At 40.3% G+C, this 61394-nt stretch overlaps 2 protein-coding genes and 1 long non-coding RNA gene across 4 annotated transcripts; 2 read left to right on the forward strand and 1 right to left on the reverse strand.

Moving 5' to 3' along the window:
* The first annotated feature begins 32742 nt into the window (after window positions 1–32742).
* LOC146708855 (uncharacterized) lies at window positions 32743–36642 on the forward strand. The gene is made up of 3 exons (XR_014920384.1): window positions 32743–32966; window positions 34057–34191; window positions 35475–36642. It is a non-coding gene; the product is annotated as an uncharacterized LOC146708855 (long non-coding RNA).
* A 10776-nt stretch (window positions 36643–47418) lies between these two features.
* Window positions 47419–50164, forward strand: LOC146708856 (uncharacterized). Of its 2 annotated transcripts, XM_085455709.1 has the most exons (5): window positions 47419–47631; window positions 47964–48055; window positions 48434–48628; window positions 48717–48793; window positions 49050–50164. In XM_085455709.1, the coding sequence occupies exons 1-5, from the start codon at window positions 47481–47483 to the stop codon at window positions 49687–49689; spliced, it is 1155 nt and encodes a 384-aa protein (XP_085311835.1). In that variant the 5' UTR covers window positions 47419–47480; the 3' UTR covers window positions 49690–50164. The 2 variants fall into 2 exon arrangements, with proteins under 2 accessions (XP_085311835.1, XP_085311836.1); XM_085455710.1 differs by lacking the exon at window positions 47964–48055 and having other exon boundaries at window positions 47528–47631.
* Window positions 50165–50511: 347 nt separating this feature from the next.
* Window positions 50512–51821, reverse strand: LOC146708857 (uncharacterized). Its single transcript, XM_085455711.1, has one exon. The coding sequence runs from the start codon at window positions 51713–51715 to the stop codon at window positions 51110–51112; it is 606 nt and encodes a 201-aa protein (XP_085311837.1). The 5' UTR covers window positions 51716–51821; the 3' UTR covers window positions 50512–51109.
* Between the last annotated feature and the right edge of the window lie 9573 nt (window positions 51822–61394).

Consider the following 61394-nt stretch of genomic DNA (forward strand, 5'->3'; position numbering starts at 1 on the left):
CACTGCATGTACAAGGATGCCAGCTGCCGTTAAACCCCGAAGAAGAAGAAGCTGTGTCCCAGAATTCATAGCGCGGCCCAGCGCAGTTGTCAACAATGGCGGTAGCTAGTTAGTTTTAATATTACTCTTATTATTCTTTCTGGGTCACAAAATAAACGTTTAACATATTTTCAGGCGAGAATGTAGCTGTGCAAACCTCAAATATCTGCTCAGTTTATCAGGACACCACATATTTTCAAAAGCGCTCCGACGTTTTCGGAGACGTCTGTTACCCACTAGCTCGATAGCTAGCCGGGGGCAAGGTCACTAGCGCCATGAGAACACCGGACTCCCGGCTAATCGTTTTCAAACCCACCACTGTCTTTCGCTACTCAGGGTAAACATATATAAGTCACTTAGATAACTTAAAAATGTTATTGTTTGCCTTTTTTTTAGTATTTTATTTATTAGTATTAGTATTTTTATTTAGATAGCAAGGAGTTTATTAAACTTCACTGAAACAATCTGCAAATTTCATTAAAATTTAATAAACTATCATCTTGTCTTTATTTTTAGTTAGCACATACCTGAAACACTTAAAGCTGTAAGCTAATGATAGTTATATAAGAGCAGATGCTGCTGGTGTAATAAGCTGTAGTTTTACGGCCAATGGATGATGATCTGATTAGTCGACTAATCGCAAAAATAATCGGTGACTAGTTGACTATCAAAATAATCGTTTGTGGCAGCCCTAGTTTTCAGACATCCTCAGATCCAATCATCCCACCACAAGGTTTTGGTCTTTAGAAATTGGTTTAGCCATGGACACCTGCTCACTTCTTTCTGCTGGCTGATGGCTTTGATGGCTGCTTGCCATCAGACTGTCCCAAAACAATTCATTAGCCATAGTTATGAGATCTATCCATCCATTTTCTTCTGGTTACCCAGTTACCATAGGGTGAGAAGTGGGGTACATCCTGGATAGGTTGCCAAACTAACAGAGGGAAACAGTCAACCATGCAAACTCACATTCACACCTACAGGCAATTTAGAATAGCTAATTAGCGTAATTCCACCAATTGCATGTCTTTGGAAAGTGGGAGGGAGCTGGAGCACCTAGAGACAGCCCAAGGAAACACAGGAAGACCATGTAAACTATTCAAACAAAGGCCCTGGCCAGATGGAAGAGTCAAACTCATTGATATACGTCCATGTTGTGGATGTAAGTCTGTTTGTAGGTCTCTTTTGAATAAGATGACATTTTGTGCCAGCATTTATGCACCATCCCATAAGATAATGCAAGTGTCTTGACTTTAATAAACCTTATCAAGTTCCAAAAAGAGCAAACAGTTGTTCTATGAAGTAAGAATAGGAGCTTAACTGGGTATGGTGAGCCAAAAGTCAGTTTATAATGTCACACCCCACATAAGAGCTGCAGTTTGTGAGCTGCTCTTATGCATAATCTGATTCTGATTCATTGGTTCACTGGTTTTATATTGTGAGTGTACAAACAATATATGTAGTTTGAAAAGGGTCAAATTGCGATGGAGACACTAGACAAAAGCATAAGAACACCTCACAAACTGCAGCTCTTGTGGGGTGTTCCTGGTCTCCAGCGGTCAGTATCTATTAAAATGGTCCTAGCAAAGAACAGTGGTGAACCAGCCACGGGGTCATGGGCAGCCAAGGCTCTTTGCTTAAACGTGGTGAGCGATCAACAGATGAACTACTAAAGTTCAAATTGCTGAAAGTTAATGCTGTTTCTGATAGAAAGGTGTCTGAATATTGAGTGTATTGTTTGTTTGCATCAGTTTGTTGTGTATGTGGCTGCATAGCTTCAGATGAGTCAGTTTTTCCATGACCCCTGTCCACCACTGAAAGTGCCAACAGAGGGCACATGAGCATCATAACTAGATCACAAAACAATGGAAAAGGTGGCCTGGTTTGATGAATCACATTATTTTTTTTACATCACATGAATGGTGAGTGTGTGAGCATTTGTTATCCAGGGAATACCTGGAACCAGGATGCACTATACAAAGAAGTCAAGCCAGCAATAAGATTGGTGATCTATCCAGGGCATACCCCATCTCTTGCCCTATGGTAGCTGGTCAAGCGTAAGAAAATGGATCTCATAACAATGCCTCGTGAATTGGTCTGGGACAGTCTGATGGCAAACAGACTGCTGGCTCTTGAGTGTGTTGAATGAGAAATAAGTGGGCAGGTGTACATGGCTAATCCAATTTCTAAAGACCAAAACATTGTGGCAGGATGACTGTGTCTGAGGATATCTGAAAACAAAGGTTTGTAGGGAGCTTCAGGCTGTTTGTTGAGAGTAGATCTCACGGGAGGACTTGAGAGGTTTTGCAGAGTACAATTTGTGAAACGTTCTGTTAGGAAATCCTGGGCCCCGCCATCCATGTGGATGTTACTTTGACATGAAGCACCTAGCTAAGCATTGTTGCACACCACCCTTTCGTGGAAACAGTATTCCCTGATGGCTGTGGCCTCTTTTAGAATGATGTACCCTGCCACAAAGCAAAAATGGTTCAGGAGTGGTTTGTGGAGCACAATAATGACTTTGAGGTGTTGTCTTGGCCTCCAAATTCCAGATTTCAATCTAATCAAGCATGCGTGGGATGTGCTGGACGGATATGATGGACAAGCAAGTCCGATCCATGGAGGCCTCACCTCACAATTTACAACCCTTAAAGGAGCCGTTGCTAACATTTGGGTCCGGATACCGCAGCCCACCTTCAGGGGTCTAGTGGAGTCAATGACGCAAAAAAGGCAGATTGGTGTACGCAAAACTATCCAGCTGTACATTAGTAAAGCCACTAAATAAACTTATACAGTAACGTTACTATAGCCCTAACTTTGTGTCTCACATTGCCATGAGAATGCATTCAGTTGGTGGTGCAGAAAATGTATAAATGTGCTTTAATATTTCATCCTGATTTGCTGCCACGTCTGCTTTGTAATGCTTACGTTTCAGTTCATTTAAGACCGATTAAAAAGATGATTAGTGTTTATTAGTATTTATAATGTAATATATTCAATTAAGCTCACTTTGATTCATGAAAAACCAAAATGATTTCCACATCTCCACCATCATATGGCACTGTCAGACATGAACTGAGTTCCTGGGTATCATGTTTGTGGATCCAGTTTAAATTTCAGAGCTCTAATGAGCAGCTGCCACATTAAAAATAAATGGCAGCACTGAGAGCACACTTGTGAATTTACAAGATAAATTCGTTTTTGCAGCATTGCATTAATATGAACGTGTATGCATATGCGTCAAATAAAGCATTAAACCCTTTTTATGAGAGCATAGAGGAAGTTAGAGAGCTGGAGAGATTTCACTGTGAAAGCTGATAACCACAGTTATGATACCTCTTATCTGAGATACTGTGGTTTTAGATTTCTTTTCAAGCCAGGGTATGTTAAACGTGCATAGGACTTCCTTCTGGGATTTTTACATCACTGTCCTGCCCTATAAATTGCCAAAATAATCTAATGCAGTCAATGTACTATTTAGCAAAAATCCATCAGAAGACTCCAGATGAATTTAAGGAATGAGTCTTTGTATTTTGTATTAAAAGGCACATCTGCTTTGTTTGTAGATAAACAAGTCATGAATGAATTATACGAGTTCACACAATGCTTTCAGCTCACGAGACGGTCCACAGAAATGTCTGTGTCTGTGTGTTACCCGATACAGTTTGCCTTCCTATGGCAGAGGACAAGCTGTAATTTAGAGTCTAACATGTCACTGTAAATCTCTGTGTGACTGTTGCACCTTCACTTGAAACTGTTAAAATATCTCTCTGTTTATCTCTTCGTGAATTTCACTCTAACTGTTATCTACTGTGATGAACTGGGTCTCTTGCCTCAGTTTTCTAGTTTCTACATGCTCTAAACTATTGACAGCATCAAAGGAATTTTGGACTGAGTTCCTACTGCCTGCATTATTTTTTTCAGTCCTTCCAAATGATCTACCTTCTTTAATCCCCTCATTCTTTCCTTTTTCAAATTTTATCCTCTTTGTACATCATTTCCAACCATAGTTCGCATTCCTTAAAAGCTCAGTTTCTGGATTACTTCTGGATTACATGTGATTTAAATGAAAAAAAAGTATATAGGCTTTAGGGACTATGAATCAACCAAATGTGTTAAATCTCTCCTTTATTTGGGTGACAATGTCCCACTCTGTGTTTGTTCTGTAAACTTACTTTTACACTGATTTATAGATACGAGTGTTTTGGTTCTCAGTAACTGACACCCTGCAGAAGCAATGACACCGAACACACAAGCTGCACGCCGATCGAAAGCCTTCTGAGTTCACACACTTTCCGTCTGTGAAAGGCGTCACTTCCTTCCAGGGAAGCCACTCCAGCAGTGTGTCCATCACTGAACATACACAGTCAGTGTGCTGGGTGTCCACACAGAAATAGCCAAGCTGAACTTAAAGGAGGTACTTCCTCAGACCAGAGATAACAGTTGTGTTTGTCTTTGTCCTTGTCCTTGTGTGTGTGTGTGTGTGTGTGTGTGTGTGTGTGTGTGTGTGTGTGTGTGTGTGTGTGTGTGTGTGTGTGTGTGTGTGTGTACTTCACACACACACAATCACTTGTGGGGACCAAATGCTGCTCCTCACAAATTTGAAGGCATTTTGAGGCTCAAAATGTGGTTTACAGGGTTGGGGTTACAATTGGAAGGGGTCTCTGTAGATGTATTTCAGGCTAAGACAGCACATGAATGCAATTCCTTACTTACACAGCCCTCAAACACACACATAACCACACTTTCCAAAAACTGTCTAAACCCCTGACTGACTGATTTCCACCCTGATAGTGTTGACTGTTTTATAGTATGCCCTAAACTGTAATAGTTTCCCATAGGAGCCTATGTGTGTGTTATCATTGTGTTGGTGGCTCTGGGTGTTACCTCTAAGTCCCTGTGGGGCTATTTATACCAGTCATCAGTCCCATTCCCAGGCTCTGAGCATAGGCTGGTTATTGCTCGTTGTCAACTTGTGTGTCCACAAAGACAGATGCAGTGACAGGCTGTATGCACACATTTGTATATATGTATATATATTTATCATAGCCACCCATAGTTAATTTGATGATTAATCAGATGAATTATATTGTAAAATATCTAGTGTCCAAGTACATTTTTGACCACCAAAAAGCCACAAATCAAATGATAATCAGATATTCTTTGATATAAACCAGAGAACAGAACAAATTGGTTGCAAGTGCTCAAAAGTGACTAAAACAGTTTTATTAAGGAGCTTTCTCAAGTCTGAGAAAAACTTTCTCAAAACTGTCCATAATAGTCCCCCTCCTCAAACCCCTTTATTATTTATCTTATTTCTGTTTCCGCAACAACCTGGGATTAAAGCGGGCTGGATCATAGCCTGGTGTTGCTTACAGTGACAGCATGGAGATACTTGCTCAGTAATAAGAAAATAACACCTCGTGGAGCATTTAGAGCCTCAACGAATCCTTTTTTTTTCTCATCCTTGTGACGTGTTAATAGTGTAGATATCAAGCTGAGGTTGCAGTGCTAGCATAAACAGAGTATGCTCTATTATTTCTGGTTATTTTTGTTTGTTTTTTTAACAATGTGAGATACTGGTAGTGGGAAAAGAAAGAGAAGAAGACGAGAGATTATTTTGCACTGCTCAGCAAGTGAAATTTTAGTTTTTAGTTTTTAAATCAGACATTGGATCAAGAGCTGCTTTGTTACATTATGTTTTTGTTTTTGTCTAGCAGAACAAATGAAAGTATACTAATTTTGTGTTATTATTATCAGTTTCTATTTAAGATGATGATACTGATAAGACTGACACACTGAATTCTACCTTTTATATGAGCTTTATAGTGTCTAAGGGCTATAAATCAGCCATGTTGCTTGTGTAATATCTGCTTTCATCTTGTTTAATTCAGTTGGCTGAAACCACAAAGAGCAGCCTGTACACAAACAAAAATCTTTTGTAGTTCACAAAACAAGTTTATTATGTGACTTATTTCGAAGTAATTATTTCCCCAAGCTGCACTGGTACATCCAATCTTAGCAGTCCCACACCTGCCACATCCCGCTTTAATCTCGTCAACATCCTTCTGGGATAATTAATAATAAGTATAACACTGTCATTACAATGAGTTGAGAACTTTGTTCCACTTGATATCTCACTAGCATATGTTGTGCACGCTGCATGCTGGTTTGTTTACTGGCAAGAGACTGTGAATAGCTTTTGATAAACATGTTTGGTATCTGCTCGCAGGGTCACACCACATGAGATGAAGCAGTATGTGTGTAAGTAGTGTGTGCAAGTATAAAAAAGATGGGGGGCTAATGCAAGAGAACAAGTGCTTTTCCACTCTACCTGAGCGCCTCATTCAAGCACTTTTTCTACACTTAAGTGCTCTCTGTCTAACAGTTACACACATTCAGACTCTGATGGATGCACCAGAGAGCAACTTGAGGACTCTAGCAGCCAGGGATCAAACTACCAACCTTCTGATTAGTAGATGACCTGCTTTACCTCCTGAGCTACAGACAGGAGGTAAAACTTGGGTAAAGCTGGAAGCTTAGGTCAGTACTGGAATCTTAGGATGACCCATGGGGTCAGAGTAGCTACATTAAATGCTTTAAATAAACCAAACAGAACCTTTCATCATCTTTTTTCTCTCATTATCACTCACTCATTATACACCACTCTGAGTCATTAGATATTATTAATCTCTGTCTCTCTCTCACAGTCCTGTCTTCCTCCCATCACCCTCAACTGGTCGTGGCAGGTGCATAGCCCTCCATGGCCTCGTTCTGCTGGAGGTTTCTTCCTGCTAAAGGGAGTTTTTCTTCCTACTGTCGACAAAACACTTGATCATAGGGGGTCATATGATTGTTGGGGTTTTCTCTGCTTTCTCTGTATTATTGCAGGGTCTTTACCTTGCAATATACAGCATCTTGAGGCAACAATTGTGATTTGTCGCTATATAAATAAAACTGAATAGGATTGAATTGCCAATTTTCTGTGACCCCACAGACTTGTCCATATAGAATTTACATACCCCACAGAACTACAGTACTGGGGGAAAGCCTTGTTTTTAAATATGCCTTATGTGCTGTGCAGACACGGAAATGGATGCACAGCACATAAGGAAAAAACTGAATTTGCATAATTCTAATTAACTTAATTAAAATGAATACCTACTGAACACTGTGTTCAGTAGGTAATTGGTTGAACTTTCTTGCAGTTTCAGATATTCAAAGCTCTTCTTTTGATGTTGGCTGCCTTTTGTTCCATTCTGATGATCCCAGACTGCTCCATCAATGTTGAGGTTTGGGCTCTGCCAGAAACGCCAGAATCTCAGGTTAAAGCTCACAAAACTATTTCAACAGCCAACAAACAGCTACAACAGTAAATGAGAGCAGGTAAACGGATTCCGCACAAAAATGTAAACACAAAGCGCGACCCGACACATCAGAATCAGTGAGATGTCAGCTTTCTCACCCGACAGCGGGTCTGTATACGTGCCCTTGGGGCTGAAAGCAGACACCTCACTGATTCTGATGCGTCGGAGGATCCGCACCTTGTGTTTACGTCTTTGCGCTAGATTCTGAAGCTGCAGGTTTAATCTCTCCCCAACCAAAACTGCCTGAACCAACAGCAAAAGAAGATCCAAACTATGCTTCATATTTGGCTTCACATAAACATCGTCATTAACTCCGTCTTACTTTTGCTGTTTTGCTTCCACCACGATAAAAATCACACTTCCTGCAGAGCTCTCTCTCTCTCTTCGTGTACTTCAAGAACAGTTTCCCATATAAAAATCTCAATTTTCTGCATTGTTCACTTGCTTATTACCCACCAGTCTACCGTTGTGTACAGCGCTGTCGGCCGCTGTTTTTTTTAATGACTTACCACAAGAAAGCCTCATTTCTGTTGTTTAAAACTGAAGAAATATAAACTTTTTCAAATTATGACAAATTGCAAAACGCTTGGCTGTGCCTCTAATAAAACCGCTGTAACTTTGCGTTGCTATCTGCTATAAAAAGCCAGGCCAGAAAAATCTCCTTCATGTTTTTCTGTGTTTTATCCTCAGTTACTTTGACACAAAGGCATCTGCTGTGATGCTCCCACCTCTGATGAAGTCTCACAAGTGTCAGTACTAATAAATGATCAGAATTATAATATTTATGACTGTCTGAGTCAGAATTTCCCTGATTCAAATAGATTCGAATCTAATCAAATTGAAATTATGGATCGAATCGGGACCTTGCAAATCGGAATCGAATCGATTCTAGAAATCAGTGACGAAACTCAGCCCTACTGGGGAGGCTAATCCATGACTGATCATCTCTGTGTGTTTTTCCATGTGTCTATGTGTCTACTGCAGTGGCAGTGTGTTTGGAATCACTGCCATGCTGAAAAATGAAATAATTAGATGCTTTCTGCACAGTATTGTATAGTAGATAAAAATCTGGAAGATGTTCAAAAACACTTTTCTGTATTCAGAAGATGGCTGTAGACACTCTCCTTCCAATCTCCTGGACTAGTAATGGTTTGAACCAAAACTTTGAATCTGAATTCAGATTGTGGACCTGCTGCCACTGATTTTCAGTCCAGCTCTTGTGAATTTGTCACGGCTGGCGGAGGGAGCCGTGTGGTGTGGAGGAAAAGGAGGACCCAAAATGCAGCAAACTGAGGATACGAGTGACGTTTATTTACAAGGTGGTAGTGGCAAAAACAGGCAATGAAGCATGAGTAATTACAAACGGAAACCTAAACTGGGAGAAACTAAGTGACAAACCTGAGACCATACAAAAGGGGTGTGGGGCAGAGACAGGAACACCATAGAACGCAGAGATACACGGAAGAATGCAGATGAATGTAGATTAACGCAGTGATACATGGATGAACGCAGACGAGCCGACAACGAACACAGACCGACACCCACTAAATATACACACACAAGGTAATCAGGTAATCACACACAGGAGGGAAGAACAGCTGAACCTAATACACATGGGGACCGGAGGAGACAAGCTGAACACAATAACAACAGACACAGCCCTTCAGAACAGAACAGGAAATCCAGAACACGAGCCTTCGAAATAAAACAGGAAACAGACTGATGTACAACACAACACGGGGACATGAACAGAGCACCAAGGACAGACACAGGTAGGGCTGACAATACACCAAACTTCAGGTTAACCCCTAAACTAATACAAATCAGAATAAACACAAAACGCTGGGTCAACGACCCAGGACCATGACAGAATTTGGGAAACCTAACCTTTTTTCCTTGTTTCCCTTCTTTACTAATGGCTTGGCTCAAGACTTTTGCACAGTACTGTATAACAGGAATGACTACTTGACCATCGTGTTTCTAGCCATCTGTATTCATATATGCAGCAAAGTATAATTAAGGCTTTAGCAGGAAGCTGTGTGTTTGAAAGAAGATTTGCAGCTGTCGATTACCTCATATTAAACATTCTTATACTTCCAGAAACATGATGCTGTATGTGGGGTTTAAATACAATGATATGCATGTATAGTTTGATCAAGCACATTGCAGAGGAATAATGAAAGCAATACTTTGTTATTAGATCAATTACTTATTAGTTTATAACATATTTGTAGCCTTTAGAGGCTATAACTGAAAGCCTCCAAGCTGATTTCACAGTGGAATAAAGAGGAAAAAATACAGCTTAAAAAATTTCAATTACATTTTTAGAGATTTATTAAATTAAATGACTCATAGTATATCCGCTGGGGATCAATTTGGTTTAAGACTGCTACCACGAACTGTATTTCTTTTGACACATTCTGGCTGAGAACTAACTTTCCAGCACATAATCTGCAATGGAACAAAAACCTTACTGTTAAGCATTGATTTCATTATATGAGCAAGCTTTTTCAAAGGAGCTCAGACCTAAATCAGTTCTTTAGGGAGTTCCAGCCGAGGCAGACACATTAAAACAAACATTACAATACTTAGAGTAGGTGTGAAAGGCCACATTGTTACACATATTAGAATTCTCAAATGCTACTTAGGAAGTGTGTATCATGTGATCAGACATCTGCAACTTGAATGTGTTGCCACTGTGTAATAAAACTGTGTGGTCACTGCTACTGTATAAATCAGTGACAGTTGTAATGACATTTACACCATCCCATTTCCTCTTACTTTATCACCCGCTATTGATGGGCATTAGTTGCTATGGACACACTGTGATTGCAGGGTCATAGGTCACTGGGGGCGTGGCTTTCCCATGGAATGAAGAGCCAGTTGTATTGTCTTCATACATTACTACAAATATGCAGGCATCATAAACAAGTGGCCAAAACTAATACTCATGGACTCATGGACTAATACTCAAACTAATACTAATGCCATGACGAAAAAACTAAAAAAAACTAAAAAACTAACTTTATTTCAATAAAGATTGTCAACTCAATTAAAACTTAATATTTTATGACACTTTCCAGGCATTTTGTTATATCTGTGTTGGAAATAATAGTACGTCCAAATAAACTTATAAACTATTTTTTTATAGTTTATATTATATTTACTTTTTATCACAGAAATCTAGAGACAGCTGTCTGCGCACTCATGGGCTCCTCACAGTCAGGAAGTCCTGAGTAATTGGTATTAATCTTGTCAGCATGGGTACCACCATAACTACAAATTAACATAAACTGTCAATTTTACATTAAACTATTGATATGGCAGTAATACACGTAGGATAAAAACATTCATTCTCTATGTGTTTTCTTTTAGAATCTCTCTCCACCATCCTTTGCCCCCCAAAAAATGTGCACAAAGGTTATCAATGAGTTTGGCTCGTAGGATTATTGCTTCTTTGTCTTTTATAGTTTTCTATAGATATTTCCCTTTTTGATTTTTTTTCTTTTCTTTTTGCATTTATCAGTAAGTATCAGGGTTTAAATAAAATGTACTCCACATTCTGGAGGTAGTATTTTCTGACAGTTATCAGACTCGAGGGGTTCTGATTACAGGCTATCAAATCCTCCTATTGTTACAGTGATCAACTCTAAAAATTCATTTGGATAGAGATAAAGATCCTGCTTCAAACAGTAATACTGTTCATACACCAGCTGTCCTGAGTAACACATCCCCATACCAGTAACAGAGAACAATGAGAGGACATTCTCTCAATATCCTAAAAATCCACAGAATGTTATAATAGCACCATTAAATAAGCAAAACAGAACATCCTCCTAAAGTCATGCTAGCCCAAGTTATGACCAAGTTGGTATGATAGACCCTGTGCACGAGAAAATGCTAACTTCCTGTTTTAAGACCAGATGTAGGGTTGTACATTTCCAGTAGCTTTATTTTGCAGTCAATTGCTGCTGCGAAGGTGGACTCAAAAATCATGCCCAAAATATGAAAACGGAACGATTACGTTAAGTTACAAAGAGCAGAGGGTGGGAACACTCACCATTGCTGTGACATAAAAAAATCAAATGATCAATTTTGATGTTTGAAGAGCGTAGCTCGATTGTTTGTTTACATCACTCAACATAAGCAGAACTGCATTACTGCATGCAGAAGACACATCGTCCACATTCAGAAGCACATCTCTGTATAGTGACAGTTCTTATGATTTAAACAGGCAAATGTCCAGCATTCAAACTACAGGTGAACAATAGTCAAAGCCAGATGTTTCCCCGTTATGTCGATATCAGAACACACCTACACAGCATGTCAACAAACCGTGAAAAAAAGCCACAGGATATAAAAAAATACATGAATGATGCTGGTAAGGGTCTCTATATGTTAGTATTTACGAAGGGTATGTTGTGACTTATCTTCACAATTACAGTAGTCCCTCGCTATAACGCAGTTCACTTTTTGCAGCCTCGCTGTTTCATGGATTCTTTTAGTGCAATTTTGCATACTTTTTTTTTTAAAGCGCATTATGTTCTGCGCCCTGATCAGCTGTAGATCATTGTCGATCTCCTCCGTGCCGTGCTCTCCTGTACAGTACAGAATCGCTACATCGATCACTAACAGTGTGACTCTGAAGTGCTGTACTGTATGTTTGTAAGTTTTCTCCCCAACAAACATAACAATGTCGACGAAACGTTTTGCACTGTCAAAGGCACCTGCGGTAGCACCCAAAAGGCAGAGGAAGATGCTAACCATCGCACAAAAAGTTGGACTTCTGGACATGCTAAAGTAGAAGCTACCGTTTTTGTTTCTTTTTACCATACCACCGGATGATAAGGTGCATTAAACTTAAATTAAGCAATTAAGCTTAAAATTAATCATTATTATCATTATTATTTATAGAAAGACAAATATACTGTATGTTTATTTCTCAAATAAATGTTTGGGACTGAAACATATAATGGACTTTTTTTTTAGAACATAACACCCACGATAAACGAGGGAACTCTATATACAAATACTGAGAAACTTCAACCCTTTCTCTTTTGCTCTGAGGCGCGAGGGAAAAATATCGACAAGCCGATGAACATCATCTACAGATATATTCGGTAAATGCCCAAAACATGTTGAGAATTGTAAATCGCCGCTTGATTCGTCCATTTGGTTAATTTTTTGGAAAACCCGACCGTAAACAAGACGCGAATATCACACCGGAAACGAAGCGCCCTACAGGAGTTTCCCCACCGGAAGTAGCATATGCTAAAGTTTTCAACATGTTTTCGTGCAACCGATATGGAAGATTCTTTAAACATGCCTTGTCCTCTGCGCAATGTTGTAATATGACAAATAACCAAAGTGGAAAGTAATGCATGCAGCTTTGCAATGCTACATTTCTGTTCCCAAAACAACGTTTGAGGAGAATTCCAAGGCTTTGTTAAGAGTCACTGTAATGTTAAAGAACAATATAGAAAGTCCCCTGAATGTCCATTTCTTTATGGGTTGGTTATAAGAACTAGCAAACATTATTTTAGATGATCTGATGATATAACAGTGGTGAATAACTGGTAAAGTCCAGCTCTGGTGGTAACAAAGATATCAAGAATATGAATATGACTGAATAAGATATATTCTCTTTGTGAAACTAGCCTCCAATGAACCCAATATCTCCTGGAGCTGTCCCAGTACAGTACCTCTGGCAGCCGTAATCTAATCTTTGTGATTATCTTTAGCGGGGAGGCTAATATCTGCAGCCTGGGTGAAAGTACGACTCCTGCTAATAAGGCTGAGTGAGAGCAGTGTTTAGACAGTGGGAGAGTGATCGCTCTCTGGCACTGCTCCCTGTGATTTATGACCTCCTTAATGGCTCTCTCCCTTCTGTATGTGTGTGTGTCTTCGCTTATCACCGGTATATATAAGTACCTCCTTGAGTTTCACCTTTTTACTTTGGCTGACACTTGCAGTAACACTTAAGGGAAAAATTTGCTACAGGCTACAGGTGGCTTAAATCAGAATGTTCAGGTAGATGACATTTTTCATAAAGAAGCACACTTTCACTTCCATTCCACCACATTTCATGTACGATAGAGGGAATAAAGGTCAGTCAAACAGGACAATCTGGTAGGGCAAATTTCATCTACTGAACGAAATGCTATTTGTTGGACACAGAGTCAGAAAACAGGCAAACAAGTCCTAAGGTGAAGGGAACAGCTGAAGTGGGCCACAGTAAAATCAAACACCCACAGATTGAGGTGAAATGAAAGTAAAGTCTAAATTAAGATCGTGTGTGTGTGTGTGTGTGTGTGTGTGTGTGTGTGTGTGTGTGTGTGTGTGTGTGTGTGTGTGTGTGAGAGAGAGAGAGAGAGAAGGAGAGCGAGCACAGAGCTGTTTGGCTTGGCTGTAGCCTTCTGCAGAGCATTACAACCAAGCAAGCCAGCAAGGCCAACCTCACAGCCACACAGGCTGAGTGTGCAGCGGCTAACTCTCCATGCCCTGCTGCTGAGTGGCCCTAAAACCTCCCAGATCCTAGCCAATGACCTGGCTTACCCTGCGCACTCAGGCCCCTTCTTCTTTCGTAATCTTTTCCCTCCTGTGAGAAAGCACTTACAGCGCTGGCTTCTTTCTTTCATCTGCTATGTCTCTTAATTTCCCCGTAACTGCTCAGCAGTGGTGGAATCACACAATCCTGCTGCTTTTACAGATTTCTTAAACGGATGCTGTCCTCTGAGCAGTGAGAATGAAATCAGCTTGAGTTGCTACCTGAGAAGCCTCACTGCTGTTATCGCTGGCTCGGCACAAAGCCCCGTTGTGTTCGGATTAGCTTTTGAATGCATTACGCCATCTAGCCTCACCTGTTGGAGATGCACCCTAAGGTGGACACATCACATGTCGTTAGATGCTTCTAACTGAATCCTGGTCCAAAATTTTTGGGGGGAAAAATGTAGAAATGCACGATATTTCTGCCTTTTCCTTTTTTCTTATTTTATCCCCTCATCAGTTTGATTTATGCATGGCCTGCACTCCTGTAGAGATGGATCTGTTTGAAGAGAAATCTAAGGTATGCAGCTCAAGTCCTCTGTCATAAATTCTCTGTGTGGCTTGGTGAGTTTCAGGACCTCACACTAAGGAGGGTGGAAGAGCAGAGAGAGAGAGAGAGGCAGAGCTCGATATCCCTGAAATGTCATCCGTTTTGCCAAGCCATAATCTAGAGATAAATTATTGGAATAAAATGGAAACACAGCTCTCGGTTGCTTTGGGGAGCTAGAAATGTCTCAGTGCATTGTAAATGTTGACATTAACACAGTCATGCTTTCCACAATGTGCTCCACTTAGTCTGCATCCACAAATCAAAGTCTAAACCAGTTTTCAAGAAAAATGTCTTTACTCTAGATTTGATATAAGAACAGAAATCCAGTCATTTGGTTCAGTTTTGGCTTTTTTTAACCATCCATCATCTTCCATTTGGAGCTGGAGCGTATCCTGGCTACATTAGGGCGAGAGCTGCATACTCCTGGACAGGTCACCAATCTGACACAAGGCTAACACAAAGAGACAGATAACCATTCACACCTATGGGCAATTTAGAATCACCAATTAACCAGAGATCATGCAAACTGCACAAAGAAAGGCTTGCTATGAGGCAGCAGTGCTAATCACTACACCACCATGTTGCACCTTTCTTTTAGGAAAAAAATCTGCTAGTTATAAACTGATGCAACTCTGCAACCTGTCCTCTAATGTGTGCCTTTCTCTTGTTTTGTATATATTCATCCTGTTTGTTATTTATTCCTCCTATTTTATTCCATTTATACATGTACAATGACGATAAAGGACTATTCTATACTATATTCTTTTGGCATGGCCTGATTGAGAAGATCACATGATGTGGTCATGTGATCAGAGATGGGCAGTAACGCGTTACTGAAATGTGATAACTTTTTTTCAAGTAACGAGTAATGTAAGGGATTACTATTGCAAAAAAGTAATTAGATTACTGCTACTTTCCCGTAAGCGCGCTGCGTTACTGCATTACTTAACCGTGATTTCGTTTGTGAGAGTGTCTCATGACAATGACATACGAGCGGGCGACACCCATGGAGGCAACAGACGTGTGCAGATCAACAGTGGATAATACGGAGTGCAGGGAGAGTACGACCATGCAGCGTTTAAAGCGTGGAAGTACTGACATTACTTTTAGTTTGACTCTGTAAAAAGAGACAAAAACATTAGCGTCTGCTGTTCACTCTGCGTGGGAAGAAAACTTCTTTGTACAGCAAAAAATTTAACTGGAAATCTGAGCGAGCACCGAGCACGCTGCCACGGGAATGTGACGTTCACACAGAAACCCCAGGATCCTCCACTGACATGACTGCTGTGGCACCAGGCAAACCTCCACCCGCCCCACTCCTGCTAAACAGGTGACAATAGATTTAAGAGTGACAGGACTTAGTGCTGCTCAATCTTTGATTTTATCTGTTTTGCTGTGTTTTACTTGCATCTATTTGAAAAAGAGAGTGTAAATACAAAAAAAATAATATTTTATATGTTGGAATGTGCAGAAAACAGGTTTAACTGTTAAAGAATTTCTTCAAGACAAAGACGGTTACATATACAGTGGAACTCCGACTTACGAAATTAATTCGTTCCCGAGGGTCTTTCGTAAGTCGAAGCACCCATCGCGCCTTTTGAGTGAACGATAGGCTATAGGCTAATTGCTAACTGCAACAACAATACGTCGTTCAAGTGGAACAGCGAAGCGCAAGTACGAAAGCCAAGGGGGTTGTCACATGATTCGGAAGGCATTGGGGGCATTGTATGCATTCTGGGCTCAGCCAATCAGAGCCAGCGGATTTCGTTACGCGGGCAATTTGCCGTAAACGGGCAGAAATATTGCCGTTAAGTGCCTTCGTAACTTGAATTTTTCGTTAAATGGGGTATTCGTAAGTCGGGGTTCCACTGTAATTTAATTTTTGCTTAATGCAATGTGCAAAATTCAAAGATTAAAACTAATAAAGCAATTTTTAAAAAGAGGCTTTCCATTAGATTCAATTATATATGATGAATTATGCATAAAAAATAGAATTGGGCTGAAAGGTCTGTTGCTTTATTACATATTCAGGCTGTGTATCATGTTTTTAAAAAGTAACTAATTACTTTTGAAAATAAGTAATGAGTAAAGTAACTGGATTACTTTTTTGGAGAAGTAATCAGTAATTAGTTACTAATTACTTTTTTCAAGTAACTTGACCAACATTGCATGTGATCTCCTCAAGATTTAACTGTTAGATTTTTTTTTAACTCCAAAATTCAATAACCTCAAAATTATAATCCTGTTAGCTTTGAAAGAACTCTATAGAAATCTCTCATTTGCTCTTTTAAAATATAATTTATCTTTAAGGTCAACTTAACGGTTTATTGGTCAAAATTTGACAAAAAGCGTTAGAAGTTTGGTGCATGTTGCCAACATGTAGAAATTCTTTAAATTATATTATCATGTCACATTTGACCTCTGACCTTACTTTCATATTTCATATCTGCCTTCTTCAAGTTGACCCACAAATGTGTTATTTTTATTGCCCTGCAAACATTTAAGTCCCTTTCCCATCAGTACCTACTCAGATCGACTCGTCACAACTCGGATCCACTGGTTTTCAATTACAATTGAGTACCAACTAATGTGCATGGTCGTTGTCATAGCAATGTGTCCGAGCATCCGGCGACATAATTACTATGCTTCATGAACGCTACAACAAAAGTGGACGATGAGGCAACAATATACCTGGTGTTGGCTCTGTGGCTTTTCATCAGACTCTGGGACCATGGCGTTGTTTTTTCCATTTCCCTAATTGTCGGGTTTAAAAAAATGTCAGTTTCAATTTCCTTTAACGACATGCTCTCATGACTCATCAAGCGACGCTACTGACTGACCAATCAGTGGCATGCAGTCTGATGACAACACATTTTAGTACCTGCTCAGGTTGCTTGGAACCCTGGGCGAACAGGTACTATTTTAGTAACTGGTACCAGGTATTATGACCTAATGGAAAACCCTGAAAACAAACCATGGCAAGTCAAGAGTACTAATGGAAAAGGGGCTTTAAAAAGGCCAAAAAAGACAAATAAATATATACAAAATACAATACTGTTTCCTTGAAAGCAAATCCTGCCCAGAGAGTGAGCTGTCTTGGCAAAGATTTGTATTCAGAATGCTTCGTGTACTATCTACTCATCAGCATAATTAGTGTATTAAATTACTTGTAACAATAATGTAACTTACTCTAACAATCAGCCTGTCAGTTCTAAACGTGTAACTTTTTGTGGCTGAAAAATAAAGCAAAGAAGCGCCAAAAACTGCAGTTCCTTCACCTGACACTGGTCTCTATGGTGGGTTTCCTTTTTGTTAACAATACATGGACTTTTTTTTTTTTAATCACCCATTTAAAATGTAAAGTCTGATATCAAGTCTAAGTCTTGTTCAGCATTTGGTTCTACTAAAAATGATTCTCTGCTGAATTTGTTTTTCGGTAGTTTCCTTTATAACCCCACAATGAATTAGAGCTTGCTAAGATAAGATAAGGTAAGAAAAGATAAGACTCTTAATAAACCCAAATTTGGGAATAGATTTGCTTAAGCAGTTATAAATTAAATTAAACACAACAAATAAACATATAATAAATAACTGAAAAAACTGGAATGGTATACAGCTAAATAAGCATGGCAAAAGACTTATCTTACTTAGGTATCTCTAACCCTTTTGTCCCATTGGTGATATCTGGTTTCACCAGTGGGTGAAATCACAGTGGCTGCATACATTTTTCATATACAGTCTATAAGAATTACTGACCACAGAGGAGCAGCTTGGTCGACTCTAAACAAACCGAGGCTTCAGTATGGACACGTGTTAACTAGTTTACCTGGCTAAGAAAACACATTTAACGTGAATCAAATTTCTCCTGTTTTGGTTATGTCCACAATATGTCTTGCATCAAGTTAACATTGACGGGATTAGTCTGCTCGCAAGATATACAAGCTCTTATTTATCGTAGATACAGCTGGCTGATATGACGGTTTCCAAGAAATGAAGCTACAATATCCTATTAATCCCCTGGTGGGTTTTTGCATTACAGGTCATACTTTACCTTTAAAGCCCAGGAATAAACAGTTTATATTGGGTTTGTTTATTTCAATTTAAAATGAAGCATAAAAAAACAACACGTCATTGTTTTACAGGGTTTGTACGCCAAGCTATCAACCTTCTCATCTTCCCAAAACATCAAAGCATTGCTTTAAATGGATAACAATGTTAGCTATTTGTCTGAAACGTCAGGTTATTTGTTGCCTTTTTAGTGACTTACACCGACAGTTGATACCAAAAAGTGGTCAGAGTGTTTGTCTCACATTGCATTCCAGATTCCCAGCATCACATCTGACCCCGACCCTGGGGAGCCTTTGATTACCTAAATAAACTGTTACGAGTCACTTCAAATTAAACCCTGCCTGACTTCTCACTATCTTTTTTCTCACTGTAATGCTGTTTTCTCTCTTTGTTGCTGCTTCCATGCCTCTTAACTATTTTTCTTGTCAACGGCCCCCACCTTCATTGCCTTGTTGTAAAATAAACTAACTAACCCCGCTTGTGAAACTCAATCCTCCACAGCACAACACGGAGAGAGGTACACCTCATAAAAGTCCGGAGGGGGGGGAGGGTTTACGCACTTCAAACAGAGGCTGGGATTAAAAGGCCATGTCTGTTTACTTACAACCCTCTCTGCAGCTCTCTAGATTCCCACCACTTCCTAATTCAATTACAGAGGCAAAGCTGTAGACAAGGCTGAATCTTCAAGGAACACTCTGACGTGGAATTTCCCTCCACCCTACTGACTCACATTTCAGGGTCGCTGTTGGTTTTGTGGGAGTCGTGAAGGGCCATGACAGGAAGATTTGGCGCCAACATCTAGAAGAGCACAATCGTGGATGTTTTAACTCCATAAATTTAGGAAATAAGCAGAATAACAGCGATTAAATCTGTATCTGCTTTACGAAGTACTTGGCTTTCCAAGCACCTGGTGTCTGGTCGACCATTCCAAGGAATAATCATCTGGTACGCAGGAGGTGATTTGTTATACATTTCTTGGTTGTATTGGAAAGACAGGGAAAGAATGGGACTGTTCATGAGCACCGACAGTTACAATAATTGAACACACGAGAAACAGACTGCCACCTACAGAAACATCTGGAAACAGAAAATCCATGGCAACGATATCGCTGTACGATACTTGAGACCTCTTTGGCTCTCTGCATATAAGCATATGTTCGTGCATGTTTGTCAGCACAGTTATAAATTTCGGGCTGCACACAGATGTTTGTAGACATTTGGACCTGAAAAGTATAAATTAGGATGACATTGCCCACCTCATCGTACAGATGAAACCCACAAGAACAATTACAGTGTTTAAGATGAGCAAATGTTTAGAGTGAAAACACCAATTCCAAAGCTGGTCCTGCAAGAGTTAAGCGTAGCGTATACTGATAGATTCATCTGTATTAAATAAAATAAAGGGCCAAGGTTTTGAGTAGACACGTAGCTAAGACTCTTGGCAATATCGTGTATCTTTTATATAAAGCATTCACTATCACATGCAAATCATTGAATCCAGGTGTTCAAATCACTTCTATGGCCAAAGGTGTATAAAATCAAGTACCTAGGCATGCAGACTGCTTCTACAAGACCTTTGAAACAATGGGTTGATCTCAGGACCTGATAGGATGCCACTTATGGTGTCAGGCAGTTTTTAGGACTTGGGCTTGGCCCCTTAGTTACAGTGAAAGGAACTCCTAATGCAAGACATTTTGGACATTTTTGATGCTTCCTACTTTGTGGGAACAGATTGGGGATGGGCTTCTTCCAAATGACTGTGAACCATTGAGAACCATTTATTGAACCATGTGACAAATTTCATTGAAAAATTAATTACATTTTCACTTCCACGTATGATTTTTATTTTGTATCATATTTGCATCTGACATTTTTTCTTAGAAATTGCTTCAAAATGTACTGTGCAATTTATTTAAGTTTTCCAGGGAGGAAAAATTCACCCAGCTAGAAAATGAAAACCTGTTTATGTTCACACTGGCCAGTGACAACAGTCATGACCTATACAGTAATCTTAATCATTTTTTTTTATAATCTTTTTGACATGTGCTTTAAACGTTCACACAAAATTCACGGTCCGATATGTATCTGTGTTTCTTTAAAGTACATTTTAAAACAATAATACTGCTATTTGTGTTAATAAAACATTTGAGAGTTTACATTTCAAAATGACCTCAAATTAGCCATGACACACACTGGGTCCCCATATGGGCCGTCCCCAGTGTGGCTGGCAGGTCCCACTGATCTCTCTCTGTATAGAGATAGTGGTAACATTTTTTAAGTAGACTAAATCACCAAATTTACTGTCCCTATGAGGCCTTTTAATTAAACATTTCCATTGGCCACTGGATTTTTCAAAACGGTCATGTTTACAAGATGGCCATGATTTCCCTACGAGAAAACTATTTTGCCACAGAATTTCAGCCACTCTCAAAAACATAAAAATGAGAGCAAGTCATATTTACAGCTAGATATTTTTTTTCAGATTTGTTGCATCTTCTTTAACAAAAGAAATCAAACACCATATATCATACCAAGAAACCAACACTGAAGGAAATTTGATCTTACTTTCATCTTTTATAAAATTCTTTAGCTTGGCCACATAACAGAAAAGTGTTAAAAATAAATAAATAAATAAAAATAACATGTAAAGTAACATGGTCTCTCTTTCAGTCAATACTTCTTAACACAGTTCTATTCTGAAAATGTTAATGAAGATAAAGAAAGATCCACAAGTTACTGAAATGCTCAAACTTTTTTTCAGCAACCGGTCCAAATGCAGAGCTGTTTGCCTGCATTCAAGCTGTCCTTTGTTGTACAGCAACAGGCCAAACTGAGTGGCCACATTGTGGGTAGAATTCAGAGTCGTGGCAGCCCGCAGCAGCTGAGAAAACAGTACTCATGTAGCTTGGTAGGACGCTCATACAGAGATTAGCATAGCTGCTGTTTACTCTGTACTGCCATGGAGTCAGCCACATGCATACACACAGCAACTCTGCTGCACATCCTTTGTTATACAATATTAGAGCTAAACCCAAAAGATTTACCAGTGCATGAAAATTAGCCCACAAGCTGTTAACCTTTGAAAATGCTCATTTCATGCACACACTTACACAGCTAATTGTTCAGGTCAATCAGCAGCTCAGTGATGCATAGTTGTGACAATTGTGTAAAGTGAAACTGACGTCAACAGTAAAAGGTTAAACTAAACTAATGACCTACACACAGCTCAGGACTGTAGGTTAGCTGAAGATGGTTGAAGATAGTTAGCTTAACCTCATGATAATAGCCCATCTTACTACAGATTAATACTGCAAAACAACGAGTTCACTTTAATGCCAGAACTTGACATTTGTAGTCAAAAGATAGTGAAAAAAGGAAAATGAAAAAAATGAATCCACCCCGGCTTAAAAGTTTGGACCACCTCTTTGCAACCAACGCAATCAATGCTGTGCGGGTCCGCTAAACAAACTGTTGGCTCCACATGAGTGTGTCCATGTCAGTGAAATGAAAAAAGATTTAATGTTTGTTTAAAAATGTTTTTCTTATAACAATTTATATTTTTTGACAGCTGAATATTACTCGATGAGTTAAGTGTTATGTGAGTGAATCATAAATTATTGTAAATGAATGTCTGCACAGGCTTACAGAACACCAATACTAATGCTTTTCAACTTAATTCAAATAACAGTTCAGTGACTAACTAGAACAGATAGAGTGAAAAAACTGAGCATGAACACTGTTTGTTGAGATGCCTACAACATTCTTACCTGTCAGTTTTATAAAACAGAATTACAAACACCAGTCCAAAGTCCTTCTAGAAGCAAGTCTTATGAATCAGCAACTATCTTAAAACCTGTAGGTACTTATTTGGGCAGTAACTGTTTAATGGCAAAGGAATGTAGACAATGTACTGAGGAAGATTTGAAGAAAGCATAAAGATAGATAGATTCTAAGTTTGAGTCGTAAAACCTCTGTGGAGGCACAGAACAACAATAGTCATATAACAGAACATATCAAAGGACTTGATGTAACTTGCCATATCCACTGAATGCTGTTTGACTGGAGCTAATTTTCACAAAAATAAGGGCCAAGACCCAAAGCACAGCTCCAAACCAAGCAAGCAGTCAGTTGGTGTTCAGTCTACAATGGAGTGGTCACTCGTCTCAGCCCCATTGTGGTGTGCGGGAACAGTTTGACTTTACAGTTTGGATGACATGTCTCCAGATTACCCCAACAAACTGACAGCTAGTGCAACAAAAGGCTGCAAGGCTGTGGCTCTTTCACAACGCGTTCTCAGGCTTCAAACTACATCCGATACTGCATTCTTAGGTGCACAACAGGATACATATTTATACGATCCCAGTTTTCTCTGGTCCAGTAATAATTCTAAAAAGCAGTAACTAACAGTAACAGTTACTGCCATTCAGTGTTGTACAGTTTTTTCAGTGTTTCATACATTTGATTTTGTATTGAAATTACTTTTTATGTGTTGAAGAACATTCATAAGCATTTGATAACTTTCAAAAGGTTTGGTAGTGGTGCCAGTGGAAGTTTTGGAAACAACTGGTTAGTCTTAGTGAGGCTCAAAATTTTGTATTATTAGGAATGGTAGCTGCAGACACAGGTGGCCATAACTGGTGGCTCTCTGGTAGGTTAACACTCTACTGACTGCCTTACTGATAATATGGCTGGTTGTGTGATTAACTGTACTAACAAACCAACCAAGAGGTCTTAGCTTTTGGTGAGGGAGTTTCTTTTATTATATGTTTATATAAGCTACAGTTGCACCTCCCATAATTTTGTTGTACATGTACTAGGGCTGTGCGATATGACCAAAATCTCATATCCCGATATAATACATTTATCGTCCTGACAACGATATAAATCACCAAAATGTAACATTTTCTGTAAATTCTGTGAATCTCGGGCAGCTCACCTTGCGTGAAGTGTTTCCAGCTGGGCGTCATGTAGCTGGAGTCGAGTGTTGTAACCGATGCATGAAACTATACATTTTTAGACATAAGTTGTAACGGCTACCATTTTCTTTCAAAGTTTGAGTCTAAGGTTTGTTTTTTAGGACCTGACGGCTCTTTTTTGCTTCTCATCCGTAAACTCTCTGCATACTCTTTCCCATGATTCAGTTTATTTTGAAAAGTCTCAACAGGATCTTGAGCTTTATTGTGAAAGGTTTACGTGGAAAACAAACAAGCGGACAGCGGAGCCACGCAATGGTTTTACCGTCGTTGTTGCTAACGACAACGCATAAAAACAGGTGCTTGTCCGTCCGTAGTGTGGTTATATTAAATATAAGAGAAAGAGAGAACTTTAAGAAATTAATTTAGCCACTACAGTGACCATCAAAACCATGAAAAAATATTGCTGTAAACTGTTTATTTTACGACACCCCGAAACAAGCATAGCGTCATAGGAAACAATAGATGTTTTTATATCGTCATCCGATATATATCGTTATATCGAACAGCCCTAGCTTGTACAATAACAATAAAGGGCTATTCTACTCTGTTCTATTCTTACTAAGTAACATAGCACTCTTCAGGCCACTAAGCCAAGTTCGGCAGATTCTGTCTAAAAGACAAACAGAAAAACATATTTTTTTGGAAACTATGGGATGAACTTATGACAGCTTTACTGATCATTAAATCGATCAAACCCAGTTGTCTACTCCATTCACAGTGGCAGTAACGTTCCGTGAAGTCCCAACCAAAATGCATTTTTGTGGCTCATTCGTAAAACCATTTATGTAATCCACTTTGTATTTTTGTGGGCCTTACGTGGTGTCGGCCATCACTGCTGTCAACAGACAGTAAAAGAGAGAGAATGCTGCTGCTGACGTCTGCGATGACCAAAAGCGCACCGAGAGACCACCGTGAATGTGCACTGGAAAACGCCAGAAATAATGGAAAAGAATGCTAATTGTTAGTTCTTCTTTGGCTTAAACTGATACGTGTGAATTACGCACCAGTTTACTGTGCAGAGCGCGTGCATGCACGAGACCCAGAGAAAAGAAAGCAGCGTGAAAACATGGATTAGTTTTCAGGAGCTCAGCCTTAATTTGCCTGATGCTGCTCTTACGATGTGGTACTTGTGGCCGGCGTGTGCGTGCCGGTGCACGTGCGTCTGTGTCTGTCTGTTGATGGTGACGGTGGATATTCTTAGTTTGTCGTGCAAAAAAAACCAACTCTCACTGGAAATCTACTTACACGCATTTAAATCTTCATTCTGGTTTGTGAATAATGTTAAGATAATAGACTCGCTCACGTAGACACACAATCTCACACTCAAACTTTTAGTTACTCCGTATCCTGCTGAGATGCTGTTGCTGTCAAATATGTGTGTGTGTAACCAGTGTGTTCCACTACTGGTTAACTGTAATTTCATGTCGGTTTTAATACAGGAGCTTCAATCTTCATTCCTGGATAATACTGACTGGAAACTCATAAAGTCAGCACATAGCTTTTTCAGTAATCACCTTCTCAGTGTGTGTGTGTGTGTGTGTGTGTGTGTGTGTGTGTGTGTGTGTGTGTGTGTGTGTGTGTGTAGGTGGACGGGTATTAACATCTTTGTGGGGACCAAAAATTGTACGTTTGCTACAGGGCTGGACTGGGACAAAAAATTGGGCATTTTGACTAGAGACCGGCCCACCAGGTATTAAAGCCATAAAGCCTTTGAATGAAAACGAACGCTGTGGTGACAGTGATGTCTGCTGTCTTGTTGGCATATGTATGATGTCTATAGATTTTACATCAGATAAAAACTTTGGTTGTAAGATTCAGATAATTACTTAATAAAAGCGAGACATTTTAAATGAGAATAAGAAAGAAAAGTATTTCTTTGTGCCCCCCTCTCCCTGTTAATGCCCTACCTGGCCCCCTGGCAAAAGCTTTGCTAGATCCGCCCCTGCACAGTTACCAGCTGTCAGCTACCTAAAAAAGGATCCTGGTGTTATTTGTCTCTCAGAAACAGTTCATAACTTCCCTTCAACTCATTCATGTCACCTGAAAGGTAAACCTGTTTCTCCATCACCTGTTCAGCTCTGATGATTCAGTAAGGACAACTCCTGGTTTCATCTTCATGTTTCCCTCTCACCACATATCCAAACCGATACCATGACCAGCAGCTTTTACAGCTGTGGCTCCAGCAAACATCAGCTGATACTAGAAAGTAATATTAAATATATTCTAATAACAGCTGATCAAGCTTAAATGTGCTGCTGTTGTTTAGCGCAACATCTGCCGGTTTCTTCTTTCCGGTGCAAAGTGGGCGATAAACAAACCAGAGAGAAAAACCGATCAGCTGATCATTGATCAGTTTCATGATTGAAGTAGCAACAGGAGAGGGAGGGGGGAGAATGAGAGGAGAAGAAGAGACAGCTGCAGCGTAAAGACACAGAATAACTCCACCTTTGTGTCTTTTTCCATTCTAGCTGAAGTACAGGACAAACTGTGTTTCTTTTCAGCTCAATACGAAACGAGTAATATTTTCTCTGAATACGGGACGATTGCGATTTTTACAGGACGGTTGGATACTCTACTAACTAACCTTATGAATAAAATAAAGTTCACTATCAGTAACATCATAGCACCCACCCAGCTGTATAGAAACTCCGTCTTGCTAGCTGGTACGCAGTACGAGTTATAGTAACTGAAGGTAAAAAGTCAGCATAACGAAAATAAACTCCAACTAAACTTGGTTTATATCTGATTCAGATAGACTGCAGGCCATAACTTCTTACCTGAAGTTCAGTTCACCTGACACTCGGACCAGCAGCTGCCTCGGGTCTCTCCTCTTGCCTCTCCTTTCCCTCATCCACCTGCTGGTCTCTGTGGAAGCTCCGCCATAGAATAATAATAATAATGGATTGGATTTATATAGCGCTTTTCAAGGCACCCAAAGCGCTTTACAATGCCACTATTCATTCACTCTCACATTCACACACTGGTGGAGGCAGCTACAGTTGTAGCCACAGCTGCCCTGGGGCAGACTGACAGAAGCAAGGCTGCCATATCGCGCCATCGGCCCCTCTGGCCAACACCAGTAGGCAAGTAGGGTAAAGTGTCTTGCCCAGGGACACAACGACCAGGACAGAGAGCCCAGGAATCGAACCGGCAACCTTCCGGTTACAGATGCGATTCCCAACCACCTGAGCCACGGTCGCCCACAAGAAACCACCAAACAACTGAGTTATTTTTACGCATCGGCCAATCCACCAGCTTTCATTGTTTATACCATTACAACAACAACGACAACAACAAAAAAAACAAAACAAAAACACCCATAAAAACGAAAAATCACCATCGGCCCACCCAAATGCCCGGTATGCCCAATGGCCAGTCCAGCTCTGGTTTGCTATACTTGTGGGGACAGACAGCCTTCGTGGGGACCAGAATTTGAAGGCATTTTTAAGACTCAAAATGTGGTTTTAGTGTCAGGGTCACAATAAGGTGATGGTTAGGTTTAGGCTAAGGGTCAGGGTTAGGCATTCATTTTTGATGGTTAGGGTTGGGGTAAGCGGCTAGGGAAAGCATTATGTCAATGAGATGTCCCCACAAGGATATAAATACAAGCATGTTTCCTATTGTTGCTTTAGTGTCTGACCAGAAATCTGAGGCCTTAATTAGCCTATCGCTGATTAAGCTAGTGAACCTGATAGCCGATGTACACAGCATCCAGATATGAATATGATGTAAGAAGCAGCATGTTGTGAAACATGAACATTAATGAGGCTTGTCGTCTGTGGACAACATGGTATTCAAAGGTATTAGAGGGTGCTGATGAACAAGGACACACCCTGATAATTAATGTTTCATCAATGAGTATTTACTGAACGCAATGTCAAGCTGGTCGAACTGTGCATCCCGATGATTAATGGCAACTGACTCTACTAGACATTTACCGTACCTCCTAAATTTGCTTGAAGAAAATAAAACTGGACCCAGAATGAAATTACTTATCAAACTTCATGGCACATTTATTATCAAGATCCCAGGAAGCACCTGCTGCATGTATATTTACACTTTATTATGTTAGCAGTTATTGCATTAAGGATGTGTTTTTTTGTGCTGGCTGCTTAGTGCACTTCTTGTCGCTGACTTATGATGAATGCAAAGTCCCTTGGTAGCACCAAGTGACAGCAAGAGGTGAGTTATTGTACTCATTTCAGGATTGCTGTTAGTGTGTGTGTGTGTGTGTGTGTGTGTGTGTGTGTGTGTGTGTGTGTGTGTGTGTGTGTGTGTGTGTGGGTGAGTGGGTGGGTGTTTGTGTGTCCATCCTGAACCTGACTCACTAAGACAAATGACCTGACGTCATCGCAGAGGTCTGAGGAGTGTCGGCTTGTCTGGTTCGCATTCATCTTTTACAAGGTGAAAATGGAAACTTGTTTTCTGAGAAACAGACACACTTGTTTAAATAATGATGTCTGAGCACTCTGGTGTCAGCTGCAATGACTCTGTTCAGCAATTTAGAAAATGCTTCATCGGTTGTCTTCCTTAAACCCAATTAAGTGGAATAAAAAAGAGCCTGCTGCACTTTTTAATGTATTCTGACACGGGTTGCTTAATATCTTTTGTTCCGGCACCCAAACCTTTTTTCCAGACCTCGTCCAATAGAGGCTTTGTCTCAAAGAGCCACAACAAAATGCCCACAATGATTTGTACTTTGCTGTCACTGCTGACATTGTACTTCAGCAAAGCATGAGGTCTGCATTACGCTGCGTCCTCTCTTTTAATTATCAAGAAGGACAAAAAACAAAACAAAGGCTCCTTTTGGGCTTTTTTCGGTTCCTTCTAAGATTTGTATAATCTATCAGACCAGATCAAATATCAGATTATCTGTTATGAATTTAATTTTTAGTACTTGGGCTACCCCAATTGTTCATTTTCAATACGGTTTGATTACTTGTTCACACTAAATATATAGTGTTGAGTTAGTTGGTCCACTCCAAAAACACCTAAAACACCGATAGGCCGCCGTTACATACAGACAGTATGATGATGTTGTTGATCATCTCATTTTTCTTTTGGTAAATTTGGACTCAACTAGAGCAGAATGATACACAGTACACACAGTTATTTGCTTTAGTCCTTCAGATCAACCACTGTTTAAAACAATCTTCTGAATTGTTCATCTCTCAGCTTCTTCTTTGCTAATTTCCATCAATAATGGTGGACATTTAAATGCTGATGTGCATAAATCAGTGCATACAGATCAGTATTTAAGGTTTCACTCTCATCATCCACTGGAACACAAACTAGGTGTCATCAGGATGCCACAACACAAAGCGAACACAGACACAACAGCCAGGGAAGCATCATATCAGGATTAGGAAACAAAAGAACCTCTGGCTAAGCAGATCCCTCAACACAGAGGTGATATCTTGTCAGGAGAGGACTCTGCAGTCTATTTACACCTACAGGCCAGTGGACGCTCTTTCGGTGCATGGGGAGGAATCCTGGTTTGAGCGAGGAGTCAAGGAGGTCATTTAGAGAAGGAAATAGTATCTTTCAACTGAGAAGCGGGTACTTCGCATGTCTTGGCATAAACTGGGCGAATGGAGGATAGAGGAAGAAATGGCAGGCAGATGAACAGGGAAAGGTTGCTGCCAAGAAGCTATTCTTAAGGAACGGGGTTAAAGGCTGAGATATGCCACAAACACAAGACCTGGACTGGAAATCAGAAGAAAACTGAGAGGCAGCTCTAGTTTTGAGTTAGTTCAACTGTGGGTAACAATGTTCTAGACTGTGTGTGATACATTTTACAGTTTTTCTCAAATGCTAAAACACATGTCACAAACGTTACCACCAGGTCCCCCAATGTCCAAACACAACACCCTTCTCTAAAGCTACATAAACACAACCACACCTTCCCACTGCAAAACTCAAACTCCCACACCAAGAGACCAGCTCGAAGCTGTCAAAACTGTAAACACTATACACAGCATTACACACTACAGCAAAACAATTGAAAACACAATGCTCAATTTGTGAGAAGGTTCTTTGTTTCATAACTGCCAATGCATATTTTAGAAACTATACAGTAACGGATCGTCGTAGATCTCTGCAGAGGATTAGGCATTTAGATTTGTGAGTTTCATATGAGTAGTATAAATCTATAGAAAATCCTGCATGTACGTACACTACTGTAACACAACTCAATGCAAAAACAGAATCTATTGCACACAACAGTAATCTTGAAAACATGAACAGGGTGTGAAGTTTTTTTATTTACGTTATTCACACCACACACACACCACAATCACTGTGCGGCATCATGTCGCTGAGCTGTTGCTCGCATCTCGTCCGTAATGATGGTGCGAGGTTGTCTTGCTCTCCCTCCTGGACCTTCTCCTCTCCCATGTTGGCCTTCTCCTCTTCCTCGTTGGTCGCTCCTCTTCCTCCTCTCATTTGAACTCCTCTTCCTCATTGGCCTGCTCCTCTTCTTCCAGGGCCAGCTCTTCTCCCTCCTCTGCATCAAATTCCTCTTCCCCTGACTCTGCCTTCATCCATTGTGTTTGTTTGGAATCTTCAGCATACTGTGCACTCTGAACTTGCTTTTACATGTGGGTACAGCATTAGCAACAAGTGTCTTCAATTTTGAGTCATTGTGTGTAGTGAATGACGCCAGGTGTGTTCCCTGTGTTCAAAGATTGGTGACTGTGGCAAGCATTTTGCATCACATGGGCTTTCATTTGAGAATATGAGCAGAGTTGTTTTGCAACATGTGTTTTAGCAAGGAAAAATGTGTTTAGATTTATGAGTACAGAGGGTTGTGTTTTGTGACTTGTGTCTTCATGTGACATGTGTTTATGGTACTGGAATATGGTGGCTACATTTAGTAAATGTGTTTAGACTACTGGTCATTTGGGTTACAGGATTGGCTTTTGTGTTTTAACATTTGAGAAAAACTGTAATATGCTACTTACTGGCTTCATGGTTCACGGGTATTGCAGTATCCAAAGCTGTCTGCCAAGTCGAAATATGGAACAAAATGTTTTCAGAAATAAAAGCAGTGATTAGAGCTAGTGGCCATAACTTAGGTGATCTATAAAGACAGTTTTTCTTAGGAAGTAAATTAAGAAAGAATGAATAGGTGCAGACTTAACAGTAAAAGCACATAAAACACAAAATTTTAGTTTCTACAATACTTTGACCAACATAAATGTTACATCTGTTGAACATTTGCTTGATACCACTGTTCTTTTGAAGATATAAGCATGCTAAACTCACTAAATGTATAGAAATGCCACATTACATATTGAGTGATGTGTTTCTACGCTCTGTCAGGCACACACAAGAAGGATGCGAAGGTTGTTGCAACTTATCCCCTACTATGGCTTAAACAGTGTTCGGCTTTGTGTCTTTAAATTCAGATGAAATGAACTATAAATAAAATGGCCAAGTTTTTAAATTTAAACATGTCGCACAAGGAGTCCATGCAAGGAAACAAGATGTCACCAAAATAGAGCTGAAGGGATTCACTCTGAGGGGCTCAGTGGAACGTGTCGCTGAACATGATGTGGTGCGGAGGAATCTCATTCCCACCGTAAAGCATAAATACCTCAGCATACCACGGTTCACCAAGGCTGTTTGTCTGGCAGTGGGACAAGTGTTTATGTGTATGTGTGTGCGGAAGGTCAACACTACAAGCCGAGAAAATGGGGACTCTGTTATGACACTCGGTCCATGTTCGACTTCATTTCAAGAATGCCAAATTCACAGCAAACTAACACGTGAAACCTACTGTTTTCTACATGCAGGGAGTTAATCTAGTGCATAATTTCTTCCATATATTGAGCACATCCACACACACCAAACCAGACTGAGGGCAAAGCTGAGTGGTTCATTCATGAGGCGGTCCTGTGGGAGAGAGGTTGTGCCCTGTTACCTTATAAAGGAGGGTTTATAGAGGCCTGTAGCCTGTTTCACTCCCCTCTGACAGCACACGACCTGTCTTACATGTTTTGTCTATCTCTTTATCTCAACTCTAAATATCAGATAGAATAACTATTACTTGAAATAGTGTTTTTAGAGTAATATGCCCAACAGGAAGCCCTACTTTTTTTCTTTCTAAACAGACTTGGTTCAGCATCGATTATGTAGGTTGCACGTTTGATTTTTAATAACTCTGACTGCTGTTTGAGAGCAAATTGCTTCATTGCGCTTTAAAAGTTTCACTTATCAGCCATGCTTCCTTTAATAATATCGGTACATTTTGATTTCTTAAAGCGAAAGTGGTCATTCAAATATTTGATGTAGACAGAGAAAAAAAATAACATTTGGCAAATCTCTGTGGCAAAGCAGGAAAAGATAAAGAGTCATTTAAGTAGCTCGACCATTTTAAGCAAGTACATCAAGCTGGGTACGCTGCACACAGGTACAATGAGGTCTTGTCTAGCCGATCAGGGCTGAAAGCTTTGCAGAGATGTGGCCAACTTTCTGTTTGTGTCTCTGCTGCCAACTTCTTGACAGCCAAATGTTCTGCAGTAACTTTAATAAGTGTTTCAGGGAGAAGTGCAGGAATGTAAAAACTCCTCAGTCACCACGATGCTGTCACTGATAAGCTTTTTTTTTTTACTGTAGTTGCCTTGTGCTTAGACTCAAGAACAGATTGATTAGTAACATTTCACCTCTGTTGAGCCTGTGTTCTAATAATAATAATATCATTTTCGACCTGTAACCTGCTTTGTAAGTCGCTAACCCCAAACCCATCATCATCAACTTTTTAATGACTCATGTTTTGCTGTTAGAATAAGTCCTGAGGTCCATGCAAAGACTGGATCAATGTTGTAGAAAAATTAGAATAGGCTCCATTTACAGTAACTATAATTTAAGCTACATGCTACCAATAGCATGTTAGTATGCAACATTTTCTTAAAAACAAAAAAACCCTGATTTACAATCATGTTTTCAAAAATGTTGGGATACTGTATTAACCATTAATAAAAACAGAGAGCATTGATTTCTTTATGTAACGCATTTTTACATAAAGGCCACACTTTTTCCATCCAGCCACCAGACTGCTGAACAGTGACACTTCATAGACACCTCACTCTCACCAACACTATGCACTCCATATTGGACATATATGCTATTCCTTTTGTACGATATTCAAACTGCTGACCTCTGTGTATTTTACATATATGTACACTGTAAAAAAAATCCGTAAAAATACAGTACAATCTACTGTATAAACGTGAAGGAATTTTCCGTATTAGTCATTTACAGGTATTTTTCTGTATTTCTCAACTACTGCAATGCATTGTGGGAAAAAGAACCTGAAAAGGAGGGAAAAGTAAGCGCAAGAGCAGCCATTAGGCTTCTTTCAGGCTTCATCTGGATTTTGGATTCTGAAGTTGGAGAAACTGCCTTCAAATTTCTGTGGTAAGTATTAAAACTCATGTTTCGTTTTATTAAAATAATGTTTTTCAAAAGACTCCGTGTTTTTATTTAGAAAGAATTGTTAATTTATTTGTTAACTGGTTTCAGCTGTCTCCAGACAAGTCAGGAATATTTTGCTGACTCATTTTTTAAAATAATTGTTATTTAGGTTTAACATGACTTAAGCTTTATTTTAGTTAATGTTAAAATAATTTTTACTGTGATACCACCAGTTTTGCCCTTCAGTGGCTGAACCAGTTTTCATAAATATTATAGTTAGCTGTCTGTGTCTCTCTGGGTATTACACAGCTGTGACTGCTAATTAGCGAAAGTCAGCGATGTGGATAACTGGGAAAGTGAGAACTTCATGGTTCTAGAAATTATTCTAGGACTCTAATAAGTACTGTATCAATACCTGTGTTTTACAGTTGGCTCTACTGTAAAAGGGTTTCAGGCAAAGTTACACTAACCCTAGTTTAAGCCTAGCAAATGCTAATGTTAGCCTCTGATTTGGGCTGCTAAAGTAAAGACTTTTAGCTAGCTGACCAGCATAGATTATTTCGGTGGTTAACAGACTGTAGTGGTAAAATTATTGAAAGTATAGTTTCACCTCAGCACATTTACAATTACAGTATGTCTATTTTGTAGCACATAGAAATGTTTAGTTAATATTTACAGACAGACACATTTTCCCTGTAACTGTGTTTTTACTCCAACATTTGTTGAAAATGTAATTTATGAAATGCTGAGCAGTATTTCTTGTATGTGGAATATTTTTGTCACCCCACTGTGCTAATGTGATTAAATACTAAAAATTATTACTAAAAAAATTCAATAATAAATCAATAATAACTATTTCTTGATTGAACTATAATGTAAGTGCAGTGCTGGTGTGCAGGGGCTCTATATGCCTTGTCTATATCAAGCTTTTAGCCAAATATAAGCAGAGATATTTGTATCTTTCTTAAAAATCCAGATCCTTACAGATTATTTGAGAAATGGATCAACAGCTATCACTACTTGAAGCACTTTAAGTCCTGCAGTGGAAAAATATCCCTTATTTCACCTTTGATCACACACTTTGGTTTTCCAGTGCAGAGCAATTGCCAAGAAAAGGAAAGACTTCCCCGAGTGAAAAAAAAGATGAAGATACAAGCTGGTGATGATCCAGAGCAGCTGGTCTCAGGAAATGAAGAAAAACCCTGATCACCTTCTCTACAAACACAAGGTGAGTTTAATGTTGTGGTTGGTTTAGTTTTTCAAGGTATGTATGTTACTTTAATTATAAACTGCTTTTGTTGCAACAGAATGGTGTTATGTGTATGCAACTCTACGTGAATTATAATCCTTTGTAGGGCTGCGTGATATGACCAAAATCTCATATCCCAATATAAGACGTATCTCTCCTGATAACGATATATATCACAAAATAGTGCATTTTCTGTAAATTCTGTGATTCTCGGGCAACTCGACTTATGTGAAATGTTTTCAGTTGGGCGTCGTGTACCTGGAGTCGAGTGTTTTGACCGATGCATGAAACTATACATTTTTAGACATGAGTTTAAATGGCCGCCATTTTCTTTCTGAGTATTTATTACACGGAGTGCTGCAAGGAAAAGCCTGTTCTAACGTTTGAGTCTAAGGATTATTTTGAGCACCTGACGACTCTTTTTTGCTTTTCATTCGTAAACTCTCTCGAAACTCTTTCATGTGATTCTTGTGTAGGTGGTTAAAGAGGTTTGTCGTGTTCGAGTGGTGGTGGGGACCAGTTTGTGGCATAATTTGCATAGTACAGTTTTCTGGGGCGTGTCAGACTTTTCATAACCAAACCATGTCCATGCTACAGAGGTAGCCCCTCATTTAACAATAAGGTCCTCGATTTCTTTTGACTGGTCCTTCTGGTTCTGCCTCATCCTTGCTGGCCATGCTGGTATTCTCTGTGCCTTCGTCTGCGTGGTGACTGTAAGCGCCATTTATAGTTACTTGATGTTTTTATTTGAGGTCATTTGTTTGATGCATATTCTGAAATTTTATGTTTGAGAATAATGTATATCATTTCAGTTTAGTTTGAAAAGTCTCAACAGAAACTTGAGCTTTATTGTGAAAGGTTTATGTGGAAAATAAACAAGCGGACGGCGGAGCCACACGATGGTTTTATCCTCATTGTTGGTAACGAAAGTACGCGTAAAAACAGTCACTTGTCCGTCCATAGTGTGGTTATTTTAAGTATAAGAGAAGGAGAGAACTTTAAGAAATAATATAGCAATTACAGTGACCATCAAAACCATGAAAAAAATATTGCCGTAAACAGTTTATTTTGCAACACCACAAAACAAAGAATAGTGTATAATATGAAACGATAGACATTTTTATATCGTAATCTGATATATATCGTCATATCGCACAGCCCTAATCCTTTTTTTGTTTATGTTGTTTATGCTCTAGGTAAAAAAAAATTATAAAAATACAAACTTTTTAAAAATGTCTTGTTGTTTCTCTTTTTTTCCTCAGAATAAATTGCGACTAGTCTCAATGGCTGACACGGAGGAGCAACACAGCGACACGTTAACTCCGACTGCTGCAGTTCCTGTATGAACTGAGCAACTCTTAAAATCCAAGGAAAAGCTGAGTGTATTTTACTTAAAGCTCAGGTGGACCTTGATGTACTAACATGCAGGCTGCATTCAGGACTTTGTCACACTGTTATATGAAGAGCGGTAACAAGACTTTGTAGTAATTTGTCTTACTATTGTCTTATTTGTTGTGATTTAGGGTCTGTGCGCACTAGCAGAGGTTTTTGTTTGTAACCGTAACCTTGTTTTCAGAGCCTTGTCTAACATTTAATGGTCATGAAATATGTCAGACTTTTTCCTCTACTTAACCAGCTTAGAGAATTTGAACACCGTGGAGAAAAAGGTGTGCATTAAGGATTTTGAACTATGATGTTTAAGTGTTGTCACTGCTGAGGATTCGTGGACACAGATCCTTATTCACTATGCTGCTGTTTACAGTTTAACTTTTCATCAGAACAAGCACTTCTAATTATACTTTGCTCCTCACTGACAAAACAAGTCCCGTAAATACACTTTTATCTTTAAGTTTGGGACAGTAATCTGTCTTAATTTATTATGTGTTGTAGTTATCATATGGGGAAAAGTCCTGTGGTTATCCATCAGTCCTGTTCGAATAAACCAAAAGTTCAGGAACATCTTCTTTAGATCTGTTCAGTTGTATTCATGTGGCACCACTTAAACAGTCAACAAATTTTGACTCAAGTATGTTATATTGTAAGGTAAAGAGCCCAAAGAGTTAATCTCAGACAAATGTTCACACAAATGTGAATTACATTCACTTCATTAATGAAGTGAATGTAATTCAGTAATCAAAGGTGTTTGGCTATAACTGACTACATGTGTATACTGTATCATAAGTGGACAGAGATGGATGTAAACCACACCTTAACCATTTGGCTGAGGCAAAACTACCACAAGGCAGTGATTCTAACTAAAAGGTACTCTGGATATTATTAAATGTGAACATGTCGTTAAATATGACATTTTTTGTTTGTCAGGTGTCCTGTTTGAAGAAAACACTTGGTAGCCACTTGAATGAATGTAAATAAACACATTTACATGAGGGCAACCTGATTTCAAGGAAATAAAAATGCTCAAATTTGAAAGCTTGTGAGTTATTTTGTTCATGTATCAGCTGTTTAGTAGTTTTATGACAAGATGGATGCTGTCATTATATTTAAGTATAGTGTTTGAGTTAAGGAGAATAAAAGAATATTTAACATTAATTGTACCAATGTTGTTGTGTACGAAGCACAAATTAATTTAAGTTTTAATTTATGAATTTTTGAGTACATGGTGTACTAGATTGTAATTGCATAGAAATGTACGTTTATGGATATAAAGAACTATATTTAATGAGTTACAGTGAAAAGAAGTGCTTGGAAATAGTAATATAAACAGAAATTTCAATTTTTCTATTAACCGAAAATATCAGTTAATGATACAGAAAATATACTGTGAATAAACGGAATTTTCTGTTTTATAGCTGAAGGAAATGTCCGTAAATAGTACAGAGAGTATACTGTAAATCTACAGAATTTTCCGTTTTATCATTTACAGAAAGGTCCGTCAAACCTCCGTAAAAAAACAGAAAATGTACTGGCAGAAAATTACCAGGACATTTTCTGTTTTTCTACGGAATATTTTTTTACAGTGTATATATGTATACACGCCCTCACACACATATGCATATATATACATATATATGAGTCATGTGCATACATTCTTATAATTATAATTGTGCATAGGTGTATTCTTCTCACATTCCTGCTCTTATATTTCGCTTGTTTCTTATGTTCTTGTATTTTTTCACCGCTGTTGCTTATAAAACTTGCACACAAGTATCTCACTCACATGTGCTGTACCAGTGTACCAGTAATATGATGTAATAATAATAGTGATTTGAAATGAGGTTCAGGCAGCATGTTTCAAAAGAAGGCACTCTGTTAAAACCGCTTTTATTTTAATAGCCTTTGCAGTTAGCAGTTAGGAACCAAGTGGACATGTTTAGATGTCCTTGTAAATATTGTAAATAATGCACTTTGTTTTATAAGAGTTTAATAAGTTTGTGTGATCAGAGAATTTTGTAATCAATCAAACTGATTACAAAGGTTTCATGGCCTGATCACGGGAAGAGACAGTGACATATAAAATAGTGTCATCTGCAAAAAGAGGTACATCACAATTTTAAGTGGCAGAGATAACACTGTTTATGTACAGAGTGATTAAGAGAGGTTCAAATATAGAACCCAAGGAACATCCATACAAACAGATTTGACCTACAAACTTGCAAAACTACTAACTAAGAAAGGACATTCATCCAAACCAAGTGACAATATTTTTTTTAAATACAATGCCATTCTGCTGAATTAAATACTTTTAGTAGATCTATGAAAACTGCAGCACAATGCTGATAATTATCAAGGGCTTATATAATTACTGAATACAGATACAGCAGCTGTTGTTGTGATGTGACTTTAACTATAATGTGACTGTGCTGCCTGTAAACTCAGGCAAGACAGTTTTGAAATAATCACCAGAACTGTTAGAGTGTTGCCAGTTTTGGTCATCATGCAAACTGTTTATAAGGTTGGTGAAACCTGCAGTCGGCTGAGAATGAAGACGTTACATTATAGGTGACAAACGTTTCTCAGACTGGAAAAACAACGTCCAGATGAAGACGTTGCTTTTCCTTTCCTTACCTGGACAATTGAGAATGCATCATGAGACTTGTAGGTGCAGTGATCAGATTAGCTCTGTGTTGAAGGAGTGATGGGTCTAAACTGTCCACACCCTTAGATTTCTTTGGGTTTAAGGTAATTTTAGTTTAAGGGTAACTATAGACCTCCCCACAGGTCTATAGTTACCCTACAGACCTAATAAGTAATACATGAGGGGGGGTTGTTTGCTTTTGCATATTTCATAGAAAATTTATAGAATTAGGGATACTATGTTGATCAGATAACAAATTTTCAAGTCCAAGTCAAAATGAAGTGACGATGAAAGTCGCACAGACATCTGACTTACTAGTTGTTTTTCCATTTTCAAAGAAGATTTTTGAAGGAAGTGATGCATATTTGTAACCTTATTATATAAATTTAATAGTTACCACAAAACCACTTTTTATTGTAAAGTAGAGACCCTCCAATAATACAGAGAAACTCCAACACTCAGCTGGGCATCTATGAGCAAGAGCTTGGCGACAGTGGGAAGGAAAAACTCCCTTTTGCTATTTCTGCATTTAACAAATGAAGCCCCCAAAAAAGCATGTTATCCAAGAAGTTTGACTAAATAAAATTCAATAAAACATTGATTTTAATCAAAAACTGACAAAATATGCAAATACAAATATTAAAATTAATAATAATAATAAAATAAAACCATTTGCACCAGAGCATATAATAAGGGTGCTATTTTGCTTTGGTGCCTGGGCACGTAATAAGAAAAGAGTTCTTTCTTTAACACCAGCCTACTGCAGCCTGCTGTCATTACGGCATACTTATCAAAATGACACAGACTCATTACAGTGAGCAGAGACATGATGACTGATCAGCATGTGTTTGGGTCTGCATCTGTGTGCCAGTGGTCAGGTGAAAGAGGTCGCTGTGACCAACACACACTCATTATGGCACTACCTGAAAGTTTGTGTGTGTGTGTGTGTGTGTGTGTGTGTGTGTGTGTGTGTGTGTGTGTGTGTGTGTGTGTGTGTGGATGTAAGGTCACAAGGTCATGGTCTGAGTCCTGTCCTAACAACATAGCGTCTGTGTCCTCCACCTTCAATAAATAGAGACAGTCATTCATACATACCACCCATCCATCAGAGCTCTCAACATATCACCACAGAAAAAGGGAGCACTTATTGAATGAGACTGAGACACCTAAATGAAGAAAATGTATGTCCTAAATAAAAATTGGTTTTAACCCCAAGTAATTCTTTTCAAAGCCAATAGAGATTAACCAACAAAGAATTTTAAAAGTTATAAACCTTTGTAGATCACTGTGATCACACAAGAATGTGACATAGCGTCTGACTCAGACTTTTACAAGAGTCAAGATGTAAACCAAAAACTGTGTATACAGAGATAAAAACTATTTCAGATGAGGTCAGTGTAATCTGCCTGCCTGTAATGTGTCAGGATACCGCTGTTAACAAGACTGTAAGACAGACTGATTGTGATACCAATGTGCAGCCTGTAAATCACTGCATGGGAGACGAGGGAGGAGTGGACTGAGTCAAAACGAAAGACAATTAAAAATGGGAGAAGGAGAGCAGAATCACATGTTTCTGTGAATGTGCTCGTGGACATGGTGTTCACCTCACTTGGACATCTGGCCAGTGTTTTAACCCTCTGGGGTTTAACTTGTCATCAGCAAACACCTTGAAGAAGCTATTGCTGTAAATTAGCACTATTTAAATAAAACTGAATTAAATGGAACTGAGCTGTAATTGCAAACCTCAACTAATTCTGTCGACAAGACTGAGAAGGTACTCGATTAAGGATTCAAAGGCAAGTTGGAAGTTCAGAAGTACATATTATATTATTAAATGAAAAGTACAGAAGAGTAATATCAGTACATAAGCCTCAAATACTTGTATGTATTAAGTTAAATTAAGTGTAGGTAACGGTGGGAGCTTAATTCGTATCCTTTCCACTAATGCTGCCAGCTGGTCAGTGGTCAGTAGTTGTCCAGAGGACATTGTTCCAGAAGTCTTATTGTTCCGATGCAACTTTCCAAAGCGAAGCTTTGCAGCAATTTTTTTTTTTAAGAAAAGTCTTTCTCCTGACCATTCGCAAACTGCCAGATTGAATCTGCTTTTATAGCTGTGCTCACACTTGCTGCTAATCAGTTAAACAAGTGCATGTAATTACCGGCACCTGGCTGTTACTTACCCTCTTAATTCCTGTGGAAGCAGTAACAGTGTACTCGTGTTTTCACAGAACTGTAGCTCCTAGCTACACCCCTGCACGCACTGCCATTAACCATATTACCTTAAAAAATTTTGATATGAAACTGAAAACATCTTGTGGTTATGAACTGTGCACTAGGCACTCTCTATTAAACTCTTGGAAACAGCCACACACCGTCGCATTCACACACTTGCACTCGCACAGCAGATACACACTCGGCATCTAGCAGACGGGTCATAATTCAAAAGGCTAATGTTTGTCATGGCTGCCTGCTTAGTTTAGATATATTGAGACCTGATCCCCCTGGGATGTAACAGTAAAGTTACACACAGGGACACTCACACACACACACACATGTGCCCACACACATTTGTGACGTAGCAGTGATGGAATCGATTCTTCACGACTCGAGACAGATGAATGGAAATGATCCACATGAACACCTCTGTGCTTTCTGCCCTGCTCACACACAAGGTGAAGGTTATTGGACGTGAAGGAGAATGAGAAAGGCTGAGAGAGAGCTGTTCCAAGATTGTGTGTAGGTGTGTGTGTGTGTGTGTGTGTGTGTGTGTGTGTGTGTGTAGGTGTGCGTGAGTAACTCCTCCAGGAGTCCCACTTTAAATCAGGGCTTATTAAAGCCGCCTTATTTCAGCCACACTGAACCACTGCTGGACTCCCAGGTTATCACAATAACAATAAATCCCATTCACTCTGGCTCTACAGGCCGCTGTGTGTGTGGGCGTGTGTGAGAGCGTGTGTGCGTGTGTGTAAGTGATATAGTGTTTCTGGCCTTGGAAACTCATTAGGAGTTTCCCAATGCTGTCCACTGGAGGGAGGAGACTGGGGTTGTCACGGAAACATGTCAATCGGTTAACTCTCCCATCAACAGAGTTCCCCCACTGTACATGCATGTGTGTGTGTGTGTGTGTTTAAAACTGATCATCTGAGAAGAATTAGGCCTCATAACAGTGACAAGCTTCTGTGATCGGAACCAATCCTTTAGGGCTGAATGCAATAGAAAATCTTTAATAGGACGCACATTGTTAATATGTTCCCCATTGTGTAATAATTTCCACCTGAACTCCAACACAGGCACGCTAACAGGATGATACACACTTCAAAGATAAAGCAGAGTACCTGTTTGTAACAATGAAATATTAATTCAATTACATTCATCTTGAACCGGATGAAAGGATGAGGGTATCTTTTGAAACCTCCATGCAAAACGTTTACACTGATGTTTGTTTGCCAGCACTCTTCTTCACTTTTCTTGGACTGATTGCTACAACTATCCCTCATTAGAAAAGCAAGAACTGAACTTATCTGGATGTTATGTATACTATACACTATATATTTAAAAAATAAAGTTGGTTAGTAGAAACATTTAGAATAAATACCATCTATTCTTGGCTGTATTTTCATGGCAGGATGAAGAAGTCTGTCTAGACGTTCTCGTGCCACTACGTCATGGCTGTGATTGCCATGCCTTAAAAGAAATGAGAGGAGCTGATTTGATTGGATGTGATTGATAACCCTTGCACATTCTCTGATAATGTATTCTGCTTGATTTATCCTCTTTCAAAACACCAGTCCCAGTGTATCTGAACTGTGCCAACACCTCTTGTCGTTACTAACTTAAAGACTGTTGGACATTGTCCACTTTATTTGCTTCTGGCACCTGCAGCATGCTAACCAATTTTTCTTGTCCCAAATGATTAATGTAGACTCACGGGTCAGGCAGCATGGCTCAGTAGCCCTCACCACATATGTCATATGTCAGCGGGTTGAAAGGGGATTTTGAGATAGAGGTGAGTACATTATCTTAGCATCAAACATGCCAAAATGACTTAACACATGCACGTGTGCCCTGTAAAATCTGGCAAGCCCAGAAGAGCCATATAATTCTTAGTTTTTATATGTGCCTTGAGATTACAAATTCCTCATAGCTCTGCTTACATCACTCTGCCATATATTAGCTCGCTTTGACAACAACAAATCTGGTTGGCCACAAGACTTCATCGTGTACAGAACTTTGAGTTCAAAAGGCGAGGGAGCTCTTTTTTTTTACCTCTGTGCCCATTTGAAGCCTTTCATATAATGAATAGAAGTCTCTCAATGGAACTATTTTAAGGCGAGGACTAAAGCTTTACTGCAGAATAACAAACACAAAATCTTGGGGGGAAAAAGGCAAAAAAAAGAAACAAGAAAGACTGACGAATGACCATTGACACTGTAGCTATTAGACAACCACAGTGTATTTTCATGTCCTATTGTCCTTTTGTGATCAATAAGGTGGAGGAGCTTGGTGAGCTGATTACGACCGAGAGGAAACACCCTGGGTGTAGCATGATGTGTTTCATGAAGACGTTGCTACATCCACACTTCCTGGTCCACAGTGTTACCACCATGCTTGGCTTTGTGACTGCACTAGCTGTGATCGAAAACTAATGCAATCCCAGATATTACTGCAAAGAACAAATTTTGTGGCCTGAATGTTGAAAGTCGAGCTGTGGACCACATCAGTACCATCAGCTGAGGGATTCTCTTTAATTATTGATGTTTCTGATCAGTTTGAATCAATGCAATCAAATGCAATCAAATCTATCAGCTGACATAGAAGTGATTAGGGGGACCAACCGTCCTCTTTTCCCCGGACATGTCTACTTTTCACATTTTGTCTGGGGCGCCTGGAGGATTTTCGAGATTGATGAAAATGTCCGGGTTTTCCTACAGGCCTACAGAGGACAGATACGTGGGACGTCATCCCCGAACTGCTGCTTTGTGAGTGGTTGTTCTGCGCTCACAGAAAGTCTATATGGCATTTTGTATTTCACAATTCATTAACCGCACAGAGAAGGCATTGTTTAAATATGTTAAATATGTTTATTTAAGCAAACAGTATTATTAAAGTTCTTCATGACTGGGCCAAGTGTCGTGTTTTTTGGAAATCAAAATAGGGTATTCATGATGATCATAGCTATTCAATTTTTTTCATTTTATTTATTTATTGCCAAATCACAATAACAGTTGCCTCAACGCATTTTATATTATAAGGTAAGGATCCTTCGATAAAAGCGAGAAAACCCAAACAGTCAAACAACTCATTATGAGAAAGGGCTTGGCGACAGTGGGAAAGAAAAATTCACTTTGAACAGGACAAAACCTCCAGCAGAACCAGGCTCAACAATCAGCACATCGGCAGCAATCTGCCACAACCGGTTGGGGGTGAGGGGAGGGGGGAGACAGGACAAAGACACACCATGGAAGAGCCTATGTCACGGCGAGTGAGAGGAGCCGTGTGGAGGAAATGAAGGGGGATCCAAACGCAGGCAGTAGTGGAGAGGTGAAGGTGGTTTATTGAACACAAAATGAGGACAAACAGCAAATGGAGCTCGAACTAAACTATACAGGGAAACAGCTAAACTATAGCGCAGAAACCAGAACATGAACATGAAGCAGGGCGAGCAGAAGCAGACGATGGTTAACAGCAGGGTGAACACACGAGCGAGACACGGTGGTTACACAGACGGACCAGCAACTACAATGACGGAGGACACGACTTAAATACACACAGAGAAACACGGGAATTACACACAGGTGGTGGACACAGCTGGGAATAATCCGTAAGACGAGACAGAGGTAAAACTGAACACTCACATAAGACGCAGACCTTCACAATAAAACATCACACGCAGGCTCGACATAGAGAGACAGACAGGAAATGACATATGAAACTAAGCCCACATCTTAAACCCAGACAAACAGAAACATGGAACTCTCATAATAGACTTCATATTCAGCACCATAACACGACAAGAGAACAAGAACACAATCCCTGATGCAAACTTAAATCAAAACACAATAAACTCAAAATACTGGGTCCAACGGACCCAGAACCGTGACAGTACCCCCCCTCAAAGGGCTGGCTCCCGACAGCCCCAAACAAAAAGCACAAGCACCAAGCCAGGGCGGGCGGAGGGGGCCCAGGAAGGAGGGCCCGAAACACAAAAAACCAGGAGCACGAGAGTCCAGAACCAAAACACGACTGTTCACTAGTCCATAACACAGTCAGGGGGCCGACCATGCACACAGCAATGGCGGCGACGGGCAAACAGTTCTGGGGACCGACCGTGCACACGGCAACGGCGGCGACGGGCAAACAGTTCTGGAGGCCGACCACTTGGAAGGTAGTGGCGGCCACCGAGCAGGTCCGGAGGACGGCCGCGATGCCAGCGGCGGCGACGAACTCTTTCCGGAGGCCGTCCCCGAAGGCCATGATGCCATCTTAGAGGCCCGGAAAACGGCCGGCAGAGGCGAGGCAGAACGGGTCGAGCTGGCTCCGACGGCGGTGTGGCAACCGCAGGATCAGACGAGGCGGGACCAGACGAAGGCGGAGCCGAGGCCAGACCAGACGAGACTGAAGACGCGGAGGCCGGACCAGACGAAGGCGGAGCCGAGGCCGGACCAGACGAGACTGAAGACACGGAGGCCGGACCAGACGAAGGCGGAGCCGAGGCCGGACCAGACGAGACTGAAGACACGGAGGCCGGACCAGACGAAGCTGAAGACACGGAGGCCGGACCAGGCGAGACTGAGGTTGAAGCGGAGGCCGGACCAGGCGAGACTGAGGTTGAAGCGGAGGCCGGACCAGGCGTGGATGACGGCGACGAGACAGAAGCGGAGGCTGGACCAGGCGTGGATGACGGCAGCGGGACGGCTGCGGAACCTGACGGCAGCGGGATGGCTGCGGAACCTGACGGCAGCGGGACGGCTGCGGAACCTGACGGCAGCGACGCTGCAGGAGGTGATGTGGAGATGTGCTGGCTGGGTCCTCCAGGACCGTCAGCAGGTGTGAGGATGTGCTGGCTGGGTCCTCCAGGACCCTCAGCTAACGAGGCGTGGTGCTGGGTGGGCTCCTCGGGCCCTCCAGCAGACGACACTTGAGGCTGGCTGGGTTCTCCTAAACCCCCAGCAGACGACACTTGAGGCTGGCTGGGTTCTCCTGAACCCCCAGCAGACGACACTTGAGGCTGGCCGGGCTCCTCAGGCCCTCCAGCCGACGAGGCAGGACGCTGGCTGGGTTCACCTGAACCCCCAGCTAACATGACTTGAGACTGGACGGGCTCCTCAGGCCCTCCAGTGAAGGCAGTCTCTGAAGCAGCAGGTACGGAGACCTCTGCCAGTGTGGACACTGGCTGGGACTGAGCAGCACCGTGGCTAGACTCAGGCAGCAACAGTGGGATACAGTCCTCAGAGGGCTGGAAGTGTTCCCCAATACACTCAGCAGAGGACTGAGGCGGACGGGTGAACTCACTTGAGCTCTCAGGGGGTGCTGAGAGCCGAGACTGTTCAGGTGAGTTCTCCGGTGAGGCTGCTGGTGCTGGTGTCTTGACCTCTAGGGGTCCAGAGTTGGCTGGTGACTGACACCCAGCCTCTGGGGAGGCCCTAGAGGGAGCAACTGTCTCTGAGATGGCCAGCTTAAGTGAACCAGCTAAAGTTTGTATGAAGTGTGTTCCCTGCTTGTGATGAGGCTTCGAGGATGATGGCTGGGTTAATGAGTGGGCAGACAGCTGAACTGGTGGCAACAGAGCTATAGGCAGTGAAGCGGCTACAGACTGAACTGAGGGCAGCTGGGCTACAGACTGAACTGAGGGCAGCTGGGCTACAGACTGAGGTGAAAGTAAGGATGGAACAATATGGTCAGAAAAACCAGTTTCAGAAAGGTTTATAGCTTTCCCTGAAGGAACTGACAGAGACAAGAAAGCTTCCCTGACACTTAAATTCCCTATGTTCGTAGTGCTAGGCTCAGCTACTCCGGGCATGGGAACAACAGCGTGAACATAGTCATTAGCACGAAAAGTCGGCTCAACAAAGGTAGTCTTAGGAGCAATGGTCATGGGTGAGACGGAGAAATCCTTATCATGTTTAGAGGAGACACAAAAAATAGCTCCAGAAGAAATAGACCTAGCATCTGGGTAAAAAGGAACAAAAAGAGTGTCTGCTTCACCCACCACAGCCGACTGTTTTGACATCCTGAAGTCCGGCTGTGGGGTGCCGCGCCGGTGACGCGAACGTCGCTTCCTCCCTGCCGACTGCTCCAGCGGGCCGGGCAAAACCTCCGGCGGGCCGGGCAAAACCTCCGGCAGGAGAAGCTGACGTGACTGTTCCGGGGCGGCCGTAGTCCGCTGCTGCTGGACAAAGTCTGTGGATTCCCGAGCTCGCACCACCCCCCGGGCTTTATGCAGGTTGCAGATTAAGCCTGATACTCCCTTAAGCTGGCAGAGGTAGGGATTTCCTTCCAGGATTGCCTCGATGGCTTTTAACCCCACCACTCTTGCCCTTGCGTTGGTGGTGTGGGTTACCCAGTCCATCAGGCGTCGGATGCGTGCGAGGTCGCTCTCTCCAGACAAAGCTGCTGGATCCATCTTGTGGCTGGTCCGTACTGTCACGGCGAGTGAGAGGAGCCGTGTGGAGGAAATGAAGGGGGATCCAAACGCAGGCAGTAGTGGAGAGGTGAAGGTGGTTTATTGAACACAAGATGAGGACAAACAGCAAATGGAGCTCGAACTAAACTATACAGGGAAACAGCTAAACTATAGCGCAGAAACCAGAACATGAACATGAAGCAGGGCGAGCAGAAGCAGACGATGGTTAACAGCAGGGTGAACACACGAGCGAGACACGGTGGTTACACAGACGGACCAGCAACTACAATGACGGAGGACACGACTTAAATACACACAGAGAAACATGGGAATTACACACAGGTGGTGGACACAGCTGGGAATAATCCGTAAGACGAGACAGAGGTAAAACTGAACACTCACATAAGACGCAGACCTTCACAATAAAACATCACACGCAGGCTCGACATAGAGAGACAGACAGGAAATGACATATGAAACTAAGCCCACATCTTAAACCCAGACAAACAGAAACATGGAACTCTCATAATAGACATCATATGGACTACTTGCACTAACACTTCCGCGTTCTATGTAGTCCTGCCCCAGTGCTTCCGGTGCGGTTAAACCATGGCGACGTTCTACACTCGCTGCCTACAAGAGCTCCCAAAATTGAACATCACCGATGTTCATCGGATTTGCAGAGTGACGACTACCCCCGCCAGCAAATTAGATAAAGGATTTAAGTTATATGCTGCATCATATATACACAACTACGAAGGTAAAACGTAAATTAACCGACAAAGAAACGCTAGCTAACGTCAAATGCAAACACTACGTTACTCCGCTATGTCCTTCATTTGATGTCAGTTCTCTACATTACATGTTTTCTTTAAACGGTGTTTTATGTCGTCCTAAACTATAGTTGAGGTTTTCTTAACTAATGTCACTTTTGTAGTTAGACACTGTTATAATGGCGTTAGGTAGTTGGCTAACTATGGAGGTAGTTAACTACCTAATGCTACTCTTGCTAAGTGTAAAATATATATGTTTAAGACATGCTGAAATGAGTAATACAGAAATAATGCTAATGGTACTTGTATCTTTATTCAGTGTCCAATAAAGACAGGTTGTCAGGGGAGGTCGGTGTGAGAGCCCTGTGCTACAGGTCAATGAGGAAGAGTGAGGCACCACACAGACTAAGTGTAGGCAGGAAGCTGTGTAAAGTTGTTAATCCCCGTTCAGTGGGGTTCAGTTCATTTAAGCATTAGTTAAGTTCATTCCTAAAGGCCCATCAACTTGAATGTTTTCCTTGTCTCCCTGCTTTATCACTCCTAATTTGACTAGTCAGATAGTTAAATCAACGTGTGTTTGGGTGATCAGAAACATTTGACAACAAGTTAATACTGCAAATATACACAATCTAAGTTATTACAGTTATCAAGCATGGTTAAGTTGTTTTAATAGGGAGAGAAGGAAACACTAAGCATTCAGGAGGGTGCGTAACCATAACACTGAACTATGTTCCTGTTCGGCTCTTCCATGAAGATGTTACATTTTTAATTTTCATTCTTTCTTCTTAGATTAAGCTTCTGGATTCATCGCCGGTGATACTGACACATAGCCAGTGCTCCTGTGTGGCAGGCGCTGTTATGTGCAATCACACAGTGGCACTGCTCTTCCAAACAGCACACTACTCACAACTCAGAGTGCCGGTTGTCCCCCCTGTGCATAGCTGCACGGAATCTGAACAGCAATGGCACAAGCCACGGACAGTGGTAATTTAAATGAGGTTAAAGTTTTTGAATTAGTCCATGTTTACATATGAACAGCAACACCATCCATAGTAAATGTGTCTTCTGTTAGGGTGTGAAGCCAGGACCCATCAACTCCATGATCTTCACTAAGCCGGTACCAAATAGGATGGCCCAGACTGGAGTACGGTAATTAGATTTGTAAAATTTGGTTTCACGTGTTACAAATGTATGTTGCTATTTTTTTCATACATACATGTGTCAGAATAGGTATTAATTTACATACAACATTACACTTTCTGAAGACGGCTAACTCAGTCATGTACATATACATCCCAGTCTCTAACTTATGCACCACTGTTTTACACCTTTTAGTTTTTAGTTTAGTTGTTGTTCAGTATAACAACCTTCTTCCTTACATTATTGTCATTGATGTTTTCTTTAGGAGTGGCTTCTACAGAGGCATGGTGGGTCCGTTACCAGATCCCTGCTTGTTCAGAATAACGGAGGCATATGCAAAATTTAATATTGAGGACAGGCCACTTGTGACCACAATGAACATGAGACCTGACAAGCCCCTTGTGGAAAGTGCCTTTGGGCTGGTGCAGGAGGGCAGTGTTCTGTCATATCAGCAGCCGGTTTTGACAACCCGGTACATCACACTACACCGCGATGCACCACCAACACCGCACTTGCCTCTGGAGGGGTATGACATCTTGCCATCAGATTGTGTGTTTGTGTGCTCAGAAGAAGAGCTTCTGCATCTGAAAAGCTTGTCTGTAACTCTGGAAATGGCTCACAAAATAGAGGAAGCTACACGTGAGCAAAGCTCTTCGTCTGAGTGGCATCAGCTCCGAAGGCCCAGAGTGACTGCCTCTAGGTTTCGGGAGGTGTGTCACGTCAGAGGCCAGAGCTCGGCCGAGTCACTAGCAGAGCGTATATTGAAGGGAACAAGGCAGACAGCAGACATGAGGAGAGGAACTGAGATGGAGCCTGCAATAGCAGCAGAGTATAGTAGGCTAATGAATGTTAACTACTCACCCTGTGGTCTGGTCATTCACCCCATTGCTTGCTGCATCTCCTGATGGTGTTGTTTTTGACCCCAATGAATACCCCCAGTTTGGCTTCGTCGAATTCAAATGTCCCAATGTACAAAACTTTATTGACTGCAAATATGTGCAGATGGAATGTGGTACCCCTAGACTAAAAAAGAGCCACGCATATTACTGGCAAGTGCAAGGACAACTGCTCATCAGTGGGATGCAGTGGTGTGACTTTGTTGTGTGGGCACAAGAGGACTACCTAGTGCAAAGAATATACATGGATACAGATGTGCACAATGCAATCAGAGAAAAGGCAGACTATTTCTTTTTTTACATATATATGCCAAGATACCTGTGTTTGAAAAAATGAACAGTAAAAACATAGCAAAAAGAAAAACAGATCCTTCAGGCTGGCTGGAACAAAATAACTGATGTTTTATTTTCAATATATTTCATGAATTCTTTTGTTGTTACATGTTACTTTTATGTGACATCAATAAACTGTTATTTAAGCAATGGCATCAATTTAATTTTTAAAAACACACATTAAAACGTTGAATTTGTGCAGAACTTATTTACATGGTAAGTATTTAAAACTCCATGCATACTGATATACATTTAGACAATAACACAACTGAACTGTAGAAAATGACAAATGGTATTTTTGATGTTCCAAAAGCTCAATGTCACTTATGATTTTAAAACGATTTAGTGATTTACTTTATAATTTTGATAAACAGTTTTGTTGAATCTGAATAGTAATATAGTAATATAATTAAACAGTATTATTAACATTAAACATTTGCAATGAATTTGAATTATCAATAACTGAAACTCAACTATCAGCACTTAAGTACCAGTTCTGTAATCAAGTATTGTCAGCTGAGAAGGAAGAAATGCAACTGTAGTGGCCTCAGCTGCAGGTCATTTTCCATAAGTTACTTGTACTGGCACTGGTGTCTTGGGAAAAATCCATCTTGTCTCACTTAACCCATTTTTTAACTAATGCTGTGTTCTGGTAATTTGACAGCATACATGCCACTGCAAACAGTTGGTTGATATTATAAACATGTGACATGGTAATGATGCTATCAAAAAGTTTGTTCTGTTTGATCCTCCTAATGACTCGCTCCACATGTACCCTGAGTCTGGCTATGGCCTGCGTCTCCTTAACCTGGTATGCTGGCATCTGCTTCTGCTTAGATAGAAAAGGTGGGCAGTACACTTTGCATTTACAACAATCAGTGATTAGGAAGCCCTTATCTACCATCACTGCCATGTCTTCAGTCAACTTCTCAGCAATGCCTGATTGTTTGAATAGTTCCTTGTCACTAACCGAACCAGCATACAGATTAGAGATGAAAAGTAAATATCTATTTTGTTTTCATTAAGACTGGAAAAACTTTCGAAATTTAACTGATGGTGACCTTGGTATATTTTAAACAGTTAGCTTGAATAGAACTTAGGTGTACCTGGTATAGAATCGGATGTCAGTGTCGGAGCCAGCAAAACGCTGTAACCCAAATTCTCGCTGGACACGTAACTCCTGTATTTCCTTCCTCAGAGTCTCCACGTCTTTGGACAGGTCTTCTGCAGCTGATGCAGATATGTCCAATGCAGACGGCTCAGGGACTGAGCAGTAGTCATGATCTCTTGTAAGACTTTGCTCTTCTTGATCGTCAGGAGGAACTAGTTCAGGGCGTCGCTCCGTTCTCTCCCAAACACTACGCCGCGGTGGTTCAACTTTATAGCCATTCCACTCAAAAAGTGTTGGTACAGCACCTTTAATAAGCCTCCTTCGACCATCGAGGGTTGTTGGCTCTATGAGTTGATCACTGGCAAAGTGTCTGCAGCAGACCCTGGTGTGAGAGGTGATCGTGAAATGATCCCGGCGTATGTTTACCGGCCATTGTCTTCTCAAGTCGGAATGGGTCGGAAAGGCATGAAAACTTAGTATGCCATTAAATTTGGCTGAAGCTGAACAAAGTGGGACACAGCAATGCTCGGAGTATTTCTTCTCCTGTTTTTGAAAATGTTCTGTTTTAAATACTTTCCTTTTTATACTCATTCTGAAGCGACATTAGCATAGCTACCGATAGATAAGCAAACGTACCGGAAACGCACAAGCGGTACTATTTGGAAACGGAAATACGTCACATGCCCTAGTGCAAGTAGTCTATTCATCACCATAACACGACAAGAGAACAAGAACACAATCCCTGATGCAAACTTAAATCAAAACACAATAAACTCAAAATACTGGGTCCAACAGACCCAGAACCGTGACAGCCTATTAGAGTTCTCTGTGGCGCCCACCTTTCAGTTGTGTTTCGGCTGGTTTTGTGATATAGACATAAACACCCTGACTGCGTGAGGAGAAAAGTAAATGTAAGAGACTTCTAACTTTCTGAGTGATCATTTTACATCCAAATCACAGCACAGCCGTTATCTCAAATGTGTGTGTGATTAAATCACACACATTTTAGCTTATTCTTGAGATTGGATTATATTTATGGATTATTAGCTGCTATTTATGTTGGTGATGGTGTAGCTGTTCATTGGAGTTTTTGATCTGATTATAAAAACTTAATTAAATCTTTTTGTACAAGTTTTTCCACCTTAGCATACTTTGAAAAGTATTAATTGCAATGTGAGCTCTTAGCTTGTTGCAGACTTCTGCCTTTTTCTGTCATATTTACAACACTTGCAATTTTAGAGATGATTTGATAAACGACTTTTCCTAAACAGTTACAGAAAGTATAAAAACATGTGTGTGTTTATGTGTATGACATGTAGTAGTTTACTTTTACAGTATGCATGTGATGAATATGCATGTTTACATGTTTTACTTTATATGTGTGGGCGTCGATGTGTTTGATCAAGTGATTTTGCATACAATATTGTGTGTGTGTGTGTGTGTGTGTGTGTGTGTGTGTGTGTGTGTGTGTGTGTGTGTGTGTGTGTGTGTGTGTGTGTTGTGCCAGTGGAAACCATCGAATCTATTTTCAGAAGAGACGTTCATTTGTTCCATCTGGAGCCAATTAGATAACCTGAAAGCAGCACAGACGCTGTGTTTTGATACAGTGATGCTCCATCTTTTTGGTTTCAGTGACGAGATTGCTGAAGAATGTCCACACACACACAGACGCACACACCCACACACAAAGGCAAATGATTGCAAATTCCTCATAACTTTGTCTCTATCATTCTGTCATGCGTTAGCCCTTTTTGTCCCGTTCCACCCATCTGCACACAGACTTATAAATGTGCTGTTGGCAATATCACGGGTGATGTTATTTGACAGAGTTCTGATCAGTGTGTGCCGCACGCAAATGTCATGGTCCAAATCAAGTAATGTATCAAACATGTGTCCTTTACACAAATCACATCAGAGAACAAGGCATCGCTCTCTCTCTCACACACACACACAGAGACCAGAGTCTTCAACATAGATGATATCAATCACTTCATTGGCATTCATACTCAGTAACATGCTCTCCCACAGTAAAACTGTGTGCGGCTGACCACAGATTCTGTTGGCCAGCGACTCAGTGGAATGTGACAATATCCCAGGGAAGTAGATTCAGCACTGAAACTCTTAGTCAGCCAGCAACACCAGTTAACCCCTCTATTATGATAAGGGCCGTTTCTGCTGTTTTGAGCTGTCTGAATTACTGCATCTCTTTTTCTTTCTCATTTTATTTTACATAATGCATGTTAATTTAGTTCTATTAAAATGGCCTAAATCAGTGCAAAATGTGAACTTGTGCTGTGTCTGATTTAAAAAGATGGTGAAAGTACCACTGCATGTGTGGAAAAAAGTGTATAAACACCTTGCTAGGTTCTAAAGAACAGTGTGAAATCTGTTAGTACTTGGACCACCGTCATATGGGAATGAAGGAGGTCTGAAAAAGTTGGAATCAAGTTAGCTTTGCACCACCTTAGGGCCAATTTATTGTTTCTGTAACCACAAGGGGCCACGTGGAAACTTTGATAAGCTCCTTTGTTTTTATTCAGAATTTTAGATGCCATAGTGTTTCCTAGCTTCCTAGAGTATAAAGTTGCTGAAACTATAATCTGATCTTTTCAAGATAACACAGAAGCAGTTACATGTTTAGAAAATCTGAAGAGTTTAATATAAGATCTAAGAAGGTAAATAGATGTTTCGATAAACGCTCCAAGACTTTATACTGGGGTTCATTTTAGCTTCTTCAGTAAATGTGTGGCATAACATATTCATCCAATTAAGTTATTACTTTAGTTTGAGCCTGAAGCCTATCCAGGTCAATTGCAAATACATCCTGCTACTTTTTGAGCCCTTTTAATTCTCTCTCTTTTTTAAGGGTGTAAAGGGTTTGCGGGTGAGCAGGATTGATTTTGTGAGTATTTCTTCATTTTTACTTTCTTTTAGTGTTTTCAGGATTTTTGCATAAACAGTCATGTGAAAATGAAACGGAAACAAATTCTTACTGCTTCTATAGCAATTAAAATGTTCAATAGCAGCCAGGTGCTACTAATTAAAAAGAAATTGATCTATTGATCATCAGCAAGTGTGAGCACTTCAATGAAAGCAGACGTACGCTAACAATAAAACTCAACTTGACTCGACATGACTCAGGTAGATCGTTACAGTTCAATATTGTACAGCTAGTGACGCTACAAGTATAAAAAGATTGCTTGTTCTCTTTAATGAAACATGGCTGCACAGCTTAGGTTTGTTAAATTTCATCTGAACAAACCTCAAGACTTCTGGAACAATGTCCTTCGAACAGGCAGGACCAACGTAGAGATATGTGGCCATAATACACAGAGACACCCGAGGGTCCTGTAAAAAGCTAACAACTCATGCACATAGTTAATATGGTAACCCACTTCAGGTCTGGTCACACACTTAAGGACACACAACTTACAGTTTTACATTTAAAAAATCGAGAGCTTGAATGCAGTTCAAAAGATCTTTGTTTTTTTCCTTAAATTCAAAATCAGTGTGATGTTTTTCGTTGTGCATGCAGACAGGATGTAGATAACGCTGTATGATGTTACCTGTATAATCAGAAAAGTAAACAGGAAAAGTGACCTTGCAGCAATGACGATTATTTTATTTCATTAATACATGTACAGATTTTTCAGGCTTTCCAAAATCTTAAATAATAATAATAAATAATGATAATAAATTTTATTTATAAAGCGCCTTTCAAGACACCCAAGGACACTGTACAATAGGATAAAACACATAACAGAATAATGACACAAGGGAGAACAATAAAACAAAAGCACAAGATAAATAAACTGATACTGTATTTTCTTAACAATAACTGACATGGATGATAATTTTACCTAAATCCTTATCTCATGTGAGGCCAACAAAATGGCTAGATCCGTCCCTGGGCATGTAGAAATAAAACTGAAGGGAATAAAAGCAACCATATGTCTGGCTCTGTTGCATCTTTTTTTTTATCTTTTTTAGTCCATCGTGGGTTACTTTTATAGGAGGGCAGTGCTGTATGGGTGGAGTGTTTTTAATAAAATTGCCATTGCAACCAAAACCATAATCTTTCCCTAATCATTTCCCAAGATTGCTTTTGTGTATAAAGTTACCTAACTTTAACCAGCATTAACTAAATCAGCACATGTCAGTACTACATGTTTAAAAACCATCTCTTATTCTTTTGAATGACTTTTTGAATCATTTTTAATCAAATGTCCTGTTACATGAGCATCAAATAACATTATGTTGAAAAGCTAAGTTATCAGTAAATATAATCATGTCTGTCATAAGTCTGCAGAAGCTCCTAATCTGAAGTTAATATCCTGTGATTACTCCATTACACTCCTCTCAAACCACTCGTGTGCACGTACATACACGTGTAATCCCGCTCACACAGATACCAGCATTTACCTCCGAGGAAAACTGTAGCTGCTTATTACGTCAGAGGTGTTTATGCTGGCATGATTGGTGCCCACAGAGCCACAAGCCCTTACTGCTGTTTCTCCACCCAATAAAACACAAATCTGTTGACAAGGATCCGGGACTTAAGTGCCTCAATGGAATGTATACAAATCCTCTCTATACGGATTACTCGTGGAATTCATAGAGGAGTTTCTGTTAATGTTCCACATATGAACACACTGCACAAACTGACAGAGAGGAAAAATAATAATAGGTCATATATTGATTGATATTAAAAATCTTGCTCAAAATGTAAATAGCTTTTGTTAAGGTTTCTATGGGCACCTCACTGCATACTTGTGCTTCTGAAACTTCATAATGGACCTCAATCAGCTTTATTCTGAGTTCCCTTATTGATGACAAGAGGCGTGTCTTCAGCTGTGACTAAACAGTGCACTGTCCAAACCTCACACTGTAATATCAGGTCAGGTTTGTTGCTTTTTCTTCCACGTTTACTGGGTGAGCCGACATCATATTAAACCCAATGGATTAAGAATGGTATGTCAAGTTCACGTGCGTGTGAAGGCAGACAAGCGAATACTTTTGGCAATAAAGTGTAAGTCAAATACACTGTGTATCGGCAGGGGCAAGAACTAAAGCTGCCTGCAGTCTTAACTGATGCAAGTTAATTGCTGTCTGTCTCCAGTTTCTTCAAATACAAGTTAAGGACGAGTAATCTGAATACACTTTTAACCAGCCATTGAACCTGGAGATAAGCCTTCAGAAAGTGGCAAAGTGACTGGTTTTTCCTCTTAAAACCACGAGTTATGCTTAGAGCTTATATCTTGGTTGCTTCCATTCACCAGAGGATCAATCGTTTAAACAAAGACTGTCACTGCTGCTGCCTCCATTGTCCTGCTGTGTTTATAGACTTTGAGGTGTTCCAGAACTCTCTAATATCCTACTCTTAGGGAGGCCATACAGGCATTATCCTTATTCCTCATATACACCCTAAGAGTTAGTTTTATTAGCACACGGTGAAGAAGGTAAAGCCTTCCATTTCAAACATGAAAGACTGAGGAAACAAGACAAAGGCGTTTTCGGAATTTTAGGTTGTATGCTAATAAAGATGTTAGGAAGCTGCAAACGCTCAACTGTCACGATGGATTATGCAGGAATTTTGGGCTAATGTGGTTTTAAAAAAGCAAATAGAAGCTGCCCTTTTGAGAATAATCAGCATGGAGACATCACATTTTCCCTCCAAACCAACCTCTGCAATGTTTCAGCTGTCTGTTCTGCCTGGACCTCGTGACTTCACTTTGAGCTCAAGGCTAACTGCTCGGCTCTTTGCAGTGACTGATTCGACTGTTTGTAAAAACAAAAATGAACAAAACATACAAAAAAGACAATATAATGTTAGATTTAACATGCTCAAATGAATGTATGCTTGTTTTGTTTTTGGTGTTTTTTAAAGGACCCTAGCTTTGCAGTAATAGTCAGTAAGAATCAAGATTACTCAATAGCTTGTTGGATTATCCCATTTCCTATGAAGAGATGGGTTCAACTCCACTTGACGAACATCGTTATCAACATTACTGATACAGCAAAGCATTCGATAATGTTTCTTACTAACACTTAGCTTGTGCTGCAGCTTTTAGCATCAAACGTCATCCAAACTGTACTAGAAGCAAACAGTTTGAAGGAATTTTAAGAGTACCTGTTACATCCTGCTTCATTTTGGGCATCAGTTCCTTACGTGCTTGTGTTTTAACTTTTCTCTGTTGTTGTTGTTCTTTCCTCCATTATTATCTGATTGTGTTCACCTGTTCCCTGTTAGCCGTCTGTACCTGGTGTCTGTTCCTACCTTAGTCTTCCTCATTTTTGAGCTCACCTACTTTGTCTGCCTGTATTATTTTCTGTCTCCATGTAACCAGGTAATAGCAAACCCAAGTTCTAGAGGGTATCAGCCATTGATGTAGCACTGGGGGCAGGGGGTGGGGGTGGTGTCAGTGGAGAACTTTGTTCAGAGTCTTTACAAAAAAAACAATCCACTTTAGGATGACCCAAAGTCAAAACAAATAGTGCGAAAACTTGAAGGCTCTGTAAACTTTAGGAATTCACTATTTGCAAAGTATTACCTACATGGCACAACCTTATCATTTGTACTGACTTATATTCATTATTTAAAACATCTGTTCATGTTTCCCTTTTTTCTCTGTCAGAAGTTCAGCTTGAGTGCTCAAATCCATTACAAACATCAGTGGTTCTGCTATTTACTTAAATTTGTGCAATGTAAATGGAAGCTAAAATGGTCTGAAAGAAATCATTTTGCCGTGTTGTTATGTTTTCCAGGCACTGCAAAGCAGATGGGAAGTAAGGACAGAATACGAGGTACAAAAACAAGCGATGAGAGGATGGATGTTGAGAGATGCTGTGTGCGTGTCGCGGTCCCAAAGCGTGGTGAATTTAACCCAGCAGGGAGACTAAATGCTGGCTTTGGAGTACTTTGAAGGAACAGAACCAGATGTTGCAAAAGAGACATGAAGAAATTAGATTTTATTTTTTTTTAAAAAGAACCTACTGTACAGATCTGAGGGTTACAGAGGTAAATTTAAGAGTTTCAAAGACAAAGATCTGCAAGGCTGCATAACTTCATCAAGGCCACAAACAGACAGCACTAAATACTGTGTGTTTTTGTATGTGTGTGACATTCACAGCCCATTAAGCCTGTCCCCCATCCCACCTCTATCTACATATAGACGTGCAAATCATTCTCTCTGGAGCACGACCTGCTGTCACCATGGTTTGAGCAGCGTGATTGGACACAGACCAGGAAGTACTCAGAAAGGCCATTAGCATAACATCGTTCATGGGAACACTTAAAAATGAGCATGGTGTCGTGAGATCGGCAAAACCTCACTGGAACCGGTTTCCTCCCATCTGCACGACTGTTCCCAGTTAGTATTCATAATTTGTTATTCATCCTAAATCTCTGTTGCCTTCAGTGATGACAAGAAAAGCCACAGTAAGAATAAATAATCCCAGGCGACTAGAAACAAACACAAAGGCAACACGTACACACACGCGCATACGTACTAAAGCATGAAACATCAGTTGTGTGGAAATCTGTGTAGCCATAATATAATTAGCCACTGAAAACAAGTGTCAGTGTGATATACTCATAAAGCACATTGGAGTGGTGGCTAAGACTAGAAAAACACCATATAAATGCAGCCCACTCATACACACATTTGCATTGGAGATCGCTCCCCCAAAGAAGCTGAGATACAGCTTTAAAACTGCTGTAACTTCATTTCTCCAAAAAAGCAGCTCAGTAGGAGCAGTAGCTCAGTATGGCTCACAAGTGATTAAGTTACTCATGATGTGAAACAGGACAGTTTTAAGAATTCTAAGAAGGAATCATGGTTGATGAAAATGGTATCATGAAAGGTGCCTTTCATATTTGTTTTGACATGAATGATAAACATGGAATTTTGCTGTTGAAGCTATGATATATTCCACCATACAGTTTTTAAAAAATCTTTTGAATTCAAAGGTTATGGAGTTGGAGTTAGCATTAAAGTTATTTTTTCATCCCTGAGACGTTCAAGAAACTAACTCTTGTATGTAAAAAGTATGTAATTCCAAGGGCTATAACTTGGAAATATTATTGGAAGTATTAAGGAAAAAATGTTCATAGCTTCGTTGGATATGTTGAAATTACTCGAGGAGGTCGGGTTTCAAATTCTTCTCATACATTGGATGTTTGCATGTTTTTAAATATTAAAGAATATCTTTTTCTGAATTTCTGTTGGACTCTGAATTTAATGTAAGTAATTAATAAAACTTAAGTAATTAAGTTTGTTTAAGATAAATTTCTCTGTGTGTAGAGGGAAACAGATTTGCGATTTTTTCTTTTTTATTTATTACAAATAATTGGTGTTGTATTATCACAACAACAAAAAAAAGATTAATGTAACTGCCAATTTAACTCCATTGAAGCACAACAGAAGATTGACTCCAGCTTATTCCTGTTATATCACAGGCTTGATACCGGTGAGGTTGCAACTCAGACCTGGCTCCCATATTCAAAGCAGCCATTCCAAAGGTAATGAAACTACTAGTTCATTGCACACAGTTGCAATAATTTTGGTCGAGCCGCAGTCTTCAACCCCTTTTGTGTGACTATCGCGCTAGGTGTTCCTCAGGGAACAGGACAACCTGCCTACCAGCAGTTCAGCACACCATTAAGAAAGATTATGTGCAAACATGGGTGATTCTGCTAGATATAACTGTTATAACACAAATAATCGCTGAAGTGAAGATATGAAGTCCGCTATGACAACTTACTGAAGGAGCAAATGAGCTGCAGGGTGGCGATCTATCACAGTACCCACAGCTGACTGCAAGCTGCGGAGAGCTCTTTATCGCAGCCCAGCTGTGCAGTTGAGATGTTTTATAAACTAATAATCCTCTTATCTGGGTCATCTACTGTGCTGCTCTGCTCTCTTCACGCTACATCACACCTAGGATATACACACATCTCACCTGGGTATAACCGTGCATGGTCCACCACCTTCGTTATCTGATGCTTTCGCTCTGCCAGCAGCAGGACCAGCACAGGAGAAGCCCATATGGAGCACTTTGCCAAAATACCAAAATCTTCTCCTTTATGACTGTATTTAAAATGCAAAGCAAAGATCAAGGCTGATACCTACAATGATTATAGTGGAATTGTGATTGAAACTAACAGGAATAAAAGTATTCCCCCGCCCCTGTAGTCTGCACACATGTTGGGTAGGTGTATAGTGTTTGTTGCAATTTACCCAACAGTACCAAAACCACTGTAACCAGTAGTTTGTGCAATATTGTACCAGTATCAGCCGATGATTCAAAGAAAGATAATTTTGGAAACTAATATTCAGAGCACCATCAAGGCTTCACTTTTGACTCATAGGGACTACCTTTGCCTCATTATTTGGCTATTATGAATGTAATATTAAACGGTATATATGGCGGCAAAAAGGTATAACTGAGCCAAAAAAAAAAAGTTATGGGGTGATGTGCATGAACACAGTCTGGTTAGTCATGTGACTATTAAGCGAAACTTAAGACTCGAGATGGGGATATCAGATTTTCTGGGAACAATGAATTTCCAAAGCTGACTCACTCTTATGGAAAAGATTAAAAAACAATGAACATACAGAATTGGGTCAGGACACTTTATGGTAGAAAGCTATGATAAAGAAATGTCTAGGACACAAGACAGTGTTACTTCTGTGTTACAGATGGTCTTCTTCTGTAACAAACTAGTGGAGAGAGCTGCAATAACATTGATGCCTTCCATGTCTTACCTCAGTGTGCTGCTCTTAACCTGACCTGGAAGAAAATGAGTGGTGAAAGGAAAGGTGGAAAAGGCCCGAAGCTCTGTACATTATCACACTCATCAAGATTCTCTGTGATTTGTAGTGGACCTGCGCATGAGGTACGTAGCCCTTGTGATGAATATCACCTTACTGTAAACTACATGATAAATGCACAGAAGTGCAGAGGGGGTTCTGTTATTCAGAACAGGTTGCCATGCGTGCTAAGGCCAAAATGACAAACAGCTGTGGTGCTGTGCTCGTGCCAGCGCACACGTGCATTCCCACTGTTTCTCTGTACTTTTGAATTGATTAATGCGAGCCCTTTAAGCTATAACCAGTAAGGCTGACTAGTAGCAATTGGAGGACAAGTTAAAATTACATTTGATGGTACTAGAAAAAATGTTGGCATATTGAATAGCTAAAAAAATGATCTTTAATTATCAGTAATTCTTTTTTGCTAGTGAGGCTAACAATAACAGGTCTACCCAAAA

The sequence above is a fragment of the Copadichromis virginalis genome, linkage group LG5 (genome assembly GCF_057382275.1).
Source record: "Copadichromis virginalis isolate Kocher_CV1m ecotype Utaka linkage group LG5, C_Virginalis_male_GT1.1, whole genome shotgun sequence".
Lineage (NCBI taxonomy): Eukaryota > Metazoa > Chordata > Actinopteri > Cichliformes > Cichlidae > Copadichromis > Copadichromis virginalis.

Coding starts and splice junctions, on each gene's coding strand:
- LOC146708856 (XM_085455709.1), top strand. CDS start 47,481: ATGGCGACGTTCTACACTCGCTGCCTACAAGAGCTCCCAAAATTGAAC. Junction 47,632..47,963: donor ATATATACACAACTACGAAG/GTAAAACGTAAA, acceptor ATCTTTATTCAG/TGTCCAATAAAGACAGGTTG. Junction 48,056..48,433: donor AGGCACCACACAGACTAAGT/GTAGGCAGGAAG, acceptor CTTTCTTCTTAG/ATTAAGCTTCTGGATTCATC.
- LOC146708857 (XM_085455711.1), bottom strand. CDS start 51,715: ATGAGTATAAAAAGGAAAGTATTTAAAACAGAACATTTTCAAAAACAG.